Source organism: Pelobates fuscus, chromosome 12, assembly GCF_036172605.1.
Source record: "Pelobates fuscus isolate aPelFus1 chromosome 12, aPelFus1.pri, whole genome shotgun sequence".
NCBI lineage: Eukaryota > Metazoa > Chordata > Amphibia > Anura > Pelobatidae > Pelobates > Pelobates fuscus.
Genome location: NC_086328.1, coordinates 120,763,941 through 120,836,029, shown reverse-complemented (window position 1 = coordinate 120,836,029; position 72,089 = coordinate 120,763,941). Strand labels below are relative to the sequence as shown.

The window sequence follows — 72,089 nt, the reverse complement described above, 5'->3', positions numbered from 1 at the left end:
GAGGTGTGGAGATGGACAATGGTGGTCTTGTGAGGTGTCTTCCCGGAGCTACTGCTCACAGAGACAGGAGACGTATCTGTAATATTGTTAAGCAAGCAAAGCAGGAAGGGGAATTGGATGTACTTGTCCATTTAGGGACAAATGACTTGGCTTGCAATGAGGTTTCAGAGGTTAAGGAAGTTTTTAGTGTTTTTGCCAATGATATACGGCAGGTTGCTTCCACACTGTCATTCTCTGAAGTTCTGCCTGTGCATAACACTCAGAACGACAGGCGGATGCGTATTAGGGACTTTAACTTGTGGCTTGGTGAATGGTGTCGGGAGCAAGGATTTGGCTTTATTGCTCATGGTAGCTCTGTTTGGAATGGAAATAAACTGTACAAAAAAGATGGTTTGCATCTTTCTCAAAAGGGAACAAATGTTCTCAGTGAGCAGTTCAGAGGTTTTGCTAGGATGTTTTTAAACTAGGAGGGGGGGGCAAAAGGGTGATAAAACATCAATCCAATTGTCCCCCAAAACAAGGACAGAAGGTGCCTGTAGCAAGTGTGTTAAAAAATGATAAGCTTAGAGTCATGTCTACAAATGCTCGCAGTTTAGGGAATAAGATCCATGAACTTGTGGCAATAATGGCAACTGATAGTGTAGATTTAGTCGCTGTTACCGAGACATGGTATAATGAGAAAAATGACTGGGACATAGCAATACCAGGGTACTCTTTATATAGAAAAGACAGGGAAGGCAAGAAAGGGGGAGGGGTGGCCCTGTATGTAAAGGATAGCATAAAATCTAGCCTAATAAAGGTTAGTGAGGCGAACATAGAGTCCGTTTGGGTTACGTTAGAATTTGGTAATCACACAGTAACTCGTGTAGGTGTGATTTATAGGCCCCCAGGACAAATTGAAGAGTTAGATAATTTACTAGTTGAAGAAATAGCTAAAATGACAATGAAGGGGGAAGTTATCATCATGGGTGACTTTAATCTTCCTGATGTGAATTGGAAAACAAAAATAGCTACTTGTGCCAGGAGCACACATATTCTAAACTCCCTACTGGGATTGTCTCTAAAACAAGTCGTTGAGGAGCCAACTCGTAAAGAGGCCATACTAGATTTAGTGTTAACAAATGGAGATTTGGTATCAGATATTACTGTAGGTGAAAGTTTAGGATCCAGTGATCATCAGTCAGTGTGGTTTAATATAAGAACAGTGACTGAGTCACACCACACAAAAACAAAAGTTTTAGACTTTAGAAAAACAGACTTTTCTAAAATTAGAATATGTGTAAAGGAGTCATTATCAGACTGGAGCAATTTATATGGAGTCCAAAATAAATGGGATTATTTAAAAGTTGCACTACTGAAGGCAACAGAAAATTGCATTAGGCTTGTCAGTAAAAGCAAAAAATTCAAGAAACCATTGTGGTACTCCGCAGATGTGGCCAAAATAGTAAAAAACAAAAAGTTAGCATTTAGTAATTATAAAAAAAACCAGAGTGAGGAAGACAGAATGACCTATAAGATTAGGCAGAAAGAGGCTAAGCAAGTTATAAGAGCTTCCAAATCCCACACAGAAGAGAAAATAGCACAGTCAGTAAAAAAGGGGGACAAAACTTTTTTTAGATACATAAATGAGAAAAGAAAAGTAAAACAAGGATTAGTTAGATTAAAAACAAAAGAAGGAAGGTATGTAGATGAGGATAAAGGTCTAGCTGACTGCCTCAATGAATATTTTTGTTCAGTATTTACAGATGAAAATGAAGGAAAGGGACCTCTGTTAACAAAAAGGATAAATGAGTCATTTATTACACGTGAGTTTACAGAGGAAGAGGTTCTATTTCAACTGTCAAAAGTAAAGACAAATAAGTCAATGGGACCTGATGGAATACACCCAAAGCTATTAAAAGAGCTTAGTGGTGTACTAGCAAAACCATTAACAGATTTATTTAACCAATCATTGATAACAGGAGTAGTCCCAGAAGATTGGAAGTTAGCGAATGTTGTTCCCATTCACAAGAAAGGTAATAGGGAGGAGTCGGGCAACTATAGGCCAGTAAGCCTTACTTCAGTAGTGGGGAAAGTGATGGAAACCATGTTAAAGGATAGGATTGTTGAACATCTAAAAACACATGGATTTCAAGACCAGAGACAACATGGGTTTACTTCAGGGAGATCATGCCAAACTAATCTTATTGATTTTTTTGATTGGGTAACTAAAATTATAGATCAGGGTGGTGCAGTAGACATTGCTTACCTAGATTTCAGTAAGGCTTTTGACACTGTTGCACATAGAAGGCTTATCAATAAACTACAATCTTTGAGTTTGGATTCGAATATTGTTGAATGGGTAAGGCAGTGGCTGAGTGACAGGCAACAGAGGGTTGTAGTCAATGGAGTATATTCGAAGCTTGGGCTTGTCACCAGTGGGGTACCTCAGGGATCTGTACTTGGACCCATTCTCTTTAATATTTTTATTAGTGATATTGCAGAAGGTCTTGATGGTAAGGTGTGTCTTTTTGCAGATGATACTAAGATATGTAACAGGGTTGATGTTCCAGGAGGGATAAGCCAAATGGAAAATGATTTAGGTAAACTAGAAAAATGGTCAGAGTTGTGGCAACTGACATTTAATGTGGATAAGTGCAAGATAATGCATCTTGGACGTAAAAACCCAAGGGTAGAGTACAAAATATTTGATAGAGTCCTAACCTCAACATCTGAGGAAAGGGATTTAGGGGTGATTATTTCTGATGACTTAAAGGTAGGCAGACAATGTAATAGAGCAGCAGGAAATGCTAGCAGAATGCTTGGTTGTATAGGGAGAGGTATTAGCAGTAGAAAGAGGGAAGTGCTCATGCCATTGTACAGAACACTGGTGAGACCTCACTTGGAGTACTGTACACAGTACTGGAGACCCTATCTTCAGAAGGATATTGATACCTTAGAGAGAGTTCAAAGAAGGGCTACTAAACTGGTTCATGGATTGCAGGATAAAACTTACCAGGAAAGGTTGAAGGATCTTAACATGTATAGCTTGGAGGAAAGACGAGACAGGGGGGATATGATAGAAACATTTAAATACATAAAGGGAATCAACACAGTAAAGGAGGAGACTATATTTAAAAGAAGAAAAACTACCACAACAAGAGGACATAGTCTTAAATTAGAGGGACAAAGGTTTAAAAATAATACCAGGAAGTATTACTTTACTGAGAGGGTAGTGGATGCATGGAATAGCCTTCCAGCTGAAGTGGTAGAGGTTAACACAGTAAAGGAGTTTAAGCATGCGTGGGATAGGCATAAGGCTATCCTAACTATAAGATAAGGCCAGGGACTAATGAAAGTATTTAGAAAACTGGGCAGACTAGATGGGCCGAATGGTTCTTATCTGCCGTCACATTCTATGTTTCTATGTTTCTATGTATCTGTCAGTGCATGTGTCTGGATTTGTATCTGTTTGTCTGTCAGTGTGTGTGTGTTTGTTTCTGTGTGTCTGTATGTCACTGTATGTATGTGTCTGTATGTCACTGTGTGTGTGTGTCTGTATGTCTGTCACTGTGTGTCTGTGTATGTCAGTTTGTTGTCCGTGTGTATATATATATGTACCAGTTTATATATATATATATATATATATATATGTGTGTGTGTATCTGCATGCATGTCAGTGTATTTGTATGTGTGTCAGTGTGTGGATCTGTGTGTAGATGTACCACAGTGTGTGTGTCAGTGTTTGTGTAAATGTGTATACATCTCAGCAGTCAAATGCCAACACTACATACAAATACACCCCTGCATTCAAACATCAACACTACACACAAGCACACCCCTACATTCACACAAACATACTCTATACTCTTTACAGAAACATGCTTACATTTAAATACACAAACACTGTCTGAGATGTAAATATGTACTTTTGTACTTTGACTGCATGTGTGACTGCTTGTGTGTATGTCTCTGTATGACTGTATGCCTGTGTCTGTATGTCTCTGTATGACAGTCTGTCTGCCTTTATATGACAGTTTGCCTGTATGTGTAGATTGTATGACTATGTGTCTGTATGTCTGTGTTTGGTTGATTGTTTGTCTGTATATCTTTGTCACTGTGTGCCTTAATAACAATGTCTGTGTGCCTGTATGATTGTGTGTCTCTATTTTTGTGTCTTTGTGCATATATGTATTTTTGCCTGTTTATCTATGTTTGTATAGGAGAAAGATACACAAATGGGACGGGGGGAGAAAGAGACAGAAAGGGGCTGGGGGAAGAAATAGACACCGAAAGTTGCTGGTGAGCAGAGGCGGCTCTCTAATTAGGCGGTTTAGGCGGCCGCCTAAGGTCTCGCGCTGGCTGGGGCCTCGCGGCCGCCTAAACCGCCTGAGGGCAGAGTGTGTCAGGTCCTCGGTCACTGACCGAGGACCTGACACCAGGAGGGGGCCCGGCAGCTTGCCGGTATGCCGCCGGGTGCGAGGCCCCTCCTGGCTGCCCGGCCACCATCGCAGACACTGGTCTGCAGCTCCACAGTGTGCAGAGCTGCAGACCATGTGACTCGGGAGAATTGGCCAATCAGAGCGTTGCCGCGGGTTACCACGGCAACGCTCTGAAATCTCGCGAGACTACACGTCTGCGTGGCAACCGGACCACCAGGGAGCCCACTGGACCTCCAGGGAAAGGTAGGCTCTCCCTCCCCATCACCCCCCCCCCACACTCAGCCTCACCCCCCACCACCACCACCATCACCCCCCCACCCCCCTCACCCTCACTCTCACATTACCCTCACTCTCACATTACCCTCACTCTCACATTAACCCCTCTCACATTACCCCCTCTCACTCTCACATTACCCCCCTCACTCTCACATTACCCCCCTCTCACTCTCACATTACCAGCCCTCACTCTCACATTACCCCCCTCAGTCTCACATTACCCCTCTCTCACTCTCACATTACCCCCCTCTCACATTACCCCCTCTCACTCTCACATTACCATCACCCCCCTCCCTCTCACATTACCATCGCACCCCCTCTCCCTGTCACCATCGCACCCCCTCTCCCTGTCACCATCGCACCCCCTCTCCCTCTCACCATCGCACCCCCTCTCCCTCTCACCATCGCTCTCCCTCTCACCATCACCCTCCCTTCTCCCTCTCACCCTCCCCTCTCCCTCTCACCATCACCCTCCCCTCTCCCTCTCACCATCACCCCCACACCATCACCCCCCTCTCACCATCATCCGTCTCTCCCTCTCACCATCACCCCCCCTATACACACAACACACTTCAAGCAGCTACCCCATACACATAGGGTCTCAGACAAAAATGCAAACATGCTCACAGAGACATACATTCACACACACAAGGATACTCTCTGTCAGACACCCCCCTCCCTCCCTCTCACATTACCATCACCCCCCCGCTCCCTCTCACCATCACCCCCCGCTCCCTCTCACCATCACCCCCCGCTCCCTCTCACCATCACACTCCCCGCTCCCTCTCACCATCACACCCCCGCTCCCTCTCACCATCACCCCCCCCGCTCCCTCTGACCATCACACCCCCCGGTCCCTCTGACCATCGCACCCCCTCTCCCTCTCACCATCGCACCCCCTCTCCCTCTCACCATCGCACCCCCTCTCCCTCTCACCATCGCTCTCCCTCTCACCATCACCCTCCCCTCTCACCCTCCCCTCTCCCTCTCACCATCACCCTCCCCTCTCCCTCTCACCATCACCCCCACACCATCACCCCCCTCTCACCATCATCCGTCTCTCCCTCTCACCATCACCCCCCCCTATACACACAACACACTTCAAGCAGCTACCCCATACACATAGGGTCTCAGACAAAAATGCAAACATGCTCACAGAGACATACATTCACACACACAAGGATACTCTCTGTCAGACACACTCTCTGGCACATACACAGGTAGACAGTGCATCAATGTGTATATGTGACACTTTTTTGTTAGTGGGGCCTCATGTTTGCGTTTCGCCTAAGGCCTCATAAAGTCTAGAGCCGCCTCTGCTGGTGAGGAAGTAAGAAATACACAAGAGGGGTTGTAAGAGACACACTAAAGGGGGTGTAAGAAACAAAGGTGCAAGACATTCAAGAGAGGGGATATGAAGCACTATAGAGGGTAAGCAATATAATATGAGTTATAATGGTACCAGCGCTTATTATAAAGTAGTTTTTAAAACAATATCTGATTTGTTAATTTATCAGCTGCTAAACATTCAAATAATTCCTCTTTATCAGCATGTGAAATAACAATAAATCCAGAATGTAGCGCTTATATGACAAAAAAATTATTATTCACCTTTTAGGATTTTGGAGCAATAATCCACTATCAAATCAGTTCATAACCTAAGAAAGATAATCATACATAGTGTAAAGTTGTATAACGTATTTGTGGTTAATAGTGGCGTAATAGGCACACTCACAAACAAAGAGCTATGAACCCAGCTCTGGTATGAATGGCTTCTGGGTCCGTACAGGCGACCCACCCCTATTCGTATTGAAAAACAGGAGGTCTGGAAAATATGAAAAGTACTGTTTAAAATGTTTAAAATGTTTCAAAACATATTATGTACTTGTCCCAAGTGAATACTCACAAGTCAGGAGTCAGAATACACTGACTCACTTCCACAGCGTTGTGCAGATTAGGGACTGCACTCCCTGATGAATGATGCCGGGAACCAGGATCCGTAAAAGCAAATCGATTTATTACAACAATATAATATATAGCAAAATAAATAAAGTAGCTGCAATGAGCTTTAAAAACTTTTAAAAAAAGTTTAAAAACTTTTTAAAGCTCATTGCAGCTATTTTATTTATTTTGCTATATATTATATTGTTGTAATAAATCGGGGGGCTACGAGACACAAAGGTGCATTTTTTTGTCGGAGAGGGCGGAGGGGAGGAGGAGGGGGGCAGCAAACTGCATCTTCACCTGTGTAGCCAAAAATCCTTGCACTGGCCCTGTCTGAAAGTAACAACATTTTACCTCTAAATGTTCTAACCATTTGGCCAACGTAATGTAAAGTTTATATTTTATGCTCTTTAAAGCGCAAACACATAATTTATTTTTCATGACAAAATTGCACTTTAAAACAAACTACAGCATTGTATAACTAAATATAAAGAAAATCTGATGAAATCACGCCTTGAAATTTTTTTTTATAATGGTTTAATAAAACTATTTCAAACTATTAAACATTAAAGAATATTTTAATGAGTTGATGGTTCTTGGAAGTTTACAAGCCTCGGGAATGACTTGACAGGTGAAACCTGCTTTGGTACGAGGACTCATCAATGAGCTGTAAAGGGAAATTGTTTTCGGCTGTATTTTTGATCTTTTATATTAGCACAGTCCAACTTTTTCTGTGAGGTGGGATTAATTTTTTTCTGGCCGACAAATCGGGGTACCTGGGAGACAAACGCATAAATTGGTGTCACGCTACCTGCCCACTCCTGTGTTGTCTGAACAGTTTCACATCTTTCTGGCGTTAATAGTGACGCTAGACGCTGCATCACAGCTTCAATTCATGAAGCTGTGTCCATGCATCAAAATAATGAAGCGGGCTGTGTGATGTCATCTCGTTGTTAAAACTCAGGAACGCTCTGGGTGAGTGGGAATGTTGCAAGCAGTGTCATTATCACGACACCTATGTAAATGCCATTCTGAGGCATCTGGTAGGGCTCCCTCTAAGCCCCACAAGTAAGTAAAAACTAAACAAAAGAGGAGATACGGTTGCGCCAAAACAGAATAGACAAAGTATAGTTACAAATATATAAAAAATCTGATATAAAAAATAATAACAAGTCCAATAAAAGTCCCCATAAAACTTGCCTGAAGATATAGCCTCAAATATGTCCGGAATAATTCTTCTAAAACAGTATCAGGTCAGGGTATTCATCCGTATGTAAAAACAAAAGGAAAAACTAATAGTGCAATATATCCCAGAGATAGATAATACCAGTGTAAAAAGTCTAATATAGTCCTACTCAGGTTTTTAAGAGCTTATAACCAGCTCTAGTATGAATAGCGTGCAGTGGTACAATCCCCACTTAGAGATACGTGATGATATGTTGTTAGGTAGATGTTTCGTCAATATTTAGACCATAAATGAAATGTAAAAGAGACAACAATAGTGCTCACTGTGTAAAAAAAATGGCAGGAGAATGAAATAATAAAGGTTACTCACATTTTGTAGAGCAGACAAATTGCTCAATGTATAGGGCGTAAGTGGTATAATCCCCACCTTTCTTTAGGAATAATCCTCACTGGAACATAAAATGGATGCCAGGTAGAAAATAAAAGAACAAATAAAAAAGTAAAATGGCACACTCACAAATGGAAGTAGCCAAAATACCTATTAAAACAGTATAAAATATCCACAACAGTAAACCTTGTCTATTCTGTTTTGGCGCAACCTTATCTCCTTTTTTGTTTTGATGGCTGTATGTACTGCTTAGAGGATTAAAGAGAGAGAATTGTGTCAAGATTTTAAGGTATTATTTGTTTGGATATAGAATCCTCAGTTTTGACTAATTACATAATTTACATAATTTCTTCAGTTTCATTTTAATAATACAAAACTTAAAAATAGGAGTTTATAAGTAATAAAAATGATTAATGGGGGGCGGGCGGGGCCGGGCGGCCATGCTAGCAGGCTGCAAGTCACTATGGCTCCTGAGGAATCCAGCTAATCTTGGGGAAAAACCCACCTTACTCAGCCTGGAATACCCTGGAGGTTCATGGTACATGGTCCTGGAGTGTCCCGGTGCAGCTAGAGCACCTGATATCGGGTGGTTCTGGGTCCCGGTGAGATACTCTGGGGCTTGGGGACTGAGGCCTACCCGGGAGGGGAGTGGGGCGGACGGCCGCAACACAGCTGGAGCCCTCTCGGCCCCGTTCACCCCCCCCCCCTTTGGACCGGCGGAGGTTATCCTGGTCCCCACCGGGTAAGCAAACATCTTGGCGGCACCCCTGGGCGACCCAACGCCGACAGTTAATGGCTACCACGTGGCCCCAACAAAATGGCCGCCATCAACGCAAGTAACTCGCGGGCTGGGAGTGAGCCCCTCAGGGCGCCCTGAAACAGAACTTATACATCACACAGCCAGAGCCATGATCAACCCTGTATTACTAATGCAGGCAAGAAGGGAAGAAGGCAGCCTGCATTTCTACCACCCACTAACGCTGCAGCGTCAATCCCCAGAAGCAGGCTCAGTGCCTGCCCCAACCGAGCACACCTTACCAGCGCTTCATATAACCGAACCCACAGACCAACACTGAGGGAGTACCCGGAGAGGTCATCCCCACACACCAACCCCAGCATACCGGTACCCGCACCTGGACACTGTGGCCTGTGGAGCATCGCACTCGCACTCACCTAACGACTGGGTACTGTTACTGCGGCGATCCGCGGACGCTTTGACCGACAACCGGTCTGCAGGACTCAGCGGGACCCCTGGGTGCCCTGTGGGGGTTATCCTCAAGCCTGGTAACAGGATGCCTCTCAACACCTTTCCCGATGCTGGAACCAACGGCGACCCCAGCTTCTCACGACGGAAGGCATCTGGGGAGCACACCGCGGAACTCACCACCGACAGCCTCAACAGATGATACCCTGGCGGTGCTTACGCTACACGGATATCTCTGCTATTATTGTCACAGCTAATGTTACAGTAAATATCAGTTTTATTATCCTGATTATTGCAGATGATGACCCAATATGCCACAATCTGCCTGGTGGCACCTTATTTAAATACCTATCTTAGCTAAGCTAGCATTTCATAAAAGCATACATATGTTTTCTATATAACATAAATAACCACGCACGCAGTCTCAGGTTCCAAGCAAACTACTTCATATTTGCAACACGATTCAAAGTGGTTAGTAGCATAATGTTCAGCATGTGTTGGAGGTTACCATGACGCTCTGTTTAAATTGACTAGCATAATATAAAGTACTAACACATCACTCGTCAGTAGCAAGCCTCTAGCCCCGTAACCCCTAAATGACACAACTTCTGGAATAAAAGGGAATCATGACGGAACCTGATGGCACAAAACCTCCTAGGTAGTCAGGGTGTATACCCTACTGTGAAAACGCTTATGAGCTCTCCCCACTGATATACTTACAGAGTCTGTCAACCAATTGTCGACAGGTGCAGTGTTACATCTCTTGATATTGACACTAGTATTTACTAATCTTCTGACTTACTCAGCAATACTCTAACTATAAAAAAATAAAAAATGTGCAGTTTTACTCTTATGTCACAGAATGTCAGTTTTGAAACGTCTGTAAGCGCTATTGTGGCATTGCAGCTATGTTTGTACATCCTTTTGCACAATAAAAATAAAGAATTTAAATATTAAAAATGATTAATAGGGAACAGGGAAATGAAAAGAAGACAGAAAAAAGGCTTGGTTGACAGGCATCAAACAATACAGTTGCACAATCAGACTTAAAGATATCCGACCACACATAGGCTCTATCCCAGATTGCAGACTTTTATTGAAATTAGACACGCAATGTTTTGGCTCAAACAGGAGCCTTCCTCAAGCTTTCTCAAACTAAAGCTCTAAATGAATCTATTTCCGTAGACTCAGGACATTTTGTGATTTATGGGCACCTGGTAAGCTTTTCATAGCTTTACAGGGAGGTAGACAGATTGTCATTGTAGGTTTATTTGCATTTCTTCTAAAGAATCTAAAGGTTTTGACAGTAACAAGGCTCAGAATCCGAAGGGTTTGCCAGTTGTACAAGTCAGATAGTTTGCCACTTCTCCTCCCATTAAGGATAGTACGACTCAGGTACCTGTAGGAGGTGATGGGGTTCCTTGCATAGATGTTACCTTTGGAGTCGACAAAATAACTGTTGGGTTGGCAGGCCTTTAATTAAACGGTAGTCAGTTTGTCAAACCCATGGATTGTCTCCATCCTTACCAACTGACCAAGCTTCAGAGGTGAAAGGCGTTTGGCAGATTTAATATTTTAACTTGAAAACATATTGCTGTTTTTTCATGTTCTTAAAGTGGCATAACTTTAAATATGGCTTTCTAGCAAACAAAATGGCTGTATCAGGTTCAAATTGTCTAACAGCCAGCCATTCGCTTAGTGAACTAAATGCCAGGTTGACCTTGATGGAGTTGTCTCAAGTAGTGACCACGCAGAATTAATCCATCATCCAATGTCAATTCATCCATCGTAGAGTAAAATTGTCGAATGTCACGTGGAACTTCCCTAAAGGAGTCAGACCATAAATTGAGGATGGTGTCCACTAGGAGCATGCAAGTGGCATCTTCCTGTGTGCTTTGTTTACATGGAACACCCATGCCAGGGTTTAAATGTCATAATCCTCAAAAGCCCCAAGGTTATCAGTGGTGGGGAGGTGAGCATGTGAAAGAGCATCCACAACATGCAGTTCACAGCCCTGTTTTTAGATCACATTCAGATAATAGCGTTAAAGCTTGAGCATCATTCACGGAATGTGTGTCGATGCTCTGTGCAGAGGCGTTCTCAAAATGGTATTGAGCGGATGATGATCCGTGTCCACATTTACTGGGCAACCATAGATGTAATCAAAGAATTTTACACAAGCAAAGACTCCCTTTAGTTGCATAGCGTGCTTCAGTCTAAGTGGGGACTCTTGATGTGAATGCCACAGGCCTGCCATCATGAAGACAGGCTTCACCAAGAGTGTGCTGCTAAGCATCAGTAGACATTATGACTGGCTTGTCCACATTAAAATACTGTAGGAAAAGCGGACTTGTCAGATTTGATTTGGTCCTCAACAGCAGCATTTTGTTCAGTCCAACACTAGTCAGCCCCTTGGCGCAGAAACTGATAGATGGAAAATGTTAACTCACTGCAATAAATTAATTTTGAGAGATAATTGATCATCCCAATGAAACCTTTGTAATACATGTTTGTCTTCTGGGGTAGGCATTGGATGGCCTTAGTTTTTTTCTGGGTCAGGCTTAGCACCTTATCTGTGACACCTCTGAGACCCAGAAGCAACATACACTTTGGCACCTCAGCGGGATTCGTGTAAAGCAGTAGCCGATAATAGTTCCAGGGGTTTTACGATCAAGTCCCGCTGAGCATTCGATGACAAAAGATGGCCGCCGCCTCGTGTTCGGCATATGAACGGCGACCACCTTAGGATAAGTGATTATATTGCGGTTATCCACAGAAACCGCAGTTTAATTGGCGACACACGCCAGACTATAGGTGGTCGTCGTTCGGCAGTTCTTTCGTCAGTTTGTTCGGTACCCCGTTCGACCAATTGTATACGAATGGTGACCACCCTGATGCTAGTCAATAAGGCTGCGGTTAACCACAAACCGCAGCCCCCGGGAGGTTGATTGTCGGCACACTCCTCGCTTAGGGTGGTCGGCCGTTCACCAGTTCCTTTGGTTGTTTGAGAGGTGAACGGGGTTAATTGGCGGCACACGACAAGGGCCGGGTGGTCGGCTATTCGTACATATGAATGGATGGCAAGGCTCGTTCGTATAAACAGTTATAGAAAAGTATCCATGCAGTAACAAAAGTAGCAGTATTATAAAAGTATCCATTGCAGTGACAAAAGTAGCGGTCTTGTAGCAGACAGAGGGGGTCTCTGTAACAGCACCAAAATCACGTTTTCTTATCCAGCAGTCTCAACGTGGCCACAAAGGATCAAATTAATTCATCAGGTTTTTGAGCCATCATGTAGAATGAACTTCTATTATCGCGTTCCATTCAGGTAAGCATATCCCATCAAATTTCTTGACTAACATGTCAGGATCCTCTTCATCCTCACCCTCTTATAAGTGAAATTACTCATATTTATCTAGTGCATCTGAACCAGACACATTAAGAAAAGTGTAAGCTTGTACGTTTTTTGATTTGTCTGGAAGTCCTGCTTTGCTGTACACTTCCATTTTTCTCTTGAATTTCTGCCAGTTGTTAGCAATGCCATGCTTTATCGGTGATCTCACTTCTGTTACCATGTAGATTTGCACAAGCAACGATGTAGTCACCAGATAAACTTTGGGATGAACTGATTTATTGTCATGGCTTACAGTGAGCCAAAATGTCTGCCTTCTAGTTTCAATATCCTTTCATACATCTGATCTCTGCCCCCATGTCCGTACGTCTAATGTATATGTGCAATACACACATGTAATATACTCTTCAAGAAAGGTGGAATATTTCTGCCACATATTAGATCAGGGGTCCTCAAACTACAGCCTGCGTGCCGAATCCGGCCCGCCAGGGTCCTGAACCCGGCCCAAGCATTTAGGGCCACCCGATGGGCCCTATATCTTCAGGGGCCCAGTCAGCGCTGCGGCCGTGCAATAGCGCGACCGGTCCCCTTTCAGCCGCAAAGTACTGCTGGGAGGAAGTGACGGCCGGTCACTTCCTCCCAGCTCCCTCCGCGCAGGAGGGAAGAAAAACAGGCGAGGACGGGAGAGCCACGCTGACTACCATCAGCCACAGCCACCATCCTGCAAAAAGAGTAAGAACATTTTGCTGTGTTTGTGTGTATGTCATTATGTGTGTGTATCGGTGTGTATGTATGTGTTTCATGTATGTCTGTATGTATGTCTATCTGTGTGTATGTATGTGTTTGTCTGTATGTCAGTGTGTGTGTGTGTGTGTGTATGTCTGTCTGTAAGTGTATGTCTGTATGTATGTGTGTCTGTATGTATATGTGTCTGTATGTATGTCAGTGTGTGTCTGTATGCCTGTCTCTGTGTGTGTGTATGTCTGTACGTACGTGTGTGTATGTATGTATCTATCTGTCTGTATGTATCTGTATGTATGTCTGTAAGTGTGTGTATGTATTTATCTGTATGTATGTATCTGTATGTATGTCTGTAAGTGTATGTATCTGCATGTATGTCAGTATGTGTTTGTATGTCAGTCAGTATGTATCTGTAAGTATATGTATGTATTTCAGTATATATGTCTGTGTGTGTGTGTGTGTGTGTATGTATGTCTGTCTGTGCATGTGTTTCAGTAGGTATGTATGTGTCAGTATGTGTCTGTCTGTGTGTGTGTATGTATTTATGTCATTATGTATATGTCTATCTGTCTATGTATGTCAGTATGTATGTATGTATGTATGCATGTCAGTGTCTATGTATGTCAGTATGTGTGTGTGTATGTATGTCCTTATGTGTGTGTGTGTGTGTGTGTGTGTGTGCCTTTTTCAGTATGTATAGGAATTAGTTCAAATTTGTTTCAAACTATAGTCCAGCCCTCAGCAGTGTCTGAGGGACAGTGAATTAGCTACCTGTTTAAAAAGTTTGAGGACCCCTGTATTAGATGCTCTAAGTCCACCCATTATTTGTGGTCATGGAAGGAGTCCCTGGGAATTGGGATGTCCTGGGTTGCCTGTTTCTGTATTGGTATAGACTGTTGTTCGCTGAACTCTCCCCTTTTTACCTTGGCACACAATTATGTGATTGCAAACATTTCAATGATTTTTTTTGTTTTAATCATCTTTATTTAGTAAATTTTTGGTTGTTACAATCAGCCAATATCTTGGAAGGGAATTAATAAACATAACAAAAACATTTGTAAAATTAGCTTTTAGTTTACAATATATTCATATCACAAATGTGTTGCCCTAATATAATAAGTATATCGGGGAAAAACACCATAAAACGTAAATTGATTAACCTTCCAAGAAATAAATACAGCATTCAGACATTCATTCATACATTCAGACTGAGAGATAGATCCGTCCCAACTAATTATCATCTATCAAAAACAAAAAAGAAAAAAACAAAAAACACGTCTATATTGTTAATTCAATATGAGCAGGGATTTTTTTTAGACAAAGAAGCCACATTAATAACAATAGACATTTTAAGTCTTAAATTATTTTTCATTGAGATCGATAATTATCTGTAAAGGTCAAACCTTTAAGCAAAAGTCATTGTAATCCTGTCCTATATAACATCTAAGTTGTGCACAACTCATAATCGTCCAGGATTATATCAATATTTCTGCACAGGGAAGGAACAGGTGAAAAAGAATAGGTAAGAATCAGTCCCACAATTCTTATTTATCTTGGCATAAAACATAAGGGTGTAATAAAATTTCTCGTATTTCACAACCTTTAGTATGTTGCATTATTCATTTCGGTTGGCATATAGTTGGAAACCATCCATTTTCATTCGTATATTAATATTAATTTATAATAGCCACAATTTGTAAATACCTTTTTTAAAGGTTGAGCTAGATATGTTATTTAGAAGATTATTTTCCATCGAAAGTTGGAATTTAATTTGATTAATAAGATGCCTTTTTTGGAAGGAAATAGATTATTTCCAGTTTCTGGCAATTATAATTTTGGCAGCCACAAAGCAGTGTGATGCTATACATTTAGTTTTTTGTGTATCCAAATTCCAATTATAATGTAAAATAGCTACAGCTGCATTTTGTTCCAATCTTTTGTGAGACAACTCATACAAGATATCAAAGGTCCATGACCATAATATTTTTACAATCGGACACTCCCACCATGTGTGTATATATGTCCCAACATAAGAACCACACCTCCAACATGTATTCTGTAAATGTGGATAAATCTTAGATAGCCTTGAAGGAGTATAGTACCATTCAACCAAATTTAAGCCATGTATGCATTTTGTCAGCTGGGAAATAGAAGAGCACCATTGTTTTTCTGATATTAATATGTCTAGTTCTTTTTCCCAAAAGTCTATGATCTTGATAGGTATCTGACCTATTTCTTTTAACAGGGCATTCACTAATGTTGGGACTTTTTTCTTAGATCTATTACAAAATATAATTTCCAATTGATTAGAAATTGGAGATATGTTATCAATAATAGAAGAGTGTAAATAATGTTTAATCCGTAGATACGTAAAGATTTCTCTAGATGGTAAATTATAAGTATCTACGATCTGTTGAAATGGTATTAATCTATTGTCAATCATAATATCAGAAATAGTATCTATACCATGGTCGATCCAAGTGTTTAACGAGAAATCAGTTACATTCTGTTCAATTACCGCCAAAGAACAACTCTTTGGTATCTTGTTTACATAACCCAACAATTTTTTGATTTCTTGCCAAGTATTTAACGATTGGCTAAGTATATATGATTCAATCTGAGTAAAAAATTGAGATTTACTCAGTAATTCTTTCCACATCAAAAATTTCAATTTGTTAGGCATAGCAGCCCGTGACTCCAAAAAATACCAAGGTTCGTCAAAGAATTGTGGATCTTGGAGATGAAAAATATGTCTTATCATATTTGCATAATAAGTAGTAATAATATTAGGAAAATTTAAGCCCCCGTTCGTTAATCTTTTGGACAAAATTTTAGAACTAATTCTTGTTTTTTTATTTTTCCATATAAACTTAGAAAAATACAATTGAATCATATTTAACCAAGTCTTTGGAATTTTCATAGGTGCCATGGAAAAAAAGTAGGACCACTATGGTATTATATATGAGTTGATGATATTGATTCTACCAATCCAGGTAGTCTCCAGATTTTTCCATTTTTGTAATTTATAATTCATATCTTTGATCATTCTAAGAATATTAGTCTCCATTATATCCTCTATACGTATAGGTATAACAATCCCAAGATATCCTACTTCCAAATAAAATTATATAGATCTGATAGTCTCTTAACCTCTTTCTGTGATAAGTTAATATACATGGCAACTGATTTCGAGATATTAAGCTTGAAATTGGAAACCAGACTATAAGAATCTATTTCTTGCATAAGAAAGGGCAGAGATGTTTCTGGGGAGGTTAATGATATCAGAGTATCGTCCGCATACAGAGATATTTTAATTTCGGTATGTGCAGTGGGGAATCCTTTAATATTATGATTATTCCTTATAGCAATAGCCAGCGGTTCCAGAGTTAGAATATATAAAAGTGGGGACAGTGGGCATCCCTGTCTGGTACCATTTCGAAGTGAAAACCATCCAGCTAAAATATTAGGGCCCACTGTCCTAGCAGAAGGGTTGGAATACAGTGCCATAATTGCATTACAAATTCTGCCCTGGAAACCAAACGCAGTCAGTACCTCCCTAAGGTATCCCCACCCGACCCTGTCGAACGCTTTCTCAGCGTCTAAATACAGGGTCAGGAGGGGAATATCGTGTCTACTGGCCATGTCCAATATGTCTATTATTCTTCTGGTATTATTAGAGGACATGCGGCCTGGTACAAACCCAATTTGGTCACGATGGATCAAGTTATCGATAACAGTATTTATTCTAGTAGCAATAATTGCGGAATAGATCTTCATGTCCACATTTATTAGAGCAATAGGTCTATAATTTTTTGGATCATTAGGGTCTTTACTAGGCTTTAAGATAGGAATTATGTTGGATTGGAGTAATTCTTTGGTGGCTAAATTCTTTTCAATAATCTCATTAAACATATCAGGTAAAGGACTAACCAGTACTGACATCATATGTTTATAAAAAGCATTTGTGAAGCCATCAGGGCCAGGAGTTTTATTCCATGGTAATTTTTCAATTTGTTGTTGAACTTCTTCATAAGTAAATGGAGAATTAAGAAACACTAATTCTGAAGAAGAAATTTTTGGGATCTGAATATTTCCAAGATATTTTAAAACATCACTGTGGAGAGGAGTATCATTAAGATTATATAATTGTTTGTAATACTGATTACATTTTTCTCCAATTTGGGATGGAGTAGTATAGGTATTATTTCCATCGATTAATTTTTCCACTCTATTTCTAGCTTGGTGAATTTGTAATCTTTTTGTAAGATTTTTAGAGGCTCTATTCCCCATATGATAATAATTCACTTTTAATTTGTTTATATTAATTTGAATTCTTTGTTCTTCTTTAAGATTAATTAAATTTTGTGTTTGTTTTAATAAAGCTCTTAGTTCATCGGAAGATTGTTTTTTATTTAAATTGGAGAGCCTATAGAATTCAATATATAAGTCTGCCAAAGATTGTCCATTATTTTTTTTTTTTAAAAATATGCCCCATTTTAATCAGGTAACCTCTTGTTACAGCTTTTTGTGTACACCAATTAATCGCACAAGAAGTATGCTGAGGGCGATTCTCCTCAAAAAAATGGGTTATTAGAGACATTAAATCGTTTCTGTTTTTCTCATTTTCGATTAGTAAATTATTAAGTCTCCAAGTAGAGAATCCTGGGTGGGGAACAGCTCCTAATTCCATAATAATGAAGCTATGATCAGCCCATAAATTTTGCTTAATCTTAACTGTGTGGATAGTTTTTAGGGAGTTTGCATTAGTTAGGCATAAGTCTATCCTAGAAAATGAACCATGTACATTAGAATAATGAGTATAGTCTCTCTCACAGGGGTTATAAATACGCCATGCATCACAGAGATTATCTAGTTTACATATATTGCTGAATCTTTTAGCTTGTTTGTGTGTTTTTTTTGTCTGTATTAATCAGTACATGAGATTGTTTACCCAAATTAGGATTTAATACACAATTAAAATCTCCGGCAATGATCAATATACCCTTAGAGATTTTATCAACCTTGGTCATTATATGGGAGAAAGTAGTCATTGGGTCTACATTAGGTAGATACAAATTCACCAGCGTATATAGCTTATTGTCAATATTACAAACTAAGATAATATATCTAGCCTCTTTGTCCAATTCGCAGTGAATAACTTCCAATTTAAGATCATTCCTAAATATAATTGCGACACCCCTTTTTTTCCTGTCAATCATAGAAGCATGAATGATTTTTAAATATAGATCTATAGATCTTTTAAGCCAGTGAGACTCTTGAATGAAAGCAATTTGAATTTTATCTTGGATTAAGGAGTGATATAACCTATTCCTCTTATTATTCGTATTTAAACCCTGCACATTAGAACTCAATATTCTCAGAGTATGTGTGTTTCAAAGTTTAGGTGATTTATCATCTCAGTCTGACAAACATACATACAACAATTCATTCCTAATTTTCGGAAAGGGCAGGCCGATTGGGGTCTGACCCAACCCGGAAATATCTCATACCTTCGGTAGAGATTTCTACCGTATCTGTTGGAGGCCATAAAGTCTCCGGAATAAATGTAGTAAAACTACATATAGAGGGGGAAAGACTCTGTGGGAGAGAAGCAAAAGAAAAGAAAAGAAAAAAAAAATTACAAAAAAATTTACGTTTTCAAGAAAAGGTACAGACCTCATAAATAAAAAATAGCTTAAGTGATTATTTTTGAAAAAAATAATATAGTGTATATCTTTAAGAGTTGAGTTTGTGATTTATAAGCCTTATATTATCAAAGTCAATATAAAAGTTTAAGATAGCAGTGTGTAAATAGTGTATATTTATCATACGATTATTAATGGGCCAAAAGAAATTACCCTCAATATAAGTGTAAAGTTACAATGTGTTAGTGGTGTATCTTAATCAATCGATCAGTGAGAAGTGTGAAGGAATTTGTCCTAGTTTCTGGAGTGTAAGTTATAAGAGTGAACGTAAGTAAGGATTATCTATAATATCATTAAAGATATTGTCAATGGCATATTAAATTAGTGTATATCAATCATTAGTGTATATCAATCATTAGTGTATATCAATCAAACATTTCAATGATGAACCTCGGATAGGTATAGGGAGTGTTTGTAAAGAGGAGACACACCCCAACCACAGACACAAATTATCACTAAGTATAGTTATGCAGGTCATTGTGAGAGATGTTGTGTAATTCTTACACCTAAATGGGTAATTCCTTTATTGACAAATATTGGAATTGTCTATTTTTAGTGGATGTATGCAGCTCAGATATCAGTTGAAGAAGTGCTGGCAAGTTAGTGTCAGGATTTGGTTTGGGATCACAGTTCATGGTCTATGTATGCGTAAGATTTAGACCAGTGATCTCATGGATGTGGTCGATCACCTGCAAAGTGAAAAGAAAACTTGCATGTGGAGAAGCATTGGCCAATGTATAGAAGCACTTGAAGAGGAAGAATACGTTGGATAAATACTTGAAAAAACATAACATACAGGGATATCATTTCTAATTAGTGGGGTAATAGCTGCTTGATCCAAGGAGATATCTGACTGCTATTTTGGGGTCAAGAAGGAATTTTTTCCTAGTTTGTGGCAAATTTGGAAGCGCTCCAGACTGGGTTTTTTGCCTTCTTTTGGATCAACAGCAAAAGCATATGTGAGGAAGGCTGAACTTGATGGACGCAAGTCTCTTTTCAGCTATGTAACTATGTAACTATGTAACTATGTAACTATGTAATAAAATTAACTGAATGCATCTAGAAACAGTGAAGGTAGCCAGTGTTGTTTCAGAATGTTTGTCTGTTACTGGATGATTAGATAAACTCATCTTAACTGGATGCATCAGTGCACCTAAAAGTGGCAAAAAGGTTTATGTCCACTTTCAAGAGAGAGATGGGGTGAAAGTTTATGGCCCCAGGTGGGACTTCTGTTTTGAGAAGTAGACACATATTTGTTGCCACCATATCCAGAGAGTGAGAACGAGTCATAAAGACATATATATATATATATATATATATATATATATATATATATAGAAAGGGAAGGCTACGGATAAGAATAAGTGGAATTCTTTATAGTACAGGGCCACTAGAGGGATTTTATTTTGTTTTATGTATTTGCCCCGCCCCCCCGAACATCTTCTTAAACTCAATGAAATGATTTCTTGTGCACACTCAGTTAATCCGGATTTTTATGCATTTAGGAGTTATGTATCAATGTCTATGTTGACTTGAATCTTGCGGAAGGTGGGAGGAGTAGTCCTTTGACAATGTATAGTATTACTGGAACCAGTGGGCGAAATTGAACGGTAATGTAATATTTCTTAATTGTGACAGATTTTTGAGATGTGTTTGTTCTTGGGCTGGGTTTTACGATAACAGACAAGAAGTAGCTCTTTTTTTAATTTTCTTTCTTAAAAATGTGATATCCAAAGCATTGCCTTAGTTGTGACAGTAACAATTGTGCATTTTCTTTATTTTCTTTATTCTTTATTTTGAAATTCACTGAGTAAAGGGTTTTGCCCTCGAAATGTTTGTCATTTGTCAGACATGAGAAATACTAATGTATCCAATTAGGATAATCTGCTTTGTTTTTTCATGAAAGTATGTAGGCCGTCTGTAGCTAAGAAGACTTGTCAGGCAAGTATGGCTTTTGACATTGTATAATTATAATCAAGTTTGTCTGGATATATGGAAATCCTGCATGATTTGATTACAAAACACAAATTGTTTTACAAGGAAGGCACTCGTGTGTGGGAACTTATTTTAATGGACATACACCCTTAAAACTATTACACTCCCACACATACAAAGAGTAAAAAGTTAAAGGAACTCTCCAGGCAGCCGAATTTACTCACCTGGTTCCAGCGCCGGGAGCCTCGTGAAGCCGCGCCCCCTATTTCGTCAAAATGACATCACAATTGTATAAACAAATGACTTACATTTCCTAGAAAGTATCCCCTATAAACCACCGAGTAGGGTGGATATGATTGATGACAGGTGTGGTAGGTCTGTCAGTCCTGGACCTTGTGGTATACAATAATTCTTATTAAGGTAGAGGAGGAGGGAGCATCTGACCAGTAGGATGTCAATTCAGTGTATAAGAGATAAGAGATAGCTCTGTCTTGCTGTCCTCGTTTTGTTTATTTTCTGTGTATTTTTGATTGTCATTTCTAACTTTTTGTTCTGTTATAGGAGAATTGCTCAGGCCAATGCGGTTCAAGCTAAGATCGCCCAATCTGGGCATGAGAAGAAATGGCGTGCTGTTACCTGGGGTGAGGAGTTGGAAGAACGTTTGGAAAAAAAAAAATTATGAAATTAAAGGATTACTCGAAGGGAGACTCCAGACTCCTAAAACACTTTAGCTTGCTGAAGTGCTTTAAGTGTGAAGAGTGTGTCCTTTCATTTTACAAAAAGTGAAATTGTTTGGTTTTTGTATTTGTTTATCCAACAAACAACTTATTGGCCATATGCGCAGTATACAATTTGACTTGGTTGTCATTTGGTTCCTTGAGACGGTTAATGAAAAATTGGGCAGTAATGAAAAATTGGGCAGTGTAAAAGGTGTAGCAGTCAGGTTATTGGAAGACTGGGGTGGAGGGTGGCACACTGTTATTACCATATAAATACTGGAGCTAAAGAACGGAAAGCAAATTAATGCCTTATATTGAATAAATGCAAACATCATGTATGTTAAAGGACCACATACTCATTTTCCTGGCACTATAGTGCCCTGAGGGTGCCCCCACCCTCAGGGTCCCACACCCATGGCACTGAAGAGGGAGGAAGGGGTTAATCCCTTACCTTTTTTCCAGCGCTGGGCTCCCTCGGCGCTGGGACTCTCCTCCCTCTTCTTCCGTCATCGGCTGAATGCGCATGCGCGGCAAGAGCTGTGCGCGTTCAGCCAGTCTCATAGGAAAGCATTACCAATGCTTTCCTATGGGCTCTGGCATCTTCTCACTGTGAAAATCAATGAGACAGCCACTAGAGGCTGGATTAACCCTAAAGTAAACATGTTTACTGCAAAAAGGGTTAAACCTAGCTGGACCTGGCACCCAGACCACTTCATTAAGCTGAAGTGGTCTGGGTGCCTATAGTGGTCCTTTAAGGACGTATCCATTTCATATGTTAACCTTAAAAAGGTGTTTTAAATGTTGCACCACATTAAGACAAAATGTAGCATTATAAAAGGACTCCGCCAAAGTAAGGATGAGGTGATGTAAGGCCGAGATATTATTATAGCCACATTAGTATTATAATGGTTTAAGGAGAGACTTAGTTTTCAGGACACCTGCCTTCATGGCACCATGCACTGTATTTCTCATGATTTAGGCATGTTGCTTTTGTCAAAATAAAGATTTGTTTTATTTGTAAGCTGAATATCTATAGAAATATGTTGGGTGGAGAGAGCTAAACTCTTTCCTGAAAAGCTCTAGAACACAATGCTCCAAATAAAAATATTGTTTTGGTACGTAAGCATCTTCCGAATGTGAACAAGCACTGCCCTGCACTGTCTGCAGGGCAAAGAATGCAAAACTCCTGCTGTTTAAGATTTGAGAAACAGAGAAGGCAGGAGTGGACATTGGACCAAATTATATTAGCCGTTCAATATTTTACAAAAGCCCAGTTCATAAGGAGCAAAATAACTGCTAGCTATTGACTTGATCATAAAGTTAGAATAAAAAATAAATTCTATAAACCCCGTGAGGTTTGTGGCAGGTTTATTTAAAGAGCACATATGGTAAAAGCAAACCGAATATAAGAGATTCTTACTGGGAACCCCAACTTGTGTTGTTTTTACTGAGAAACTGCTTGCTCCATGCATGGTCCCCACTCAAGAACATTCCAAATCAGTATTGGCTTACTGTAGCATTATATTTGAGGAATCTATACAATTAGCATGTTAGATCGCTAGCACCTTTAAAAGAAGTTATGATCTAGAAAATAAAAATGAATGGAGGCACAATACAATTTAATATGGACTTAGATCTTTATTCATTTTCACTTTCTTACTGTAGGAATGGAGGGGGTTTTCTATGCCGCACCAAGTAGCGCAGGACTTCATTATTGCCTTTTCCAAGATCCACAATACATGCTGCACATCCTGCTTCAAATATGTTCACTTCAACCACAACCTCACACTTCATCCACTGTTGTCTTCTTTTGTCTACTCAGCTTGACCCTGCATCAGGACAATAGACCCTACGCTTTCACATTCCTGTGTGATCAACACAATCACAACACCACTCCATAATCAGTTGTACAAGATGCAGCAACATGTAAAGGACTATTCAGTGGAATATTGTTGCAGAGCTCTCTCACTTCTTGTCCGCAGTGTGTCCTTCAAGTTCCTTGGCTCCTGTTCCTTGAATGGTTTTATTTCGTTGGTTGATCTCTGGCCATGAACCATTGCTGGTTTCTTTCACCTTTGGTACCTCACTACCTCTTTATTTGGACAGCTCCATTGTTGCCATTCCCTGCTTGGCAATTTTACTGCCCTAGGTCTGCTAAGGCAGTGTCTTGTTGTATGTACTTCCCTGCTCTTGACTTTGAGTGACCATCTCCATTTGGTCCACGTTATGCAAGGGCTTCATGTCTGGAGTATCCGGTAGACATAGTGATACCATAAGACTATACGGACCAGGTTAAAAAAAATAAATAAATAAAAAAGGATGTAAAAGTCACTCAATAAGAATGGACGATAGCTCAATACCTTGCCATGTGCGTAGTGCACACTAAGTCATACAACTTATACTGCAGAGTCATAATAAGCATTTACCAGAGAAGTGAGTAAGTTTGGAGGGTTCCGAGGGTTTATAATGTTAAGGATCTTAAGATGCATAGCTTAGAAAAAGGATAAGATGGGGGGGATATGAAACAAACATTTAAATACATAAAGGCAATCAACACAGTAAAGGAGGAGATTATATTTAAAAGAAGAAAAACTACCACAACCAGAGGACATAATCTTAAAAGAGGGGCAAAGGGACAGACCCCAACAGCCCCGGGGAAGCACATACAAGCGGCGATGAACACACCTGAAATGGCGGCAAATGCCCCGGAGCCACTAGACAAGATACACTGGCCCGACATCCTCACACGGCTGGAGGCCACATTTACAACCTTCTGGACGAAACTGGCAGAACGGCAGACTGAGGCACACGTTCTGGAAGAGCACCCACCGACGGCACCCTCCTCACGCCCCCGGCCACGAGGCACACCTCACAGACAGAAGAGAGCGCGAAAATTGCGCTGCTGAAAGCAAAACCTACAGCAAGAGCGCAGACCCACGCGGCTCCAGCCACAGACTGCCACCTTCTCAAGCAGGGACAAGCCATCCACACTCGAACACGCCACCAAGCTTCAGACCAACAAGAGAACCAAAGGCCCGACCAGAATCTCCAGAGGAAGCGGTCCAGGGTTACACACCTTCTCGCAAGCCGAGGGCTGGAGGAATCCCTCGCCCTGCTGCGCCACAGTGGATCCAAGTGGGACACTCATTACAGACAGGACTCTGATAGCCAACACAGGCATTGGGTGAATAGCAGCCGGTCGAGGGGAGGGGGGATATGCAGAAGCATTAGCTTACTCTAATTGCTTACATCTCAATGTCCCCCATCGCCCGAGTCCGACCGTAAACATGTATCTCCACACCACCAGTTACTCTCTTACTCACGTCAGGCCATCCTATAAAATGCCAGGGGTCAGTCTACTAATTGTTATTACCAACGATGTTCCTTTTGATTTGAACAAGAAAATAGTTACTAAATGCCTGTATATGCAACCAAAATCACTTGTGTTCACTTATTAGACACTGTTTTGATTAGTCTAGCATACTATAGGTGAAGCGGAAGTTAAAACCATGTATACTTATCTACCAAAAAAAAAAAAAGTGCAATGTTTCCCTTCAATGCCATATGTATAAACATGAATGCTAAAATGGGTGCACCACATGTCTTGGCAGTGCAATCCCTCATGTATATATTATGCACGAATAAAATAAAGAATAAAAAAAAAAGTATTACTTTACTGAGAGGGTAGTGGATGCATGGAATAGCCTTCCAGCTGAAGTGGTAGAGGTTAACACAGTAAAGGAGTTTAGGCATGAGTGGGATAGGCATAAGGCTATCCTAACTATAAGATAAGGCCAGGGACTAATGAAAGTATTTAGAAAATTGAGCAGACTAGATGGGCCGAATGGTTCTTATCTGACGTCCCATTCTATGTTTCTATAATATTAAGGATGGAGATAAATATGGATGAAAGCCTCACCTATGCAAGTATCTGGTCATTCCAAGGTCCTTATGTCTCTTAGATATTCCAGTACTTGACTGTTGAGTGCCTACTCTCTTCGGTGTCATGATCAGCTTAGCCCATGTTCTGCCAGGTCTCGACATACACCACATGTGTACATTTCCTGACTCACACAGTGATGGGTAAATCCAATGTGCAGTTGCCGTTCTAAGCAACCACATTGCACCAACATTAGTTACAATGGTTCTGAAAAAAATATAAGAATTATTGAATATTTGGAATGCATTCAAATCAAACAAAATCTGATATTATTTATTACCGTTCAACAAAGCCAAAAGATTTTTAAATCTGTTATTAAAAGAATTGTAAAAACTGCCAAACCCTTATAAAAATATTAGCACCTTTTGTTAGAACTTTTATAGGTAGGAGGTGACTACAGAGTCTGATAGGAAGGGAGTGCTTTGTAATTCATACAGGGAAGGGTTTCTGAGAGAATGTCTTGTAACTAGAACAGGGATGGGTTGCAAAGAGAGTGCTTCAGATGCGATTTTGGAAGGGGATTTCAAAGATCGTACATTGTAAGCAGTATAGAAGGGGTTGCATCGAGAGTGCATCGTATCCACTATAGAAGGGGTTGCATAGAGAGTGTATCGTTTGCAATATAGAAGGGGTTGAATAGAGAGTGCATCGTATGCAGTATAGAAGGGGTTGCATAGAGAGTGCATCGTATGCAGAATAGAAGGGGTTGCATACAGAGTGCATCGTATGCAGAATAGAAGGGGTTGCATACAGAGTGCATCGTATGCAGAATAGAAGGGTTTGCATCGAGAGTGCATCGTATGCACTATAGAAGGGGTTGCATAGAGAGTGCATCGTATGCAGTATAGAAGGGGTTGCATACAGAGTGCATCGTATGCAGAATAGAAGGGGTTGCATAGAGAGTGTATCGTTTGCAATATAGAAGGGTTTGCATCGAGAGTGCATCGTATGCAGTTTCGGAAGGGGTTGCATAGAGAGTGCATTGTATGCAGTATTAGAAGGGATTTTATAGAGAGTGTATCATATACAGTATAGAAAAGTCTTGTATAGAGTATGCTGTAAGTTGTTTTGGAAGCGGTTACACAGACAGTACATTGTGGCCAATATAGGTTACTGTTGAATATTCTTATATGTAGAGGTAAAGGTGTATAAGGAGTCAGACGTAGATGTGCAGGTGCATATTCTATTAAGAGGTATAGGTATACGAGGAGTCTTCTGTTTAGAAGTATAAGTATATAAATCTTCTAGTTAGAGGTATATGAGGAGTCTTCTATTGAGGAGGAAGTTTTATAGGTCTTTGTATTCAGAGACTCTTAAAGGTAAGGTGTGTACAAGGATTATTATAGATACGGGGTCCACGGGTATTGTTATATGTCTTGGCATATGGAAACCTATAGGTAGGGCCTTCAGAGAGTATTACAGTTAATGGATTCCTTCAAAGTCTGATAGGAAGGGGTTATAAGAGTAACCTTGATCATATGCCTGTAAACACTCACATGTGACAGCTAATGCACGTATAACTCTTTATACCTGCTCTGCACACACAAATCTGTATACCGGCTCTGCACATACAATTCTGCATATACAGCACTGCACATACAGCCCTGCACATAGAGCACTGTACACCTGATCTCACCTGCTGTGCACTAAGCACTAATATATTGTTAATCCTTAGTATTTTTCATTACCAAAGTACAGATCCCTTCTGTTTTTATGGTATCACACTGCATTGATTGAATTAATTCTGGGGCTTTTTGCATACTTGTGGTGAAGGGAGGTGCAGGATTTACTTCCCAGAAATTGAGGAGGGGCCAGTGTACTTGTCTGGTTAAAAATGCAGACACCGCTGTCAAACTCACGTCGCTTGTTTGCAAACATGTGGTCGGACAAAGGCAGCTATGTGCCCAGCCACCAGCAGAAGACATCCCAGGCAAATGCAACAGCAAAGGTAATGTTCATCAATATCTGTAAGTCTTTAATTTTACTATTAGTCTCTAAACGAAGATGAATTTGTAAGAGTTGGGTAATTGTTCAGAATGATATTTGAATCTGGCAAGTCTATGCATGATGGATAAGAGTTCTTCGATATACAATGTTACCTTTAAAAGGAAATCTGCCAAAATGCTTTGATGTCTTTTTAAGAAATAATATAATAATAATATGCAAAGTAGAAATCTATCTATCTATCTATCTATCCATGTATCTATGTATCTATCTATCTATCTATCTATCTGTCTGTCTGTCTGTTGGGAGTAATATTTTCTTGGATGTATTGTGTATGTGTGTAAGTTTTGTGCACCAGAGGTAAGATTTAAACGCACCTCTACAGCACTTTTGCGAACTAGTGGAAGACAGACCATCTTTAATTATAAATATCACCCCTTAGGAACATATATCAAACCATGCAATCTCTAGAGAAAAAATGATACACTATCACTGGGGAGGCTATTAGAAGAATGGGACATAGACCTGTTTAAGCTACTTGATTTCAACTTTAATATATATATATATTTCTTACATGAAGTCAGTTATGAAATAAAGGTATTTTCTCTAAAGTTCTGTGTCTTTGTGATGAAATTTATTTTAAAATGCGTTGACAGGATAACCAACTCTTTTAAAATAGGCTTTGTTTTTCTCCGATGTCCTAAACAGTATAACATGATTTAAAAAGCTTGTGGAGAAGAGGGGGATCTTACTCCTCATACCCCTCAGTCCTCCACTTTTTACTCCCGTACCAGCCCTGGCGTCTACTATAGTACACCATGCGTTGCAAGTGTACGGTCACTCGGGCCATCTCTGGAATAATGCCACAGGCGTGAATGTGGGTTAGGGCATAGTTCCCACAATGCAAAATGTACACTGTCCCCAGGATAGTGCACTTAGCGCCATGGGATTTCTTAGATTTGCATCACATGCCATAATGTGCCTTTTCATTTAAATCAAAATTCTAAATAAACAAAAATTAGCACAACCCTATAGATAGCTTGTATTGAGCTGTGAAATAATTTGAAAGCTGATAGGTCCTGTTTAAGCATGCTGTCTGTCTGTATGCCTTAAGTAGCAATTTGCATAATTTAAATAAAACCTTTATTAAATCCACCACATAAATGTACGTTACTTGAGTTGTTCATTTTTTTATATACGACTTAAGATTTTATATGTTTTCTATAAAAAGAAGAAACTAAACTTACTAAGATCACTACATCAAAACGGTCTTGTAAAAATATATATAAAGTATATAAAATATAATAACCCATAGTCACGTCATATACAGAAATGTATAATATAAGCAATGGCTAATTTTATTTAATTTACTGGGTTTAAAAATACTCCTCTTTAATATGATAGTTTCTCATTAAAGTTCATATCCAAGAATCCTGATTCCCTGTAATTTATTACTTAATCCGTAAACTGTTGTTTTTTTTAAAAAAATAATAATAAAAAAAAAATCACAGTATTTTGGGCTGTTTGCAACAGACACATAATACAAGCATCACTTACAGGATTAATTACTAAAATTGAAATTGTCTGGAAATTAAAAGGAATTTGAAACTGAAAATTTTGCATTCCGACAATTCTCAGTTTTGTGAATAACCCTGTGAATAGAATTGTGATTTAGATCAGAGGTGCAACATGATTTTATTATTATTATTTTTTTTTTTGCATTTGCTGTTAAATAGACAGAGACTTAATGTAATTATAATGTGAGATATAATGTAATAATGAATATGCTTTGCTACAGATAGTGTTCTACTGATTGCCCCTAAGAACACCTCCAAGTGGCCTTTCCTCAGATGGCCACTGGAGGGGCTTCCTGGCCCAGGGCTGCACAGTAGGCAGCTCTGCCGTTCAGCGTCCCCCTGCTCTGGGGAATTTTCCTAAGAGATGCATTGTTTCAATGCATTTCTATGAGGAGGTGCTGATTGGCGAAAACGGTGCTTTGCCCGCCCCCTTGCCGATTTTGGCTAAAAATCTTCAATTCTATTTATGTCACCAAGGGGGCAGGGCCAGTGCCGGCAGACCCGCGCAGCTCTGGAAAAAGGTGAGTTTTATTAATTTTTAAGGGGGCTAAGAGGGGGAGAGGGGAGGGGGGGGGGCGGGCAATCCACCTAAATGGTGGGTTACACACTATATTGTCAGGAATACATGTTTGTGTTCCTGACCCTATAGTGTTCCTTTAAGGTAACAATCTTAATCCGTTAAGGACCAAACTTCTGGAATAAAAGGGAATCATGACATGTCACACATGTCATGTGTCCTTAAGGGGTTAAAGGCTGAACTTTATATCAAAGGAACTGTATAATTCTCCTGTAAGGCCAAACTCAACGAATAGGTTGCATAGAGAATTTTTGATGTTCAGCTAGTTTGACCTAGATTTTAAACTCACTTTGAAGTCTTACTTTACTGAATGACCTGCTAGGAATTCATCTGTCTAGGTTTTGTCTGGGAATGGTGAGAGGTTGAGTTCTTTTTAGCTGAGTGAGCAACTAACTCTCTCCCTTTGTTTTCTATGTAGTAAGCTCATACATATTTCTTCTATAAAAAAAGTCTTAACTTTGATCTGCTCCATTTACACACCTAATTATCATGTAATTGTGCAATTCCAGGTTTCGGAGCACAGGATGTAAAATTGAAACCTCAAGGGGGATCTAGGGAGTTTCCAGCTAAACTATAATTATATACCTGAATTATAAAAACGACATGACTGGTACAGTACCTACAGAGTATGAAGGTGCAATAACAGTAAAGTAGACTTGCGAACAATTTGCTTGAGACAGGAGTAGACCACCTTGACTTCTTAAAGGGACACAGTCACTTTCGTAGCTTTTTTTTTTTTTTATCATAAGGCCTCAATTGAATAAGCTTTGCAAATTATTTAATGCTATTAGAAAATACTTTACAATTTATTTACCTACAGACGTCACCATAAAGGTCTACGAGAATTTTTGTAGATAAATGATTTGGAATGTTGCTTTTTGTTTAACAAATATTGAATCATTTGGAAAGTTTAGTAAATTGAGGCCAAAGATAGAATCTTTAAAAAAAAACACAAAAAAATGCATTTAGACTTTCTTAGAATTTTCAGTTGTTTGGGACTGCCGGAGAGTAGATTGCAGTAGACAATTTGGGAAATAATGAATGTGCGAGAAACATTGCTTGCATTTTGTGTTTCGGAATGTGGTGAGAATAGACGCTATAATTTAAAGGTGTATTTGGCAAAACATGGAGATTGTCTGGGAGATTTCTGTTTTATCTCACAAACTCCAATTGCATTATGTTGTATTTAAAGTATGCTAATTAACTTAATTGTTCTTAATTATTATTTTGCACGGAATAAATATATATTAATTTTTTGGGCAGGTATGTAAGTGTCAGCAGTACTTCATACACAGGAAATTGCAGGGTTGCTCCCTGTTCTCTATATTTATTAACCCCTTAAGGACACATGACATGTGTGACATGTCATGATTCCCTTTTATTCCAGAAGTTTGGTCCTTAAGGGGTTAAGGGGTTAATGGATATTTATTTTCAGTGTATCATAAACTCTGTGCCCTTGGTAGACTGGCGCAATGTTGGCAGTCAGGAGAGTAAACCAATCGACCGTGAGAGATCTACTGCTTCATTGAATATTTTTTACATTTAATCGTATTAGATGAATGATTTAACCTTAAGATTGTAAGCTCACGGGCAGGGCCCTCTACCTGTTGTATCGGTCTGTTCTTATTGTGTTGTCTTTCCAACTTGCACAGCGCTGTGGAATATGTTGGCGCTCTATAAATGCCAATAAAACAAATAAATAAATAAAAAATGCAAGTATTTTATTATATTGGAGACATAATGTAAATGCATGCACAGGATCTCTTAAAGTTAGATGGTGCCCCCCCCCTCTCAGTATTGTGAGAGTAGGGTTTTACCTTGACATTATCCACAGTTACTTTGTTGACAGTATCCATAGTTACTTTGATGACAGAGACTCCTGTTTTTAACAAAAAAAACCCCAGTTTGAAGCACTTCCGATTTTGCAACAAACTAGGAATAAAATCCTTCTTGACCCCAGAATGGCAGTCAGATTTATCCTTGGATCAAGCAGTTATTACCCTACATTGAAAAATTATATCCTTGAATATTCTGTTTTTGCAAGTATGCATCCAGTAGCTGTTTGAACATCTGTATGGACTCTGATAAAACCACCTCTTCAGGCAGAGAATTCCTCATCCTTATTGTTCTTACAGTTAAAAAAAAACTTTTATTTGCCTTAGACGAAATCTGTTGATGCACTTTAGATGTAAAGAATGTGTCATTTTTTAAATTTTACAGTACACTTTTCAATAGAACGTTACGCTTTTCTAAAATAATTCTGTTGCACCTCCCTGGCTGACAAACGTTCCTGTTACTTATATATATATATATATCCCCAGTTAGAAATGCATAATTAGAGGCATATCTACTAAACAGTGATTTTAGCTGTGTAAGTACCCTACTTCATTTAATCTTCTTAGTTGTATTGTTACGTTGGATCGGGCCTTTCCTGTATTAAATGAACAAATTATACAGTTAAATTGTAACATCTTCACAGTATTTGCATTTGTCACTCAAAGTTAATGGGGATAATTTTCGTGTCTCCTCCTGAAGATTATATACTGTAAGTACTCTCCAGTTTTATGTTTGTAATACAATCCTAAATTATGTTAGCGAGAGAAATGCAGAGCCCTTTATTTCCCCATTCTGAGGAAGAACTACAAACAACGTGTTCTAGTTTCTCTACTCAATAATATTGCATAGAAATCCCATTTTGAGGAATATTAATGCAATTTAGCAAACCTTGTCATTGCTCATTTTCCCAAAAAATTTCTCCACAGCCTGAAACACTGACAACAAATGGAGGTCTTCCTATTGGAGTGGCAGCTAGTTCCTTGACTGCTGGAGCTCGGGGGCCAATTCTTTTGCAAGATATGCAATTCACGGAGGAAATGGCTCATTTTTCCAGGGAACGCATTCCAGAGAGAGTGGTTCATGCCCGTGGAGCTGGTAAGATCCACATTGTCTTCCGTTTTAAGTGATGTAATAGGGGCAGGATAAAAATACTAAACTAGAGAGCAGATGGCAAAAGATACAAAATAAGATGAAGTTAGATGCGCTGCTGGATAAAGGATCTGGATAGGAGTAATGGGGAACTGCTTCCAGAAGCGTTTCTCCGCTCTGCATTTCTCCGCTCCGGTGGCTTTCTCTATTGAGAAGCCGCGTCTGGAAGCTGTTCCCCTATTCAGGGATAGGCAGCCTTCGGCTCTCCAGATGTTGTGGACTACATCCCCCATAATGCTCTTACACACATAATGCTGGCAAAGCATCATGGGAGGTGTAGTCCAAAACATCTGGAGAGCCGAAGGTTCCCCACCCCTGCCCTATCTAGATCCTTTATCCAGCAGCGCATCTAACTTCATCTTATCCTGCAACATCATACAGCTTGATACTCACTGGGGACGCCAAGCAACCAATATCAGCACTGAGTCCCAGGAATTGCGTGTGTCTGTTTAATGTGCAGCAGCAACAACAACTCTATATATTGGATACAAATTGTTCCAATTTACTTTTTTTACGTATTGTAACTCTAAAAGACTGAATTTACTATTTTTTATTATTATCCTTTTACTAATAACGTATTGTATTTTTTAGCTATACTGGATGTAATCTTTATAGTTATAAACTCACATACTTTAAAAATATTTGAAACACTTTTTAGTGTTCTGACCCTTTCCTGCATATTACTAAACGGGGAAGGATTGTGATTTCATAAGGCTGGATTTAAGATGGACATTTAAGGATTATTTTATTTACGATTTTACCAAGAAAGATTATTTTTAAGAGAAACTAAATCTCATTTTTTCATTTTTATTTTTTTTATCTTTTTGCGTTTATTCTTTAAAATATTTTTGATCCTGGCTGCCACTCACGAGACAGAGTCATTTCTTGACAGGGCGAGAATATTATTGCTTTTCAAGACTGCTAATAACGTCACTTTTTTTTTTTTTGTGGGGTGTAACCGTTCATTTACATAACCGAAACAAAATGTCACCATCTTGATTGACAGTTAACACATACTGGTTAACACTTCCTGATTCTTACTTCCTTATTTTATTTAAAGTAAATGAACTTGCATAATCATGGTGCCACCTTTTTGTTAAATCATTGGTAATGCATTCCATACATATACATGGGATAACAGAGGGATGTGGGATAACAGAGGGTTCAACTGGAAGAGGGCATGTGCAACAAGATGCTTGGAGGGTCTATTACCCTTGGAGCTCCTCTTTATAGCTTGACATTAAAAGGTTGCTCTGTGTACCATAACCATTTCATCTTACTGAAGTGGTCATGGTGCAAATAGTCTGTCTTTTTAGCTTTTTCTTTTTTAAAATATGCAATTCTGAAAAAAAAGTAAAATTTTTTTGTGTGTGTAGAACCACCTCCATGGGCTGTCAATCAGCCAGGTAGAATACTCACTTCCTGGTTGGCAATATCACGTTTGTGCAACTTTTTTTTGCGTCTCGTGTCAGCAGACACAACATGCTACCCTCAGGTGCATTAGACACGCTGACCCAGTAAGACACAAAGCTTCTGCTCCCTGGCTTTCAGACACAATGATTATTTAATTCCCTAATAAAAATAAAACATAAATCAGTTCTGGTTGTTGACTAATGGACTTACTGTAAAAAAAAATAATCACAAGTTCTGCCCTTACTATAAAAAATAATCACAAGGCATTCTTTTAGGAGTTTATGTCCCATCAAATTTATAAATATATGTTTACAAGTTGGATCTAACATTCCTCCTAATTACATTTCTGTGTAATGACTGTAGTCACCAAATGGTTGGTAAGTTGGTTAGACTCAAGCAATAAAAGACAAATTCAAAGATTCTGCCTGAGAACCATACTTAAAGGGACACTCCAGGCACCCAGACCACTTCTGCCCATTGGAGTGGTCTGGGTGCCAACTCCCACTACCCTTAACCTTTTCATAAACTGCAATAATTACCTTGCAGGGTTAACTCCACCTCTAGTGGCTGTCTACTAGACAGCCACTAGAGGGCACTTCCTGCTCTATAGCAAAGATTATCTGTGCTAGAGCGTCGCTGGACGTCCTCACGCTGTGTGAGGACCTCCAGCGCCGCTCAAATCCCCATAGGAAAGCATTGAAATTCGTTTTCAATGCTTTCCTATGGGGAGACCTAATAAGCATGCGGGCAGGATCAGTCTCGCTAACCGGCCGACGGAGTCAGTAGGAGGAGCGGCGCGGAGGAAGAGACAGCGACGAGGGACATCGTCGCTGCCTCAGGTAAGTGACTGAAGGGCTTTTCACCCCTTCAGTAACTGGGGATTGGGGGGTGGGAGGGAGAGGGAACCTGCAGTGCCAGGAAAACGGATTGTTTTCCTGGCACTGGAGATTCCCTTTAATTTAATGATCCATACATTGAAGGGTTTGTAAACCTTTCCTGTTATCTGCCCTCCACTATTTGTACTATTTCCACGGTTACGGTTAGAATAATAATTGGGTGAGGATAGATTAGTTCCTAATACTAATTTTAAACCTCACCTTAATTATGTGAAGCTTAAGGTTAAAACGGTTTTACATATAGTCCCACAAGGGAAAACTAACATTGGTAGAGCTCCACTAGTATAAGAAATGAGGAAGGAAGGCCCTACCTTTAAATCAATCTAAGGATAAAAAGGGATATGCAAAAAAAAAGTATAACGTGAAAAAAGGGAGATCTACTAAAAGGTGCCCAGGGGATCCATTATCTGGAGTACTAAATTGCATCTAAGTTCCAGTTCCCCTCGTGTCCGACTGGCGGGAAGGTAGTGTAAATGAGGTTAGGGAGAGAGAAAAGGCACAGGGTCCACAGAGAACAAAGGACCAGATAATGTAGTCTAAACTCAGATAAAAAACCTCAAAGAAATAAAAATCTCCCAATTCACCCTAAGAGTTACCTCGACATTGTGGCTGGTTCAGGTAGACACTAGTGGTCAGACCACTGCACCCAGATCACTGCAATGAGATGAAGTGGTGTGGGTGTCTACAGTGTCCCTTTAAATTGCACTTTTCTGTTGTACATTCAGGAATGAGAGCTGGGCCAATGTGGGGTCATCATTGGTCATCAAGTTATCCCAGAGGATATGCGAACTACGATAACAGGCAGTTTTTACTAGAACTTGCTTGCTAGATATGGAATACAAGGAATATAGTTCCGACTTTTCTTAAAGGGGAGCTGCCACTTCCCTTGGATTTATAATACTTTGCTTACTTAACCCTGTTTAAAAGATAGATGTGTGGTGTAAAAAATAAAATTACATGTAGAAATCCACACTTTTTCCTGCAGCTGGGTTCCTCCATCTTAGCTCCCTGTCAATCATTGCTATGAACCCTTCACACCTGGTACTAAGCATAGAGAAAGCATTAAGAAAAGACGAGAAATGAAACAATGTTTCTATTTTTCTTTACCTGTTACTACTCTATATTCGCGAAATAAATTCTGCATCTTTGCATCTTTTAAGAAAAAGTTCTGCACAAGTTATAGGTGATGTGTAACCTCCCTGTATGTGACTTACACAGCCTTCCTAAACACTTCCTGTAAAGAGTCATCTAATGTTTACATTTCCTTTATTGCAAATTCTGTTTATTTTAGAGTTTCTTATCTCCTGCTCTGTTAATATCTTGCTAGACCCTGCAGGAGCCTCCTGTATGTAATACAAATTTAGTAGATAAAAACTTTTAAAGTAAGTTACATCTGACGAATGAAAGCATTTTGTTTACATACAGGCTGTGTCAGTCACAGCCAGGAGAGATGTGGCCAGGGCTGCATAAACAGAGACAAAAGTGGTTTAATGGCAGAGAATTGAGCAGTGAGACTTCACAGGCACGATCTATAGACAAAAACTGCTTCATTAAAGGACCACTATAGTGCCAGGAAAACATACTCGTTTTCTTGGCACTATAGTGCCCTGAGGGTGCCCCCACCCTCAGGGACCCCCTCCCGCTGGGCTCTGGAGAGAGGAAGGGGTTAAACACTTACCTTTCTCCAGCGCCGGGCGGGGAGCTTTCCTCTTCCTCTCCTCCTTCCTCGCGACGTCATCGGCTGAATGCGCAATGCTTTCCTATGGACGCTGGCGTCTTCTCGCTTTGATTTTCACAGTGAGAAGCACGCAAGCTCCTCTAGCGGCTGTCAATGAGACAGCCACTAGAGGCTCTGGAGGCTGGATTAACCCTCAGTATAAACATAGCAGTTTCTCTGAAACTGCTATGTTTATAAAAAAAAAGGGTTAACCCTAGCTGGACCAGGCACCCAGACCACTTCATTAAGCTAAGTGGTCTGGGTGCCTAGAGTGATCCTTTAAGCTTCATTAAGTTGTTTTGGTGACTTTAGTGTCCCTTTAATATTACTATGCAAGGTGCATTATTAGCTCCTTATTACTAGATGAGTTAGTTGAATAAAATACAGTTTATAAAATACTTGTACTATATTCTATAAACTCAGAGGGACGTTGTTTATTTTTTTTGGAACCCTTTACTAGCCCTTGGCAAGTTCTTTATTTTATAGTCTCATATGTATATATATATATATATATATATATATATATATATATATATATATATATATATAACCATTTTTTAAATTTTTTTTTAACAGGAGCGTTTGGATATTTTGAGGTGACAAACGATATCACGCAATACTGCAAAGCCAAAATGTTTGATAAGATTGGGAAAAGAACACCCATAGCTGTTCGATTCTCCACTACAGGTAGGTTCTGGGAAGCTCTGTAATGACCATGGCCTTCAATGTGAAATTCATTGTAAATTCACTTTGCATTTCCAAAAAACTCTACATTTTGTAAATATCTCTGGAATTGATACTGTCAGTGTAATATGTACTTTATAGGTGTGCTCACGACCTACCACTAGAGGGGAGTACAGTACATTTTAAACACATTTCTATATTATTTATTTATAAAATATTTTACCAGGATGGATACATTGAGATTTCTCTCGTTTTCAAGTATGTCCTGGGACCACAATCACTGCATTTGTTACAATAGCGTACAATATAATATTACAAAAAAAATATATATATACATACACACATATAAATTTAACACAGAACAGATAAGAAATATAATCAACCATGACAGGTGCATTCTGTATTGAGGTATATTGCCATAGATCTCTTAAAGGCTTTTAGATTGAATGATGATTTGACTCTGTCCCTGAGGTTATTCCATACTTGCAGTGCTCTGTAGGAAAATGAGGATCGAGCAACTTGGATAAAGGGAAGTCCACATTTTGTTTGTGAGTCTACATTCCATACAAACCATCCATAATCCAAGCATCATCAACAAGCTGGGAAGGCAAACATCACAGGCTTATTTTAACAAAAACTTGACACATGGAAGTTTAATACCTATATAAATGATAAACTTACTTCTAAAGTGGCTGGTGAACATTCAAAAGTACCGTAAATAGCCCCTTACTGTTGCGATGCAAAGTATTATGCTCTACATAATAGGGCTTATTTGTAGGTCCAGGATTTCGTTTTACACCAATGTTGATTGTCCCTATTATATAAATAATATACTCTATGCCATTCCCTAAGGTGAGAATATTTGGGAATTCAAAATGGATTCAAAGCTCAGCTTAAATTTATCTGTGAATTCATGATGATTTCCTGACAATTCTCTTTTTACTAAATAATCCTGATAAAATATTTTCAAATGTGATAAAAAGTGGATTTTATTTTTCCAAAAGAGAATGAAGCAACCAGGCATATGCCAAACTTGACATAGCTTCACAAAGATCTTAGGACTGAGATTCATCAAAGTGTCGCTTACACTTTTAGGTCCAATTTTCGGTGGTATTTATGGTACAGTTTATTAAATGTGTCTCTTATTCATCTGTTGCTTGTTTTGCTCCCTGTCATTTTTGAATATATGTATTTTTTTTGGGTGATACAATAGTGTTCTCTGGCCCAGTAGGATAATTTTTCCTATGTATCTTTGTAGCTGGTGAGGCTGGATCAGCAGACACTTTGCGAGACCCCCGAGGATTTGCTGTGAAATTCTACACCGAGCAAGGGAACTGGGACCTGGTGGGAAATAACACTCCAATATTCTTCATCAGAGACCCCATTCTGGTCAGTACCTAGATTGCCTGCTGGTCAGGGGACCGGCTGAATAAGGCTTTGGTAACTAGACTAATGTATGTAACTTATGGGAGCTTTTTATTATAACAAATTGTTAATGGCTATTCATGTAATATGAGGAAATCTTTTTTCCCAAATACACACAACTATTAATGTACCTTCAGATGTCTGGGCCATCTTTATAGCAACATACAAAAAGGGTGTCCTGAATTAATATTTGCATGCCTCCCCCACCAAACTATGAACTTCTTCCCCCATAAATCTCCCTGGTAATTTAGGAAAGCAAGCAGGAACAATTGTCCCTCCAGTAGCACAAGGTTGTCTTCCCTCCACCCTCTTTTGGTCTTCATACGTAAAAATGCAAGCAAGAAAGATGGTGCTGGGCAAATGGTGTGATATATCTCCTGCTCCCTCCACTAGAGCAAAGGTGTAAATGGGCCACTGAATGCGTATTTCAGTGGATGCAGAGCCACACGAGCCTTCAAGCTATTGTTTGACTACAGTTTGTTCTTTAGTGTGTACGGTGTGGCGGGGCTCAGGATTCCCACTAAAAATGACCGTGTTTTCTTGCAGTTTCCACTTCTTTCTCACGCCCAGAAGAGAAATCCTCAGACTTTCCTCAAAGATCCAAATGCATTCTGGGATTTTATGACCTTGCGACCAGAGAGTCTCCATGAGGTACTTCCTTTATGTGTTCCACAATGGGGTGGAAAAGGTGGGGGTGCAACACAGTTTTTCCTATACTGTCGGGAAATGAACAACAGGGTTATTAGCTAATGTGTGATTCAAAGTGAATTTCCAATTTTAGCCCAGAGTAGATTAACTGAAAACATGTTAAACATGTTTCCAATTTGACCATTTTGGACAAAAAACTTAAATTTCACTTTGAATTCCCAACACAAAACATAAAATAAATTCCTAGCAAAACAAGCTTGCAGCTGCGAAGCAATTGGAAATAATTTGATAAGGAAATTCAAGTAGTTAGCAGATCACCTTCCAGTGCTTTTGATATATTTCTGCAGGAAGTCTTGATATAATGTACGGTGGATCCAAGTCATATTTTGTATATTTTATTAACTTCTCAAGTAACTTATTACCTGTTTGCTGACCTGTAGGTCTCTATGCTGTTTACGGAGCGCGGGATACCTGATGGCTTTCGGCACATGAATGGGTTCGGAAATCACGCGTTCAAATTGGTGAATGCATCAGGGAAGGCCGTTTACTGCAAATTTCACTACAAGGTGCTTTTGTGAGATCATCTGTTGTTTACTATATCCTCTTCACACCAATGTATGTAGGATGGTGTGATTATTATATGCTATGTTATCTATGTTCTCAATTAAAAGGACATCCCAAGTACCATAACCACAACAGTGGGTTGTCTTTGGGTATCACTCCAACGTTTTCTGTTAGAACATTTTTAGAGCTATTTGACAAAAAATAGCACTCCCCATAACCAATGACCCAACTTGTTTGCAGATGCAATAAATGCATAAATTATACTTCTGCATTATCAATGTGAATCTGTCCAATATTGGAATATCTTAGTATCCTTGGAGCATGTCCCATTTATTCACTATTTTGTTTGTGTTTTCTGGACTCTTAAAAGATTTATTTTGTGGGTAATTTTATTTGCACCCTCCATTTGATCCATATAGAGCAATCAAGGTATAAAGCACCTGACCCCCGAGAAGGCAACGGAATTGGCGGGAAGTGATCCAGATTACGCGTTAGGAGACCTGTACAAAGCCATTGAGAAAGGAGACTTCCCATCATGGACACTGTACATTCAGGTCATGTCCTTCAGAGAAGCAGAACAATTGCCATATAATCCCTTCGACATTACCAAAGTAAGTGAAGAAAAAAACCCTGATATATTTATTTTAAATGTGAAAGTCACGGCTATCACACACATTTTAGAATAAAAGAGCACTTTCGTATGTAGATTGCTTTTCTGAGAAACATACAAATGTAAATTGTAAAAAATTCCTCTACTGAAATCGGGTATGGGGAAATAAAAGGTTTTTTTTTACAAATCAGGGGACATCTTGTCTCTCTATGTGCGTGCAGTAGATGTAACAAAGACAGATTTATAGAAATGGCCACAGCTTACGAGTATGTTTATGAAACTTGATGCCTTTTTCTGGAATGCAGTTTCCTAAAAATGTCAAAAATAAGACAATATCTGTGGGTTGGAACAATGTCCATATACAATAAGTACAGTTATGCCAAGCATCTTTTACAAAGAAACCTTGTAGTGTTTTAAATGTACACAAAGACCTCCCTCTGGCTACTAGAATGCAGCCATGAAAAGTGACCTACAAAGGTTGCTCTAAAGTATAAGAAGGACTCTGCGTGTATGTGGAGAGACAATACAGAATTTCGACAAAAAAGTTTGCTTCTTTACACGTTGAAGTCCCGCACTGCTGGTATAAGAAGGTTAAGTGGGTTTTCATGGGTTACATCTTGGTTTGGTTTGCAATACATAAAGTTAGCATGTGTATATGGATGGAAAGGATTAAGTAAATCTGTATCTCCTAAGTTGTCCCACTTTTCAGTGTAGGACTAAAACACAAAGCCAAAAACCCCCGGGTTCTTTGTTTTGACTATGCAAGAGTTCTCAAACAAGCTTTATTGGGTCCAGTGAAAAAAAAACACAATCTATTTTTATTAGCTAGTCAGTTATTGATAATCCTGCATTTTGTGCCTATGTGGTTTACTGTCTTAACCTACCAGCTGATGAATTAACAGTAGGCAGACCAATGGAACAAATTATCTCAGAAACAAAAAGGCCTAATGAAAATAATAAAATGCGTTGGGGATCTTCCAATCTTAGAAGAACAGCTGAGGAGGCCTGCTATATATATATATATATATATACAGTGGAACCTCGGAACTCGAATGTTCCTGTTCATGAACAATTCAGAAGTCGAACTAAAATTACACGAAAAAAATGTCTCGGTACGTGAACGATCCTCGGTACCCGAACACATAATGCGGCATTCACCTCTATGGTAATCGCGTTGCTAAACCATTAACCTTTTCAATGCTGCATTGCTTAGCCCCACGTGGGGGTCTGATCCTGGTTGATAGCAGGGCTGAGGGTCTGATCCTGGGTGCTGGCAGGGCTGGGAGGGGAGGTCTGTGGGTTACTGGGTGCAGAGCAGTGCAATAAAAAAAAAAAAAAAAAAAGAAAGCATTTTAAAAAGGTTATGGATAAAGTTTTTGAAATTTAAATTAAGTTCTATGAAGACACAGCTAGAATTCAGGGCTGTTCTGACAAATGTTCTGATACAGAACTGAAACGTTGATCCATTGTGGCCGTTGCTGAATAAAAGCTTAAGTCCTTGGAGTGCTATCTTTATATAGACTGGTATAATTTTGCTGACAAGCACCGGGCTTCTTCTACTATAAAACTGGAGTGCAAGCATTGGATACATTAATTATATATGAAACTTGAGTGCTCAGGATCCCCCACTAATCTAAGGAAGGCCCTATACTTTGGAATAAGGATCAATAGCTTTGGTTCTTTAATATGTGGGCAAGGGAACTTGTAGAACCTTTAACATATTATTATTTTTAATAATTATTATTATCACCTTCTTATCCCTTGACACAGTAGTGAGTCTTTTCATTGACTTTGTCAGTGTAGCGATAAGTGTTCTGATACAACCTATATATGTTATAGTATGGACACTGGGCTGCTGGTGCCAACTCATGGTAAAGATGCGGATACAACCTATGTGTATTGGGGCTTCTTTCAGTACGGCCCCCGGCATTTTGCCAATGGCCTTTGTCCACTCGGGATGTTGTCATGGCGTCAGACTCTGCCTATAGTATTTGATAGTAGTGGCTGTGCATGACTGCCATCTAGTGGATATATGTGATATTTATTGCACCCAAACAGAAAATGTGTATATATTCATATATTTACATATAAACCTGTACTTCGCATATTTTATTGCCTATTGCTGGAGCTCTCTCATGGAAGATACCGCATACATCTGGAAGCCCCCCAAAAAACGCAATAACTCATGTGGACTGGGTACAACTGCAGATCTTCAGAAACCGGTGTTCTCCACAAGTCCCTGCAATGTCCAAACCTAGAAAAATGCATGCACGGACACACAAACAAGGAAATATTGGAGTTTTGGAGCTTTTGCTCCAATTTTATTATATTTTTTTTTGTGTGGCAAAGTTTGAGGTTTTTCACAATGATCGATAAACTTTATCCAAACAAAACTGACACTGCAAACCCACCAAATTATCAGACTGGCGGAAACAATATTAACACTGCCTATATGCGTTTTGTGTTGTATATAACAATTAATCACAAGTGTTATGAATGAGTGTTCTGTGCAACACAAAGTGTGTGAAGTGAGGCTGCAGCCTAATATCTAATGTCTCTCTGCTCGATGAAATACATTTTTGTATTGGATTTCCCCGTGTGACCGATTTAGCATCTATTTTTCTGAGTTAAGATCAAGAATTAATTGATGGGTTTCTCATTGTTAGAGATGGAGGTTAAATCCATGTGAATTCTGCTGCATTTAGATATGGGCTGCTGAAGTCACCTCTTGATGGAGCCACCTCATGGTGTTACAGCACCTTATATCATAGTGATCTTACGGCCAGGACAGATGGTGGTGTTTTAGTCTCATGGTAGACATGGCGATACAGCTCATGTGAATCATAGAAAATTTAGACCTGGTCAAGTAGTTTGCTGAAGGTAAAGATGGTAATATGTGAATGGTAATGAACCTAAAGGGCCAAGAAGAATGGTTGGGTTTTGGAGTTCTCTCATGGTTGAGATGTTGATACAGTCTACGATTATTGTGCAAAGTTAAAGGCCAGGGTGGTTGGCTTGGCTGGTGGAACTTTCTTTTTTTTTTTTTTTATAATTTTAATAAATTCTTTATTGCAAAGATTTTGTTTTGTTGGGGAGGTAAACCAAATACAGTACACAATATACAATTTGTCTCGTTGTTGTTTACATGCGGTATACACTATTAGGCAGTAGTTTTTACAGCAATTGTAACACAGTTTTGCATGTTTGCATTTAACAAGTTTTAACAATGGAATTAGCATAAAAGCATATTTGATACAACTGCAGAATAACATTGTTAAGGAGGGGATGTTACGGTGGTCTGAGGAAAGGAAGGGAGAGTCCTTAAGTTTGATTGCTATCCAGCAGTGTGGGTTTGGTCAGCCTTCGAGATCTTGTTAGTGCCCTGGGGCGAGAGTGATTGTTAGGGACAGGTTCTCAATCTTCCCAGACATGGGGCGTCATTAGATCGTGGCTGTTCGGTGGTGTGTGTCATAATGACCATTGTCAATTGATTTCTTTCGTGCAGCCTCGTGATAGTCATATTCTGAGTGTGGGGATGTGGTTAGGGTGGCGATGAGAGGGAGGGTGAGGGATGGGATAGGGGTGTAGACTCCAGGGTGGGGTTTAGGGTTAAGGAGTGCCACTGCTGCCTTACTCTGTGTGAGCTGCAGCCCCTCAAATAGCCATAGAAACATAGAAACATAGAAACATAGAATGTGACGGCAGATAAGAACCATTCGGCCCATCTAGTCTGCCCAGTTTTCTAAATACTTTCATTAGTCCCTGGCATTATCTTATAGTTAGGATAGCCTTATGCCTATCCCACGCATGCTTAAACTCCTTTACTGTGTTAACCTCTACCACTTCAGCTGGAAGGCTATTCCATGCATCCACTACCCTCTCAGTAAAGTAATACTTCCTGATATTATTTTTAAACCTTTGTCCCTCTAATTTAAGACTATGTCCTCTTGTTGTGGTAGTTTTTCTTCTTTTAAATATAGTCTCCTCTTTTACGGTGTTGACTCCCTTTATGTATTTAAATGTTTCTATCATATCCCCCCTGTCTCGTCTTTCCTCCAAGCTATACATGTTAAGATCCTTTAACCTTTCCTGGTAAATTTTATCCTGCAATCCATGAACCAGTTTAGTAGCCCTTCTTTGAACTCTCTCTAAGGTATCAATATCCTTCTGAAGATATGGTCTCCAATACTGTGTACAGTACTCCAAGTGAGGTCTCACCAGTGTTCTGTACAATGGCATGAGCACTTCCCTCTTTCTACTGCTAATACCTCTCCCTATACAACCAAGCATTCTGCTAGCATTTCCTGCTGCTCTATTACATTGTCTGCCTACCTTTAAGTCCTCAGAAATAATCACCCCTAAATCCCTTTCCTCAGATGTTGAGGTTAGGACTCTATCAAATATTCTGTACTCTGCCCTTGGGTTTTTACGTCCAAGATGCATTATCTTGCACTTATCCACATTAAATGTCAGTTGCCACAACTCTGGATCCCATATTTTGTCATAGTTTTTGGTGGTGTCGTGTATGAGTTCAGAGAGGCCGTCCATCTTTCTGGCTTCGTGCACTTTGCGTTTTACTGTTTCTATAGAGGGGACATCTGGACATCCCCATTTGTGGAACTTTCTGATTATAGAGATGGTGATATACCTTCTGCATACTGTAATGCTTTCAGATATGGTCTTGAGTAGTACCATCATGGCAGACATAGAGATGGAGTTCATGCATTTCATGCTAAGTTTATGGCCAGAATGGCTAGCTTGGCTGGTGGAGCTCTTTTATTATAGAGATGGTTATATAACTCATGCATACTGTAGTGCTTATAGAGCTTGTCTGGTTGAGTAGTCTCATGACAGACATAGAGATGGAGTCCATGCATATCGTGTTAAGTTTATGGCCAGAATGGATGACTTGTCTGGTGGAGCTCTCTTATTGTAGTGACGGTCATGCAAGCCATGTGCTTCATAGTGAATTTAGAGTCGGACTTGTAGAGTTCTGGCATAATAGAAATGGTGATGTAGCCCATTCATATTGAGTGGGGTTTGTGGTTGATTACCTTCATGGGCAGAGGCTAGTACTTTGTGGTGTAAGTGAAAGCATGGTGTTGCCCCCTAGTCGAAGAAGAGGTGCAAAATAGTCCATGTAGAATGCCAGAATGTAATAGTGTTTCTCTTGTGGAATTTATTATACCATTTATACTTCTCTGGTAAGATCTTCACTTATTATATATGTATATGCATGTTTCTACAATGCCATTATACTATATAATAAATGTTTCTGTTTATAGTTGATTATGAATAAAATGTTGTGGCCATGTCTGCCTATTTATGTAGGAAATCATGATCAGTATGGCTGCAGCCAAGGGTCAATTAAAGATTCCACAAGATGTTTACATTTTCATGTGTATTTCTCCCTGTTACAAGTTTTATGTCCTCTTTGTTGCAGGTCTGGTACCAAAGTGACTTTCCTTTGATCCCAGTAGGAACAATGGTATTAAACAGGAACCCAGTAAATTACTTTGCTGAAGTGGAACAATTGGGTTTCCAGCCCAGAAATCTGCTTCCTGGGATAGAACCTAGCCCTGATAAAATGCTACATGTAAGTAAATATCCCGCTTTGATGCTCTTCTCACGGTGACCTGTCTAGAGTTAGTTTAACAATTTACCCAGGAACCCTTCCTTGAGCCACCAGCACTTTGGTGATTGGAAGAACTGGAAGATGACAGGTGGCAGCAAAAGCGTCTCCAAGGGGAAAGCACATGATAAAAGCCATGCTTTATATATAGCCGTTCCTGGAAACATTAGTGAATTGGTGTCTAAAGAGCAGGTATGAGGCAGAAAGAAATAAAGGAAGAACTTTGACCTGCCTCCTGGATGAGCGGGTTGGTCTTCTGGACTGGATGGGGTGGCTGAGCATTCAAAAACCATGCCCCAAAATAATGCCTTCGCCCCACCATGCCTAGCATGCAGGTGCAACCAGCTGCTCATAGGTCGCTAACGGCACCCTTGGAAGCAGTTATTACTGCTATGTCACTGGCATAGGAAGAACAGCCAGGTTGTCAGTCCATAGATTTCCTAGGTTTGTATGGAACACTGTATCCTCTTTTATAGAACATATAAAAAACACATTGAATATAAATAAAAAAAAATTGTCAATTCACTCGAATTGTCTGACAGTAACGCCGATGCTATCATAAACTTCTTGTACTATAGCCAGCGAAGATATAGTATGATGTCCTGATATGTAACTCGAGCACCCACTCGGGGTGTAGTAACATTAGAATACAGTATATAAACAGGGACAGCATAGGGGCTCCAGGACTCATCGAACGTCCCATGCACTATTATTTATTATTAATATTATTATTATTATTTATAAAGCGACAACAAATTCTGCAGTGCAGTACAATGTAGATATGTGAACTTTTTTTCAGTGTTCTGCTTGATATTAAACCCAATGATATTGATGCAATACGGACTAACCTGTAATTTACCCTTTGGTACAAAGTGAATTTACGAAATCAGCGACCTGATATTACGCAACTGTGTTACAATATTGAATGGCAGATTAAATCGGAGGTCATCCAAGAACATCCTGCCAAGAAAATTCTGGCAAAAAGTCCATAAAAAAAAACAAAAAAAACTAAACCCCCTATCTGTGTTTCAGGGTCGACTTTTTGCCTATCCTGATGCCCAGAGATACCGGCTCGGAGTGAACTATGCACAGATTCCAGTGAATTGTCCCCACAATACAAAGGTGGCAAACTATGAGCGAGATGGGCACATGGCTATGGGAAACAATCAAGGTAATGGTGACAAAACCAGAGATTGAGACAATTGTGTAAAAATAAAATGCATACATAAATGGAAATAATAAAACAAAATAAGATGATTTTCAAACTAGTTTATTGCATTCATTACTAAAATGTATTCAGGGTATTCACTTTCCAAATTGTAAAAAATAGTAAATGCTAAATTTAGGTAACACTCCCAAACACTCCCAAACACTCCCAAACACTCCCAAACACTCCCAAACACTATCCAATTGGTCTTGGTAGCTGCCAGAAAGACCATCCTTCATATCTGTATCTCTCTTAATAAACCCACCCTAATACCTTAGTATTGATCTAAGCTTCAATTTCATATTTTTGGATAAACTTTTGAAACAATGTAATATTTTTATATAAGCTTTTAGGATAATTAAATATTTACATTTTTTTTTTAAATATTTGAATAGTTCATTTCGTATGTCGATTTTAATATATGGGATGTATTGTTTGATATTTGAATAATTTACCCATTTAAAATATCCCCCCCCCCCCAAGAATGTTAAATAATTAGAAAAACAGATCCAAAGATATTAAATTGAAGCCTAAATTGGTTTATGTTTTCAAGATATTATTCTCCTATAACAACCCCATTACATTTCTAGGCATAATATTCCTTCACACACCTTAGAAAAGTCTGTAGCTAGTGTCACTCATAGCCACTTGGAGAATAATGGGTGTTACCAGGTGTTTTAAAACTACACATTCCATGATGCTTTGTCATTCTAGAGACAGGCAAAGGCATGCAAAGCATCATGGGAATTGTAGTTCTGCAACATCTGGGGAGCTACCTTTTCGGCATCTCTGGCCTACAACATCTTAAACAAAGTTTATTTCCCCCACCAATGAGAATCGTAGAATGGAGATAAAGTAACCCTGCTTACCACTAACCTTGCATCTCCCATGAAAACCATGAGGACCACAGGTTAGCTAAATTACTTTACATCAGGCCTGTCCAACCTGCGGCCCCCCAGATGTTGCTGAACTACACCTCCCATGATTATTTAAATGAAACAGATAGAGAATAATGGAAATTGTAGTTCAGCAACGTCTTGGGGGCCCCAGGTTGGACCACCCTGCTTTACATGTTAATCAGTTTTAAATGGTGCTGTTATTTAAGACCCTGTAATGATGTGTCACAGTTTTAAAGCTGCTCTGTTACAATGGAATTATTTTGATGGTTGGCAGTTTAAATGATACATTTTAAATGAATAATGTTTGTTCACTACAGAGTAAGTTGTGTCGCAGTTAGAGAAATTGAACAGCTTGAGCGACACAAATTATCCATCACTGGTCTATTTAATGACTACACAATATCATCATCCCTGGATGTGGCTTTCTGCATCTCTCTAATACAAAACTTCATGTTTTTTTATTTTTTATTTTCATGTAGGAAATAAGCCAAATTACTATCCAAACAGTGTTGGGGGTCCGGAACCAGATCCTCAATATCGAGACAACGTTTTCAAAGTGTCCGGTGATGTGGACAGATACGAGGATAAGGATGATTACATGATCCAGGTAAATCAGACAAAATATAATGATCCATTTAAACAATCAATGTTATTCACTAAAGTATGAATTGTTATGCAATCAAAGTGAATTTGACATTTCAGACCAAGATCGCCAAACTGGAAACATAGCTAACTTGGAAAATGTTATTGTGTAAAATTATTAAATTAATTTTGAATTCATGACTATTCACACTTTAGTGAATAAATATGAATACGTGTCCCTAAAATACTACCCTCCACTGCCAAGTGGGACACTCCACACACCGTAGCTTCCCTAAGTAGTGTATGTGTAAAGTGAGTGTGTCCTCTTTTTTAAAATTTTACAAAAAGTGCAGATTTCAGCATAAATTGGCACTTTCATAAACTAACTGTGTTACACCCCCCTAGCTGTCAATCAGACAACCAGTCTGGTTACTTCCTGGTTGTTTCACCAAGTGGCGGTAAAAACTAAAAAGATGCAGCAATTGCTGAGAGCACCTGACTTGCAAAGACTTCTCATTGAGCTGCATTGGGAAATCTGTGATTGGACAGCCACAGAAAGCCTGGGCCGGGAAAGAAGGGGTGGGGAAGGCCTGCAAAGGCTGTAGACAAGAGATCTTCAGCTGTTGCAAACTGTTTTAGATATATATGCAATGAAAAAGACGCATAAGTAAATGCATGGATGTTTGTGTCTACTACATAGTGATTTTTATTTTATTTTTGTATTTGGGCAATGGACCGTCCCTTTAAAGGTCAATATTCTATCATTATTAATTTCAAACAATATTCCAAACAGATTGATATTATTCTTATCCTATTAAGTATATAAATAATTAGCATTCAAAAATAAGATATTTTTCAGGGGATTTACTTATATTTAGGAATTTAATTATAATTTGAAAAACTCATCAGTCTCTGGTTTCTCGGCATAAAATTATTTGGTTTATTAAGAATTAGATTAAAATACAAATTCCAATATCTCCTTTAATTTTTATTGTGCCACAATATAATTACAGCCGCCATCAAGAGATGACTAAATAATATAGTAAAGAAGCAAAAATACAATGTTTGTCATGTAGAGTACGTGACTAAAATATGCAAATCAAAATAGTTCAAATACTGTACTCCTAGGTATTTGTAAGGTACGCCACGACAATTTTTGGGTGTGCTTCTTAAAAATGCTGCCAAAATGTACAAAAAGAAATAGTAGCATTATTACTTTGTAGATCATTGCAGTCTGCAAGAGATCCTCTAGTGTGTTCAAAGCTATCCTCATCAGGTTACAGAATGCAGCATATAATACTCGCTACACTCAATAGCCATATGGAAATAACTCCTTGTACCAAGAGAGGGAAGAATGAGGCTGCTATTTACAGTTCCTTTGCAGAGATGCAGAGGGACCGGTTGGAGTCCTGCAAGAGAAATTAATTTCTCTTAATGGTGTAATCCAGCAGTGATGTAAAAGGTAAGGTAGAAGGTAAGTGAGGTTTTGTGAGCTGAATTTCATTGAAGTGAGTTGCTTTACAGAAACAAAAGTAATTTTTTGTATTCACGGTGTTGGGAGGGAAGGGATTAATATGGATGTTGTGGGCTTTTGGACAGGTTAGTCCAGTCACATATGCAGTGTATGTCTGCTGTCTGTTCACTTAGCGTACTCAATCACTTAGTGCCAAGCTGGGTCTTGTGGATGTTGGAATTCCACGATCCATATTGGATGTATGGGCAGGTGTAGCCAAAAATAAGGTGATCTGGGTGCCAGGTTTTCTTGCGAAACTAAGAGAATGTTTAATCAGCAACAATGTTGAAATAGAATTAGCCGCTCGGTTATTACTTGATGATAAGTAATTTAAACAGAGTAATCTGCCTAGCCTAGTAACTCTAACCTAGCCATTCGAAATGGAAAAAAAAGATTGTTGTAAAAAAACTTCAATTAGATTGTTGTAAAGTTTGGTAGACTGTGTCTCTCCTTTCCTACATGTTTTCTCTACATGCTAGTAAAGGTTGAGAAATTTATATCAGGTCCATAACAGGAAGATAACGCTAACAACCTAGAAGTCATTTCTCACTTGTACTTGCCTTGAACTTAAATAAATGGAATCCAACCATCAGAATGCTTTCCTGTAGGATCCGCTGGGTAAAAGCACTATAGGGAACAAGTTTCTAAGTGAAAGGAGAGTCTACATATGCTATCTCTGACTGTTAAAGCTGGTGTGAAGGTCACCAGTCATGAGCAGGAGTGGCATCAGAGACATTTATTACTCTGACAATCTCAGGGATAGGATACACCAACACACAATGTAGGCATTGGTGGGAAACCAGGGTTTTTATGCTGTTTTTGACTCCAAAGCTTGTCATTAAAATCCCCTGCACTGGGTATAGCCGGGATCAAAGTAGCTGTTAAGAAATAACTGTCTGGCATGAAACGTCCAGTCTGGAATGTTTTTAACGTATTTGTTTAATTCTAAACTCTATGCCATTTTTTTCTATTTTTTTTTTGTTAATTGCATCAGTGTGTTTTTTGTTCTGCACACAACATCTTTTTTTGATTACAGAATAAAATCTGGAGAAATGTTATTGGTGTTCCTGGCAAATAATACTAAAGTATTCTTGAATCGTACTCTGTTGTGTAGTTTGTAGCTACGGACAGACTGACACTTATTTTAAGTTTAGAAAAACACAACATGGGAATTTTTTTTCAAGTTCTGTACTTTAATCCAGCTGTGCTTTGTCGTTTCTTGTAGGTGCGTAAATTCTATATGGATGTTCTCAAGGAAGAGGAGCGTCAGAACTTGTGCAAAAACATTGCAAGCAATCTGGGGCAAGCAAACCAAACTATCCAAGCGAGAGCTGTGAGTATCTACTTAACCTGGTACTAGTGTCTGCTCCGGCCATTCAGGGATCATCGTATGCCAAGCCAGACTCCTGCTAGAACAGCCTTAGGCATTTACTGAGTACAATGGGGGAGATTTAACACCGTGTTCTGTCCTAAATAGTGGTGCAAAAATATAAAACGGAAGGAGTCGCCAACAGAATGCGCCTGCTAGTACCACTGGTTTCCATGGTCCTTCCATTCCCATACACTGCCAATATCTACATGCACTGTCCCTTCCATTCCCATACACTGCCAATATCCACATGCACTGCTCTTTCCATTCCCATACACTGCCAATATCCACATACACTGCCCCTTCCATTCCCATACACTGCCAATATCTACATGCACTGTCCCTTCCATTCCCATACACTGCCAATATCTACATGCACTGCCCCTTCCATTCCCATACACTGCCAATATCCACATGCACTGCCCCTTCCATTCCCATACACTGCCAATATGCACATGCACTGCCCCTTCCATTCCCATACACTGCCAATATCCACATACACTGTCCCTTCCATTCCCATACACTGCCAATATCTACATGCACTGCCCCTTCCATTCCCATACACTACCAATATCTACATGCACTGCCCTTTCCATTCCCATACACTGCCAATATCCACATGCACTGCCCCTTCCATTCCCATACACTGCCAATATCCACATACACTGCCCCTTCCATTCCCATACACTGCCAATATCCACATGCACTGCCCCTTCCATTCCCATACACTGCCAATATCTACATGCACTGCCCCTTCCATTCCCATACACTGCCAATATCTACATGCACTGCCCCTTCCATTCCCATACACTGCCAATATCCACATGCACTGCCCCTTCCATTACCATACACTGCCAATATGCACATGCACTGCCCCTTCCATTCCCATACACTGCCAATATCTACATGCACTGCCCCTTCCATTCCCATACACTGCCAATATCCTTGTGTCAGTTCCATTCCCATACACTGCCAATATCTACATGCACTGCCCCTTCCATTCCCATACACTGCCAATATCTACATGCACTGTCCCTTCCATTCCCATACACTGCCAATATCTACATGCACTGCCCCTTCCATTCCCATACACTGCCAATATCCACATGCACTGCCCCTTCCATTACCATACACTGCCAATATGCACATGCACTGCCCCTTCCATTCCCATACACTGCCAATATCTACATGCACTGCCCCTTCCATTCCCATACACTGCCAATATCCTTGTGTCAGTTCCATTCCCATACACTGCCAATATCTACATGCACTGCCCCTTCCATTCCCATACACTGCCAATATCCACATGCACTGCTCTTTCCATTCCCATACACTGCCAATATCCACATACACTGCCCCTTCCATTCCCATACACTGCCAATATCTACATGCACTGTCCCTTCCATTCCCATACACTGCCAATATCCACATGCACTGCCCCTTCCATTACCATACACTGCCAATATGCACGTGCACTGCCCCTTCCATTCCCATACACTGCCAATATCCACATGCACTGTCCCTTCCATTCCCATACACTGCCAATATCCACATGCACTGCCCCTTTCATTCCCATACACTGCCAATATCTACATGCACTGCCCCTTCCATTCCCATACACTGCCAATATCTACATGCACTGTCCCTTCCATTCCCATACACTGCCAATATCTACATGCACTGCCCCTTCCATTCCCATACACTGCCAATATCCACATGCACTGCCCCTTCCATTCCTATACACTGCCAATATCCACATACACTGCCCCTTCCATTCCCATACACTGCCAATATCCTTGTGTCAGTTCCATTCCCATACACTGCCAATATCTACATGCACTGTCCCTTCCATTCCCATACACTGCCAATATCTACATGCACTGCCCCTTCCATTCCCATACACTGCCAATATCCTTGTGTCAGTTCCATTCCCATACACTGCCAATATCTACATGCACTGTCCCTTCCATTCCCATACACTGCCAATATCTACATGCACTGCCCCTTCCATTCCCATACACTGCCAATATCCTTGTGTCAGTTCTATTCCCATACACTGCCAATATCTACATGCACTGCCCCTTCCATTCCCATACACTGCCAATATCCACATGCACTGCTCTTTCCATTCCCATACGCTGCCAATATCCACATACACTGCCCCTTCCATCCCCATACACTGCCAATATCTACATGCACTGTCCCTTCCATTCCCATACACTGCCAATATCTACATGCACTGCCCCTTCCATTCCCATACACTGCCAATATCCACATGCACTGCCCCTTCCATTCCCATACACTGCCAATATGTACATGCACTGCCCCTTCCATTCCCATACACTGCCAATATCCACATGCACTGTCCCTTCCATTCCCATACACTGCCAATATCCACATGCACTGTCCCTTCCATTCCCATACACTGCCAATATCCACATGCACTGCCCCTTCCATTCCCATACACTGCCAATATCCACATGCACTGTCCCTTCCATTCCCATACACTGCCAATATCTACATGCACTGTCCCTTCCATTCCCATACACTGCCAATATCTACATGCACTGTCCCTTCCATTCCCATACACTGCCAATATCCACATGCACTGTCCCTTCCATTCCCATACACTGCCAATATCCACATGCACTGCCCCTCCATTACCATACACTGCCAATATCCACATGCACTGCCCCTTCCATTCCTATACACTGCCAATATCCACATACACTGCCCCTTCCATTCCCATACACTGCCAATATCCTTGTGTCAGTTCCATTCCCATACACTGCCAATATCTACATGCACTGTCCCTTCCATTCCCATACACTGCCAATATCTACATGCACTGCCCCTTCCATTCCCATACACTGCCAATATCCTTGTGTCAGTTCCATTCCCATACACTGCCAATATCTACATGCACTCTCCCTTCCATTCCCATACACTGCCAATATCTACATGCACTGCCCCTTCCATTCCCATACACTGCCAATATCCTTGTGTCAGTTCCATTCCCATACACTGCCAATATCTACATGCACGGCCCCTTCCATTCCCATACACTGCCAATATCCACATGCACTGCTCTTTCCATTCCCATACACTGCCAATATCCACATACACTGCCCCTTCCATCCCCATACACTGCCAATATCTACATGCACTGTCCCTTCCATTCTCATACACTGCCAATATCTACATGCACTGCCCCTTCCATTCCCATACACTGCCAATATCCACATGCACTGCCCCTTCCATTCCCATACACTGCCAATATGTACATGCACTGCCCCTTCCATTCCCATACACTGCCAATATCCACATGCACTGTCCCTTCCATTCCCATACACTGCCAATATCCACATGCACTGTCCCTTCCATTCCCATACACTGCCAATATCCACATGCACTGCCCCTTCCATTTCCATACACTGCCAATATCCACATGCACTGTCCCTTCCATTCCCATACACTGCCAATATCCACATGCACTGTCCCTTCCATTCCCATACACTGCCAATATCTACATGCACTGTCCCTTCCATTCCCATACACTGCCAATATCCACATGCACTGTCCCTTCCATTCCCATACACTGCCAATATCCACATGCACTGCCCTTTCCATTACCATACACTGGCAATATCTACATGCACTGCCCTTTCCATTCCCATACACTGCCAATATCCACACGCACTGTCCCTTCCATTCCCATACACTGCCAATATCCACATGCACTGCTCTTTCCATCTCCATACACTGCCAATATCCACATGCACTGCCCCTTCCATTCCCATACACTGCCAATATCCACATGCACTGTCCCTTCCATTCCCATACACTGCCAATATCCACATGCACTGCCCCTTCCATTCCCATACACTGCCAATATCCACATGCACTGTCCCTTCCATTCCCATACACTGCCAATATCCACATGCACTACTCCTTTCATTCCCATACACTGCCCATATCTTCATGCACTGCTCCTTCCATTTCCATACACTGCCAATATCCACGTGCACTCCCCTTCCATTCCCGACCCATACACTGCCAAAATCTACATGCACTGTCCCTTCCATTCCCATACACTGCCAATATCCACATGCACTGCCCCTCCATTCCCATACACTGCCAATATCCACATGCACTGTCCCTTCCATTCCCATACACTGCCAATATCCACATGCACTGCCCTTTCCATTACCATACACTGCCAATATCTACATGCACTGCCCTTTCCATTCCCATACACTGCCAATATCCACACGCACTGTCCCTTCCATTCCCATACACTGCCAATATCCACATGCACTGCTCTTTCCATCTCCATACACTGCCAATATCCACATGCACTGCCCCTTCCATTCCCATACACTGCCAATATCCACATGCACTGTCCCTTCCATTCCCATACACTGCCAATATCCACATGCACTGCCCCTTCCATTCCCATACACTGCCAATATCCACATGCACTGTCCCTTCCATTCCCATGCACTGCCAATATCCACATGCACTGCTCCTTTCATTCCCATACACTGCCCATATCTTCATGCACTGCTCCTTCCATTTCCATACACTGCCAATATCCACGTGCACTCCCCTTCCATTCCCGACCCATACACTGCCAAAATCTACATGCACTGTCCCTTCCATTCCCATACACTGCCAATATCCACATGCACTGCCCCTCCATTACCATACACTGCCAATATCCACATGCACTGCCCTTTCCATTACCATACACTGCCAATATCTACACGCACTGTCCCTTCCATTCCCATACACTGCCAATATCCACATGCACTGCCCCTTCCATTCCCATACACTGCCAATATCCACATGCACTGCCCCTTCCATTCCTATACACTGCCAATATCCACATGCATTCACCTATCATTTCTATATACTATCATGCTGGGACTGGGCAGGCAAGTGGTAGATGAGATTCAATACAGATATATGCAAAGTCATGCATTTTGGAATAAGTAACCCACAAGCCACTTAAACATTAAATGGGTTGAGTTATGAATAACATTAAATGAAAATTACTTCTTAACAATTATAGATTACAAACTAGACAACATTCTGCAATACTGGTCTGCTATTGCAAAATCTAATAAGGTGCTTTCATGTATAAAAATGGGTTTGGAGAGGTTGAGAATGACACACATGAGGGGGCTGGGGGGGATGTGAATGACACACACGAAGGGGTTGGGGGGGTTGGGAATGACACATATGGAGGGGCCGGGGGGGGGGGGTTGGGAATGACACACAATGGGGGGGAGGGGGATTGGGAATGACACACATGGAGGAGCTGGGTGGAGTTGGGGATGACACACATGAAGTGACCGGGGGGGTAAATGAGATGCATTAAGGGGCTATGGGGGAGGAAATTAGATGCATGGAGGGGCTGGGGGTATGGATGGCCTTTAGTCTTTCTTTAACCTATATAACTAGGTATTTACATGTACATGTAACTTATGTAACTGATTATCTAACTGAATATTACGTCTCTCTCCTTGTTTTGTTAGGTGAAGCTCTTCAACAATATAAACTTTGACTATGGAACACGTCTACAGGATGAGCTTGATAAACTGAAAGCTCTGAAAGAAAAAAAGGTAGAATACATTAACGGTTGAAAATATTTTTAGTGACTGTAAAAAGTTTTTTTTTTCACCGTTACCCTTTCACAACAACCTGTTTTGTTTTTTTTTTAAACTGGTATTAAATAACAAAATGAAAAAATAATTCAAAGTAAAATACATTCATAGTTAACCTTCACTCTTTATGGGCCAGGAGGCAGATTAAGAAAAAAAACCTTTTGGAATGCTGCTGGTTAATCAGTAGCATAGGCTGCAGGTATCATACACTTTTTATCAGCCTTCAAAGAAAATCAGTGACTTTCACATAAGATCTACAAGCAGTCCAACGAACAGCTCGTCCGCCTTTTTAAATCACTCAAATCATATCCATAAAGGAAAAGTGGTTAGAAATAAAACCGATGCTGATGCTTCTCCCTACGTTCAACATGTGGTAAAACCCTGGCCCATCTCCCCACAATATGCCTGGCCATCCTGATGTCCCTGTCCACTTGGGACAGGATAAAATGCCCACAGGAATAGAGAATCCCCACCCGAAACGCGACTACAGGATTTTAGGAACATACTGGGGCTACAGCATTATGGGGCACTTATGGAACCAGTCCACAGTAATCAGCTACACAGCCATGAAAGATAAGGCCCCTCTAAACACCAGGGACATTTTTCGATGCATATACAGATCAGATATTTTGCCCTTCAGCCAGCAGTGTGGAAAGCAGCAGAACAGTCCCCCACTCCATTTGAAATGTTGTGCTTACTAGAAAATCAGAAGTGTTTAGTGTCACAAATATATACCTATACCTGTACTGTCAATCCACAGTCTGGGGGCCAACGAGATACATTTCACAATGGGAACAAGATTTGAGGGGTGAGCTTGAGGATATATGGGAGGCAAAGGCAAGGGTGTAAATATGCATTACAGCCCAGGAGCAAAAGGTTAAGATATTGTTTAGATGGTATACTCTCTATACAATTGTGTAGGATATGGATGATACCCACAGATGAATGTTGGAGAGCATGCGGGCATCATGGCTCTTATTTCCCAATATGGTGGATCTGCCCGGTAATTAGTCCTTTCATGGATGGAGTGATCGACCTTTTGGAGTCTGAATTCCAAGACACTTCGATCTAGATCCTTAGCTTTTCCCGACCACTAGATGGTTATTCAAATAAGGCACAGAAACTCTTCAATAACATTACCTTAGCTGCTAGTTGGGCTGTTGCAGAATCATGGTTAGGAACTTAAGCCCCTTCGTTGAGGGAAGTTAGAGCTAACAGCCACTATGCTCAACACATTACCAGCCTTCTATCAAGTTTGGGACCTCCAGCGAGACTTTTCCTCCACAACAATGCACGAGTAATGACCAAAGGGCTTAATCAAATGTCATCATGGTGGTAGTCCATCCATTTCCCGGTCAATCCCTGTTATAAGCTCTGTCCTTTCCATACAGAGCTGAGAAGAAATGATATAATGTTTCTATTTCTCCTCCACATTTGCAATGTTTGTCTGGAGGGAATTTAATTGTGATGTAATTTGCTACATTTTTAATATACTTTTTAATGCAAACAGTATATCTACTGAAGAAAAGGTTAACAATTAATATGTGATTTTCAAAACTTTATTAAATGGTGTAAATTCAAGAGAAATTACAGATCCCTTTCTATATCAGCATAGTTCTTTTTGAATGTGTTATTGGTTGATAGAAACTATATATTGTGCTGTCGTTTTAGGCAGAAGAACAAAGATCTACTGAAACACCTAAACTGCGTCAATATAAACTTCACTAACATTAAGGCTTTTAACACCAAGGAAGTTGATGTAAATGAATTACTCTTCGGAATGTAAGATCATGCAATATTGGACCCATGGCATTCTGCAGAATTTGGCATCGCAATGCAATGACCAGCCTGCTGAGAGGAACGATTTTCTTATTCTACCAACGAGAAGATCAATTTTATTCTTCTACCAAAAGCAAATATCCTGGCTGGAATAAATAGTCAATATATTTATTAAATCACAAGATAAATGTGATGTGTGATTTTGTGTGATATGTTTTTGTAAAAAAAAATGCCAGTTTCAAGATAAATAAGAGGGTCTTGATTAACCTTAGAAAATGTGTGTGGTGTTGATGTACACTTTAATAATAAGTGTCTGATATCCATATTCTATCGATATGGTTAAAGGGAGCAGGAATCTTGATTTTGCAGAAGGCCTTAAAACCGTATATTATTTCTTGTTAAAGGGACATTATAGTCACCAGAATCACTTCAGCTTAATGTAGTAGTTCTGGTGTCTATAGCCTGTCCCTGCAGGTTTTTCAATGTAAATACTGCCTTTTAAGGAAAGGGCAGTGTTTACATTTCTGCCTAGTAACACCTCTAGTGGCAGTCACTCAGACTGCCACTACAGTTGCTTCCTATCTCATTGCTGCACAGTGTGCACTGTGGACAGCACCTACGCTCCCCACAGAAATGCATTGTATTCATTGTATTTCTATGAGGGGATGCTGATTGGCGCAGCGCTGCGTTTTGCCGAGCATTCGCAATAGCCTCTGAAAGTTTTCTTATGGGAAAGCAATGGATTGGTTGAGATAGTCAAGATTGATGATAGCCATGGAGGCAGGGCCAGCCACGACGAGACCGGTGCGACGATGGAGAAAGGGTAAGTTTAAACACCTAATATGTGACTCTAATAGGTAGTTCAGAACTAGTGTCAGGAATACTTGTTTGTAATTCTAACACCATAGTGTTCCTTTAACAATATATAAACTGCCAGATCACAAACACCTTATATGATATTTTAAAGTCAATAATTAATTTCCAGACTAATAATAATTAATTTCTGCTTTATTTAAAGATAATCTTCAAGCATTCTTAAGACTACAGCTACACCAGTTTTTGATTACGTTGGGCAAAAACTATTTTTGTTTTTTTTCTGGCATCCAAAACCCACCCTCTGTGTTGAGGTTACTATAAGTCAATTTCCTTTTTTCTGATTACCCAGCCAAAATATTTAGCAGGATTTAGATGAGCTGAATTACAGTTAACGCCTTTGGCATGCAATATTAAAGCACTCAAAATATCAAAATTATTGAAATAAAATGGATGAAAAATATGAAAAATCACGGTCAACTCCTGCATGTGGTGTCCTTTTCAGTAAATGGGTTAAACACCAAAATCTTCTGGAATAATGTTGCCAGCATAGGTTTACATGTTTTCTATACAAAGCAGATTAGGTATTTCAATTGATCTGCATTGGTTTAGGAGTCATGTTTGCGACATTATGTATCATTTGAAGGCATCTCTCACATCCTCGACTCACCACCATACCACATAACACCTCTTCAGAACTCAACATGAGATGCCTCAGATCTAACAAAGTAATATAAGAAGAGGAAGAGGCAAACATCTGTTTTTTTACCATCTCCCCTTGGTTTTATTTTCTTATATTGCCCTATATCTAATCTGGATTTCCCTCCTTGGGTTGCCTTGTGCCCTAATTTAAGCTACTTGCAAATTTGATGTCGGAATATATAGTTTTTATGCTTCTGATTGTACTCATTGTAGGCTGTTATACACTAAAGTCATGTTTCTATTTAAAACCATCTTAATAATTATAAATAAAGATTTAAAAAAAAAAGACTGATAAAATGGTATATAAAGCATCTATTACTGTATCTATTAAAGGGTTTCAAAGATTCTAATGCCACTCATCGAACCTGCCGGTGAGATGACATGAAGGTATAGAACTTGGTTTATTGTTTGGAATGTAAGAACCTTTTAGTAGTACAATAAGGTGCTCGTAGTCAATGGATGGTATCTGGATGATAAAACATCTTATAGGTAAATTAGACTATAAATACTGATGTAGTTTGTGGGTTATAGGTTGTGCTAGTTAGACATTTGTGTGAAGTGCGTTGGGTAAGTAATACTGTGGATTTTCTCTCCACGTTAAGTCTGTTAGACGAGTTTTCTTACTGTTACCCAGAACGTTGGTGACTTGTCGTTTCGTGATTTTAGTTTTGGGTTAGGTTTAGTTTCGTTTAGGGTCTGGTACTGGGATGGCATTGTGCTCTGCGTGTTGATTACATGGCTATTACGTTACTGTTAAAACCATCAAAGAGTTCAAGTTGATAATTTTAAGGTTCATCTAATGTTGCCAATATAGCAGTAGATAGTTACATAGTTACATATTCTAGGTTGAAGAAAGACTAAAGTTCATTAAGTTCAAACCTTAAACACCATTCTTTTAAACTGTTAAACCAAAAAAAAAAAAAAAATACCCAAGTGTTGCCATTTCCATAATGGCAATCCAATTTCTCCTTGGGTCAACCACCATTTTATATACATATCAATTATATCCTTGAATATTATTTTCATGCTAAAAAGCATCTAATCTTTTTTTTTTTTTAATCTCTATAAAATCTGGTAAGAAGTATGTATATGTTCCTATGTTAGATTAATACCTTCTATAGTAGTTTTACATAAGCTCACCTCGAACATCCTATAGCTCATCATGTCCTCATTGCTTCCTCTACGACCATACATTGTTTATATGTTCGTCTTTACTAACAAAGATTGCTTGAAGAATATTTTTATTTTTACATTTTTTTTTTTTTTAGGATGTTTGTCCTAAACTCATCCTTGGGTTGATCACATAGCACATCATAAGGCCCACGATCTTTGGTACAATTCCAACTTAAGTCTAAAGCTCATACAATACAAGCTCTTTTTCTTGACTGTAATATTTTTCCACAGTGCGGAGCCATTGCCAATTAATGTATTTATTTAAAGAATTATCACAAACATTAACAATATAACACATTTGCATCTTCTGTAAAGTACTATCAATATGAATATCTGTTTTAAATAACTGAATTCCATGGGTACGTTTTGTAAAAATCCACTACACCATGTTTCTGGTTCAAAAAACACGCCGAAACAGTTAGCAGGTTCAATGTATCTCTATGCCGGCATTGTTCCCTCTAAGGTGTGTGGACCTTTTTGAGGGAGTGCACAAAGGGTTTGAAGCTGCGCACAGCTTCTCACGGCACCTGCCAGAAGGTGGGAGGGGCTCCGTGAGGAATTTGTCAATGGCCTGTCAAAGGCAATACTTAGGGCATCCCCAAAGCAGGAGGAAGAGAGCAAGCAGGTGGAGGGGGCAGGAAGGGATTCTGATATGTTTCCATTTCCTCTCTGCTCCCTTGCACGCCCTCTGTATTGCTCTGCCCCCGGCATCACTACAGAGGGCATGCGAGGGAGCAGAGACAAACTGTACCCCAGGGAGAAGATCCCCACTGGACCCAAGGAGAAGATCCCCACTGGACACCACAGAGATGACTTGTGAATGTGTTCAAGAATGTGTAAATGTGTGAATTTTTTGTATGTTTGTTTGTGTGTGTGTGTGTCAGTGAGTGAGTGTTTTAAATCAGTGAGATTGTGTCTGTCATTGAGAGAGTGTCAGTGTGTGTCTGTAAGTGTGTTTGTCTGTCATTGACCGTGTCTGTCAGTGTATGTTTCAAATCAGTAAGATTGCGTGTCTGTCATTAAGAGTGTGCGTCTGTGTGTTTAGGAACATTAATCTATATGTAACCATTTATTGGGCAAAGAGCTCTTTTTCAAAAATCTATGGGTGACATTTCTCCATATAATGTTTGTTGTTGGTGTCTGCTTGTGGTGGAATCTCGGTAAAAATAAATTTAGTAGGCCGAGATTACCACGTGGCATGTGTACGTGCATATGCTGACGTATCGATCAGTTGGTTGCACGAGGCAAGATACGATCAGTAGTGTACGGAGCATGTGCAAGAATACAGGATGTAGTATTCCCCCTCCTCCATTGTGCTGGACAAGCCATGCGGTCAAACAGGAAGTTAATTCTTATTTGTGTTGATTGGTTAAGAGAATGTGCGGGTGGAGCTTAATATGGGAGGAGTTATGTGCCTATATAAGGAGCCTGCACTATTGTCCGGGGCTCAGAACTTGCTGTATTTTGGTGACGTTAGTCCCTCTGAGTCCCGATCGGTGATCCAATAAAGAATCTCTTCCTTCCTGAAGAAACCTGTGTCCATCTCTCTGTGCTTGGCTTCCGTCAGTTTCTCCGGTATCATTTGGTGCATTGGCCGGGAAGCTCATCGTTCAACGGTAGCTGAGAGGCAGAGGCGTGAGACGGTCTATCTTTGCCCACGTTCTCTACGGCTGCACCCCTGAACTTCTGCGTGGACCTCCCTTTGTCTCGGCGCCACTGGTCTGTTGTCCAGGAGATCATCGGCCTCTACGTGAGAAGTGCTGGGGTGTCCCCGTCGATGAGTGTGAACTCAGGTTCAGGAACGAGGAGGTAAGACAACTGCTGTTTTAGACGGCAGGACCCACTAGGGGTATACCGATTGTGCGGTAGGCCCAAAGGGGTTTGAATCTGTGTATCTGCCCCCTCTGTCGGAGGGAAGGAGCGAAGGCGCACCGCTCGATCGAACGCTCTTTAGTCAGACCGTTTGATTTTGTTAGTCAGGCGGGGTCCTGGTGTAAATAGCCCTAGCCGGACACCGGTGTCTTGTCTAGACTAGCGTTCTAGGGTGTATATTACGTTCGCTAGGTCGGAGGGACCGGGAGACTAAGCGGCGCCTGTGTAAATTCGGTTCGCTAGCTCTCAACCTATCTGGGCTAAGTGGGAAGGCGTGTAAATTTGGAACCCACTAGACTTTTGATAGTGCGACTAAGAGGCGCCTGTGTAAATTCGGTTCTCTAGCTCGCTATATGTGGTGATTGGGCAGTGTGGCTAACCAAAACGGGTGTATATAGTTTTAGGTAGTCCATTCAAGGTACTGGCCAATAGTTTAGTTGGGAATTGTAAATGTGTTAACGATTGTTTAGTAAAGTGTATATCTTGTTAGATAGCGCGAGCTCAGCCGTCTAGCGAGAGTGTTAATAGTGTGTTGCTGTATTATAGTGCACGGTACCATAACCCTGTATATTTACTGACACTGTATATAAGTACTAATCATTGTCGTCCATTGCATGTTTAACACCATAACCACTAATAATTGTATTGTGACCTTAACTTGTGCTTTGACCTATGATAACTGTACTGTAACCGCTATTTGTAAAAGACGATGTTACTGGGGTGTGTTATAGACGGGTAATTCGTATATAGAGAATTATAGCGTGGGTGACTGTATAGTTACGCCAAAGGGCATAATATTGATTATATAGTGACTGGTGTAACAGCTGTGTGTGTACGGGAATTCCCTGAGTGTTTATTGTTATTGTGTACGTTTCACTTGGTAACCGTACCACGTGGTGCTGTTGCCAGAGGAAACGGGTGTGACTGTTGAATAGTACGCGTGTATAGTATTCGTTGTCGACGACGTTCCATTGTTAAGTATGGGTGCGTCGCAGTCAACGATTCCGGATCCCTTAGGTTGTATGGTGAAGAATTTTAAAAAGGGATTTAAAACTTGTGATTTTGGGGTTAAAATGTCTCCTGTACGTTTGGTCACTTTGTGTACTAGGGAGTGGCCTACTTTGGTTGCGGCATGGCCGCCACGTGGCAGTTTGGATCCAACTCTGGTACAGCGCTTACACGTGGCTGTATCAGGTAGGCCTGAACTTTACGGCCAGTTTCCTTATATTGATTGTTGGAGACAGGCCGTAAATGACTCGCCAAAATGGCTCCGGACATGCCACGAGGAGCAGTGCCGCCTCATGGTAGCTAGGACTTGTTCGTCCACTAGGACTGGTGTTAGGCCCATTTTGGACACGCCCCCTGAGTCCGAGATCCCTTTGCCGCCCCCTTACTTTCCGTTAAGAGGAAGTGACGCAAACGCAGGAAGTCCTGCAACCCTCCCCTCATTACCCCCATCCACTTCCGCTTCCTCCTCCAGTACAGGATCCACCCCCCCTCGTACTAAATCTCCCCTTCCGGAATCAGAACCAACCCCCATTAAAAACGAATATCCTGATTTGGCGCCACTTCAGACTTCCGGTCAAGCTTCATCTAGCTCGGCTCGAAGTGTTTTATTTACAACCTTTTCCCAAAACCAAGCTCCCATATCCCCATACCCTATTTCTCCCCGACTGGAATCTATGACTGACGCCCCTCCACGTAGCCCCATACAGACCCGACAGTTGACCGGTGCCCAACAATTAAAACACTATCAGATGCCTCTTCGTCTGAATCCTGGGTCAGCCTATATCGATGCCGCAGGCCAAATGGCACATGCTGACCCAGTCTTTGTATATGTCCCATTCACGACAACCGATCTTTTAAACTGGAAGACCCACAATTCCTCGTATACTGAGAAACCACAAGCTATGACTGATCTGTTCACCTCAATAGTACAGACACATAACCCGACATGGGCTGATTGCCAGCAGTTATTAATGACTTTATTTAACAATGAGGAAAGGACAAGAATAAATCAAGCAGCCATTAAGGCACTAGAGGATAAAGCCCGTACTTTGAACCAAGCCAATCCATCAGCATGGGCCGCAACACACTATCCCAACACCGATCCGGATTGGAATGTAAATGGTGCTGATATGGTTCAACTCAGAGCCTATAGAGACGCTATAATTGCTGGCATGAAAGCCGGAGGAAAGAAAGCTATTAACATGTCGAAGACAGTTGAGGTGATTCAGAAAAGCGATGAAGCGCCCAGTGTCTTTTATGACCGATTATTGGAGGCATACCGCTTGTATACCCCCTTTAATCCGGAAGACGCAGATAATTCCCGAATGGTGAACTCTGCCTTTGTCAGCCAAGCTTACGGAGATATTAAGCGCAAGCTACAAAAGTTAGAAGGGTTTGCAGGTATGTCAATCACCCAACTAATGGAGGTAGCGAATAAGGTTTATATGAATAGGGAAACAGAAAGTAAGAAAGAGGAAGAGCGCAAGATGCGTAAAAAAGCTGATATGCTAGCGGTAGCGATCGCAGGCGTAGATAGACAGGGCCCAGATAGAGGCGATAGTAGATGGAGTAGGGAGCCTTTGAGTAGGAATCAGTGCGCGTATTGCAAGGAAGAAGGGCATTGGAGGAACGAATGTCCGCAAAGAGAGCAGTACGAGAGAGACCTACCCAGGGCAGGCTACGGAAACTTTTGAGGCAGAGCGAGAGGTAGAGGAGGCCCCGGAGGGAGTAATGGTAATAGAGGGAGTAATGGGAACAGAGGAAGTGTTAGGGAAGACAGGTATATTCCAGCAGCGCAAAGGTCCCGCGATAGAGAAGGCAGGGACTTCGTAGGATTGGCTGACACGGTCATGGAGGACTATTGATACCGACCGGGCTCCATCCCCCTTGGTCGAGCGGAGCCTATGGTCGATGTATCAATAGGGGGGAAAAGGAGTGCGTTCATGATCGACACTGGTGCCGAACATTCAGTGGTGACTAATCTAGTTGCTCCTCCATCTGGAAGGACTATTACTGTGATAGGAGCAACTGGAAGAAGTGCTGAAAAACCGGTTCTTAAAAGTCGACTCTGTACATTGGGAGGCCACGTAATAAAACATCAATTCCTTTATATGCCTGAATGTCCAGTCCAATTGCTGGGACGTGATATGCTATCAAAATTACAAGCGCAGATTACGTTCCTACCAAATGGAACAACATCTTTAAAGTTTAATGGACCTTCAGGTATCATGACATTATCCGTACCAAAGGAAGAAGAGTGGCGACTTTATACAGTGTTGACTAGCCAAAACCCTAGGAGTGATGAGACATTATTTAACATACCAGGAGTTTGGGCAGAGAACAACCCACCAGGACTGGCCCGCAATATTCCACCTATAAAAATTGAACTAAAACATGGGGTTTATCCAGTGAGCCTAAGACAATACCACATCCCGCAGAAGGCTAAGAAGAACATCCAATCCTATCTGGATAAGTTCATACGGTATGGTATCCTAAAATTCTGTACTTCCCCCTGGAACACCCCATTGCTGCCTGTTCAAAAGCCCGGTACAGATGAGTATCGACCTGTGCAGGACTTGAGAGCAGTCAATGATGCGGTTGTTAGTATACATCCAGTTGTACCCAATCCATATAACCTGCTTGCTTTAATTCCGGGCGGGGCTACCTACTTTACAGTCTTAGATCTCAAAGATGCCTTCTTTTGCCTCCGAATTGCCGCAGAAAGTCAATGTATTTTTGCTTTCCAATGGGAGAACGCTGTAACGGGCTCAAAACGCCAGATGACTTGGACAAGACTGCCCCAAGGGTTTAAAAATTCACCTACCCTATTTGGTTCAGCCCTAAGTCAAGATCTACTGGATTTCGAGTCCATCCCAGGAGAGTGTGTATTGTTACAATATGTAGATGACTTGTTGATAGCAGCAGTTACAAAAGAAATCTGTCAGCAAGCAACGCACGATCTACTACACATTCTCTGGAAGGCAGGATACAAGGTGTCTAGAAAGAAGGCTCAGTTGTGTTTGCCAACTGTCAAATATCTGGGATTCCATATCTCTGAAGGTCAAAGAATTATGGGGCCAGAGAGAAAAGAAGCTGTGTGCCAAATACCAATACCCAAGAATAGAAGACAAGTGCGAGAATTCTTGGGGGCAGCAGGCTTCTGTAGGATATGGATTCCCAGCTATGCGATACTGGCAAAACCTCTGTACGCAGCTATCAAAGGTACAGAGCACGACCCCTTCTTATGGACCCAAGAACAGCAAACGGCATTTGAAGATGTGAAGAAGGCTTTGATGAGTGCCCCAGCATTAGGTCTACCTGATCACACACGACCATTCTACCTGTATGTACACGAGCAAAGAAGAATGGCTGTGGGAGTATTGACACAGTACTTGGGATCATAACAAAGACCTGTTGCCTACATGTCTAAGCAATTGGATGCAGTGGCCAGCGGACTTCCACCTTGTCTAAGAGCCGTAGCTGCAGCCGCCCTGCTAGTAGCTGAAGCCGATAAACTCACTCTGGGTCAAGAACTTTATGTACGAGTCCCACATGCAGTACAGACGTTGTTGGATTACAAAGGAAATCATTGGTTTAGTAACAGCCGTATGACCAAGTATCAAGCAATGTTGTGTGAAAACCCAAGAGTGCATTTAGAGACTGTAAACACCTTAAATCCAGCTACCCTTTTGCCACAACCTACTGAAAGTCAACATGATTGTTTGGAAGTAATGGATGAAGTATTTTCAAGTAGACCAGATCTTCGTGATTTTCCCATCCAGAACCCCGATGTTCAATATTATACCGACGGCAGTAGTTATGTGAAAGAAGGGATCCGCTATGCAGGATATGCAGTAACAACAATAGACAAGGTGATAGAAGCTCGGCCACTGGCGAAAGGAACATCAGCACAAAAGGCAGAATTAATAGCACTAACACGAGCGTTACAATTGGCTGAAGGTTTAAGAGTGAATATCTATACGGACTCTAAGTATGCGTTTTTAACCACTCATGCCCACGGAGCTTTGTATAAAGAAAGAGGACTACTGAATTCAGAAGGCAAAGAAATCAAATACGCAGCTGAAATCCTACAACTATTGGAAGCAGTGTGGGAACCGAAAGAAGTCGGTATCATACATTGTCGAGCGCATCTGAGAGGAGATGGTGATGTAACCAAGGGAAATCGGATGGCAGATAGTGCAGCTAAGCATGCTGCTGAATCAGGAAGACAGGAATATGTGGGGCATATAGCTGCTCTTATACCAACTCCACTGTCCCAATGGACTCCAGTTTATACAGCTCAAGAAGAGGAGTGGTTAAAGACTGAACCAGGAAAGTATTTGGAGAACAAGTGGTATCAGCTAGAAGATGGAAGAATAGTCATACCAGCATCACTAGCGGTAGAAATTGTCCAAAATTATCATAACGGGACACATTCTGGGAGAGACAGTACTGAAGAATCTCTCAGAAAACATTTCTACATACCAAGATTGTCCAACTTGACTCAGGCCATTGTACGAAGATGTGTAACGTGTGCTAAAAATAATGCAAGACAAGGACCAGTAAAGCCACCAGGAGTCCAGTTTATGGGGGGACTCCCCATGTCCGATCTACAAATAGACTTTACAGTGATGCCTAAATCGGGTGGACATCGTTACCTGCTGGTAATTGTGTGCACCTATTCAGGCTGGGTAGAAGCATGTCCTACTCGTACAGAGAAAGCAGGAGAAGTTGTGAGATTCCTGCTACGAGAAATAATACCCCGATATGGACTACCCTGTTCTATAGGATCGGACAATGGTCCAGCTTTTGTTCATCAGTGCCTACAACAACTGACTCATATGCTTGGTATAAAGTGGAGGCTTCATACAGCATATAGACCCCAGAGTTCTGGTAAGGTAGAGAGAATGAATAGAACTATTAAGAACCAGTTGGCTAAAATGTGTCAGGAAACCCAACTTAAGTGGAACGTTCTCTTACCCATAGCTCTATTGCGAATCCGCAGTACCCCTACCAGAAGGATGGGCCTCTCTCCTTTTGAAATTATGTATGGGCGACCACCTCCCGTACTTGGTAACTTAAGGGGGGATTTGAGTCAGTTGGGAGAAGGAATTACTCGGCAGCAGGTTGTAGAGTTGGGTAAGACTATGGAGGAGGTACAGAAATGGGTACAAGATAGATTACCTGTGAATATTTATCCCCCTGTTCATAGTTATCATCCAGGAGATCAAGTATGGATTAAAGAGTGGAATAATGTACCGTTAGGGCCCAAGTGGAGAGGTCCTTATGTTGTTCTTTTGTCTACCCCTACAGCGATAAAAGTAGCCGAAGTGACTCCGTGGATACATCACTCCAGGGTTAAACCAGCAGCAGTCGATTCTTGGCAAGTTACAGCAGATCCAGAGAATCCCTGCAAGATCCGGTTAAAACGCACTACTCAGTCGGAGTAACGAGGAATCGTGTGGATTACAAATTTTATTGTTACAGGGATTTGGTGCGTGAGTGAGAAGGCCATAATAAAGCCTGTCCGCTTACCAACACATAGTATATAAGCCAGGAAAGTCTCGAAGGGACACCTGTGAAGACGAGCAGAACTCCATTCCCTGCAGCCCTCACATCCTGGAAGCTGAGGTGCCTTCGCACGGACGAAGACTGAGGATGACGGCGAAAGATGTGCTTTTGATAGTGTTTATTTATATGTGTTTTTATATTCAGGAAGGTAGAGGTACCGACACTCCTAGCTGTGAGGTATGCATTAAGACTACGAGAACAGGTAACCATATTTCCCAAACCCTAATTTGGCATTCACAATACGAGTGTAAAGGAGATGTATCGAGATGTAGATACTTAAATATAGACTATAGTGTGTGCCATTTAGGAGTAGGAGAACCTAAGTGCTTCAGTCCAGAGTATCAACCTCGTACAATTTGGTTGACTCTCAGGAATGGAGATCCTCAGGGGACCCTAATTAATAAGACGGTGTTAGAATCCGTACATTCTTCGGGTGTTCTGCTATTTGATGCGTGTAAAGCGATATCGAGTGGTAGAAAGCCGTGGAATGTATGTGGGGATCTTAGATGGGAGAGGACGTATGGGTCTAATGATAAATATATTTGTCCCAGTAGTAAAAATAAATATGTGAGTCCTAGATGCCCAAATAAAGACTATAACTTTTGCCCATATTGGTCTTGTGTGGGGTGGGCGACTTGGGGACAGACAGTAGACAAAGACATGATAGTGACTAAGTTGCCGACTAGCCCATATTGTAAGTCTATGGAATGTAATCCCATCCATATACTTATAAATAACCCCGATAAGTTCTTAGACAAATATGGCAATTTATTTGGGTTTCAGATATACGGGACGGGTTTAGATCCTGGGACATTATTGTTTATAGGGATAGAGACTGATACGGTATCCTCCCAAACTCATCAAGTATACCATTCCTTTTATGAAGAGATGAGTATAGATAATAAGATCCCCCATAATGCTAAAAACCTGTTCATCGATTTAGCCGAAAGTATTGCCGGTAGTCTTAATGTTACCAACTGCTATGTGTGTGGAGGTACTAACATGGGAGACCAATGGCCTTGGGAAGCAAAGGAGGTAATGTCCGGTTCTGAGGCAGTTGACCAACTAATATCTACACAAGCCGATTATCATATGAGTGTTAGAGGTAAATCTGAGTGGAGATTAAAAACCTCCATCATAGGTTATGTTTGCATAGCAAGGAAAGGAATAATGTATAATACTTCTGTAGGAGAATTAACTTGTCTAGGGCAAAAAGCTTATGATGATGATACAAAGAATACAACTTGGTGGTCGGCTTCAAATGTCTCAGAACCATCTAACCCGTTTGCTAGATACGCCAATTTAAAGGATGTGTGGTTTGATTTATCCATCACATCTACCTGGAGAGCCCCAGCAAATTTGTACTGGATCTGTGGTAAGAAAGCCTATTCGGAGTTGCCACAGGACTGGGAAGGGGCATGTGTGTTGGGTATGCTCAAACCATCCTTCT

General features: G+C 40.5%; 1 protein-coding gene across 1 annotated transcript; it reads left to right on the top strand.

Moving 5' to 3' along the window:
* Positions 1–27,526: 27,526 nt before the first annotated feature.
* On the top strand, positions 27,527–60,743 carry LOC134578942 (catalase-like). Its single transcript, XM_063438044.1, has 13 exons — positions 27,527–27,758; positions 32,671–32,839; positions 37,496–37,606; positions 38,862–38,992; positions 39,575–39,679; positions 40,117–40,242; positions 40,660–40,851; positions 46,294–46,446; positions 47,515–47,653; positions 49,068–49,195; positions 51,909–52,016; positions 57,593–57,679; positions 59,393–60,743. The coding sequence occupies exons 1-13, from the start codon at positions 27,645–27,647 to the stop codon at positions 59,447–59,449; spliced, it is 1,620 nt and encodes a 539-aa protein (XP_063294114.1). The 5' UTR covers positions 27,527–27,644; the 3' UTR covers positions 59,450–60,743.
* Positions 60,744–72,089: the final 11,346 nt, after the last annotated feature.

Bases quoted from the DNA above. Each gene is read 5' to 3' on its own strand.
- LOC134578942 (XM_063438044.1), top strand. From the start codon at position 27,645: ATGCAGACACCGCTGTCAAACTCACGTCGCTTGTTTGCAAACATGTGG. The intron at 27,759-32,670 runs GTAATGTTCATC...ATTTCTCCACAG, and splicing joins AGGCAAATGCAACAGCAAAG to CCTGAAACACTGACAACAAA. The intron at 49,196-51,908 runs GTAAATCAGACA...CGTTTCTTGTAG, and splicing joins AGGATGATTACATGATCCAG to GTGCGTAAATTCTATATGGA.